Genomic DNA, 57,500 nt, shown 5'->3' with positions numbered 1-57,500 from the left:
GGAAGGGGTTAACTTTATTGGAGGGGTTAAGTGTGTCCCTAGGGGCGTGTTTCTAACTGTGATTGGATGTGGCTAGTGGTGTAACAGCACAGATCAACGGTCCTACATAGCAGGACCGTATGATCTGTGCTTTTACACAGGGAAGAATGACAGGTGGCTTTGTTTACATTAGCCGCCTGCCTTTCTCCTCCACCCGACGATCACGAGTGACCGGCGGACACGGGGTCCGCCGGTCACACACGCGGGCTTCTTAGGGCACGAGCGGGGGTGGCAGCACGCCTCCGGCGGCGCACGCTTGCCCCCTATTGGCTCCCAGGCTAGTGACGTACCGGTACGTCACTTTGCCTGGGAGGGGCTGACCGCCGCCGTATATAGTCGGGCGGTGGTCGGCAAGTGGTTAACCACTTACTCAGCCAACGTAGCGAAACGTGGATATTTAAGTGGTACCAGGGTGAGGCATCATCCCAGTACCGTTTTAGAGCTGGTAGTTGAGGAGCTCGGTAGCTACTCTATCGTTACCTCAGTGAGTGGGAAGGGACCACCCCCCCCCCCTGCGGCTCTGCTGTTCCACCGGGAGACCCGAGCAACCAACTGGCACGTTGGCCGGCTGGAATGAAGTCCCGATCAAAGCCTGGATTCGGCTTCGATCGGGTCTCCGATGAGTAACCTGGAGGTGGCATCCATGACGTAATGTCTGGGTTACTCGGCTGCTAAAGACGCTGAATTTAAAAAGTGAGTGTATTCAAAAATGCAGTTTTCGGCGTTTTGAATACATGAAAGTGTAGTGGAGGGGTCTAGGGTCTCTTAGACCCTGATCCCTCCATAAGGAGTACCTGTCACTGCCGATTGCTGGCACAAGGGATGTTTACATTGCTTGTGACAGCAATAAAAGTGATCAGATTTTTTTTTTTTTTTTAAAAACCTGTGGTAAAATAAAAAAATTTAAATGGAATTTATCACCAGAGCAAAAGCAATAATAAAAAAAAAGCTACTCTCTAACTCTAAACTGGTAACCGTTAAAAATATTTAAAGCGCCGCCTATGGAGATTTTTATTGACAGTTTGTCGCCGTTCTGTGGATGTGTGCAATTTTAAAACGTAACATGTTGGGTAGCGATTTACTTGGACTTGTTATCAAAAAAGGGCTAACTTTTACAGTTTAGTTTTTTTTAATGCAGTGACAAAAAAAATATTGCAATGACCGCCATTTTATTATCCAGAGTCTTTGCTAAAAATATAATGTTTGGGGGTTTGAAATAGTTTTTTTTTTTATTTTTAGCAAAAAATACTGATTTTAATTTGTGAACAAATGTGTCAAAAAAAATGGGCTCGTTCCTTAAGTGGTTAAGAATGTCCCACCTGTCCTGTTTAGAGGATAAGTACACATATGACTTCTAATCTAATCTTACAGTTCCACTGCCCCCTGGGCTATTGCTGCTGTGAGATTTCACAGCCATTGTTAACTGCTCACTTGCAGAAAAGCCAGAGCTGCAGGAACATGTGACTAGAGTGAATTCTCTGGAAGTAGAACTCTTTTAAAAAATAGTTTAGTGTGTTATTCCACGTGAATGCAATTTGACATGCGATTTGACAACAGTGCACTGCTTGATTAGATACAATTAGTCAAATTTTAAAATATCCATTGTAACGGAACCATGACCCACACTGTGTTTGTGGGCCTCTGTCAGCATACAGCTTCCTTCAGTCTTGAACATAGAGATCAGATTTTCCAGCTGCCCCCATACAAAGCTAGCTGACAACTTGGCTAGTATAGGTTTTGGAACCTTCTCCTACTGAGCAGTTTCACACTCAATATACACACATGAGTACCCCCCCTCCCCCTTCGGATCAAATTACCCCATCAGGTCAGGGGTTGTCAGATTACATTATCTTATGCAGATGAAATTGTATACAGAAATATAATTAAACTGAACAAATTATCTAGCCATCTGGACAGAAACAATATGCGAGTTCATTAAAAATGGGACAGACAGGCCTAACAGAATACACATCACACCTCAATCGACAGACATCAGTTACTGGCTCTTTTCCGATTGTCTGACATTAAGTACAATACACATTATCAGAAGTGTAAACACTGAGAAGATTGTTTGGCTTGCTTCAAATGGGTTTTGTGTCCATTAGGTATCTGTCTTTCACTCCCAGTGATGGTGAGTACTGTCACATATCCCCCCCCCCCCCAAATGGTAGACTGACCAGGTACCAGACCTCCAATGGGTCTGTGCCTGAGTTAGTTGGGTAACAATGGGTCTGTGCCTGAGTTAGTTGGGTAACAAGTCCCAAGAGTCAAACCAACAGGGCAACTTCCTTAACAAAGTTCCACATTGTAAGTTTTTGTCACGGTAGAGTGAATTGAGCGCTCATAGCCAATCGGTCTGCGGAAGTCTGGTTTGGGCAGGCCAGACTGGGCGGCTTGGTCACCCTGTGTCCCTAATAGACACAGAGTGACTTACACAAGAGGGGGCTCAGAGAGGGATTTCCCAACTTCTCTAAGGTAGGCTGTGTTCCATGGGCTCCCCAACCAGTGACTCCCGTCACATCCCTCCCCTTTCAGAAGGAGACTAACACAGGAGGGGATCCCAATTGAATTTGAAGTTAGTTTGTAGTTCCAGTCCCCCAAACAAATTGTCCTGAACGGAGCATTACTCACCCAGCCAACCTCTGCCTCTCTCATAGAACATTCCCCTGTGGGGAAGAAGTGTGGACTGGCCCTTTTCCCTGGACTGCTTTCAGCTGCTGGGGAGAAGACATGGTAGCTGGGTTCACTCCCTCATGCTGTTAGGGACCTGGGCCGACTGCCCAACACCCCTGGGATATAGAGGTAAAGACTGCAGTCCCATCCACTACCACAGGAACTCAATCTTTTGTAAGTTGAGGGCAAAGTGAACTCACATAGGTAGTCAACCGGATTTCCTTTCTTGGCTGCAGGAAAGGGTTGTCTTCAGTAGGTGTGGGGCAGAGGTAGTTGACTCTGTCTGGCTGCCATCGCTTCAGCTGGGTGTAGGCGCTTCACTTCATCAGATTGTTGGGGGGAAGGGGCTGATTGCCCCCAGCTTCCTGGAATTCTGTAAATGAAAAAACAGAAAAGCGCTCTGAGTGCAGACTGCTGTATTGGACATACAAATGGCAGCAACTCACAGAAGCAGGTGCTAATAGGTTGACATAGATATAAAGGAATCAACCGGGTGGTGCTGTCCCTCTAATGGATATCCAACGTGCAGTGAGCGGTGGAGCCTTAGATCACAGGAGAGAAGGTGGCCGGCTTATGTCTCGAGCTGTCCGGATTTTCCAACAGGACCTAACACTGCGGTTGAGGGAGGAAGGATCATATCTGTGACACCGCTGGTAACCCGGGACCCGGAAATGCACGATGCGTTTCTGAGCATGCGCCAAGTCCGCAGTGGACATGTGCGCTCTTCAGGTGCAGGGGAAAGATTGTAATGCTGGGCATTTATGAAGCAGAGTGAGCCACTAATTACTGAACAAAAGGGGGTGGAAACCAATGAGGAGAAATCATCACGGAAATGGCTATAAATCACAGTGGGAACTGAAAACAAAGTATATACAGCTAAGAATCTGTCTAAATACCATAAAGGTATACAGTAAACCTCCGTTCCATCGTGGTCCCGGTATATTGCGTTTTTTTTTGTAATGTTATTTTACTATATAATCATTAAAAATGAAATATTTTTGTGTTTTCCATAGCTCTTGCTATGTCTCTCAGTATCTTTTATGTGTTTAAATGAGTTTCTATTGTTTTAAAAGTGTGTTTAAAGACCTTAAAATGCTTTTACACGTACAGTGACAGTAAAAAAAACATACCTACAATGCATTTTAATAGGGTTTTTCTATTTTGCAGATTTTCACTTTTCGCGGCTGGGTCTAGAACGTAATGGAGAAGGGTTTACTGTATATGGGAATAACCTACAGGAAATTGAGCAATACACTTGTAAAGGTACAGCCGAAATAGAGATATATATTCAGGAAATTCAAGAGAATCTTGATTATAGGAATAACAAGATTTTCTCATGGAAACGTAGTAATTCAATATCCCCCTTGATGTCCCTGGATACCAATCCAGTTCCATCCAGAGCTGTGCCCTCCAGAGTACGTGGAGGAGTGGTTCCCATTTCCATTCCTAGACATATTCCTCCTCCTTACAATAATAATAATTGTCCCCCGAATACTAATAATAAAAATAAAAACTATAATAATAAAGACAATAAGAACAGATCCTCGTGTATCCATGGGAGGAGAGCTATCTTTGGTTGTAATTGGACGTTAGTTCCTTGTACACCTCCATCACCCATCATGTGGGTCTACAAGCTATTCAACATTTTCTCCTGCAGGAGTCCACCTTACATGGTGATCAGGTGTCGTTCATTTTGGATGCCACACATTTTTGTTTGACAAATAATAATTTTCAGTTTGAGGAGGACTTTTCTCTACAGACCCACGGAACAGCCATGGGGCTAACGTTGCCCCGTCATACGCCAATTTGACTATGGGATATTGGGAGACGTTGTTCATTTGGAAGAACACCAAAAACAAAACGCCTCACGTTTTTTGGTCGTTGTATTGACGACGTGATCATTATTTGGGATGACCCTGTTTCACTGATTAAGGACTTTGTCCAACACTATAACAACAACCCGTTTGGGCTTGGTTTCACATCAGTATAGCATGCTGACACCCTTCCCTTCTTAGATCTGGAACTTGAGCATGATGCAGATACTATTCATGCCAAGAATTAGGTCAAACCTACAGGAGGTAACTCCTACCTCCATTATAATACCTGTCATCACCCCCTATGGACCAACAATATCCCAAAAGGGCAGTTTTGTTGATTGCGACAAAACTGTACTAGGGACTCTGACTATTTAGTTCAGAGCGAGCATCTTAAGCTCAAGTTCTTGGAGAAAGGTTACCCAGAGGATTTAGTAGATCAAGCACATCAGATCTACCTCCCTGGGAAACCTGCTATATCTCGGGCAAAAGACGATGCTCCTCCAGTTTGCTTTGTCACGAGGTTCCATTGCCAGTACAAAAAAATTAAGATCTTGCTGAAACATTGGGGTATCCTTAAGCAAGATCATCACTTGAATTTGGTTATCTTAGACCGAAGGTGACCTACAGGAGGGCCCCTACGCTGAGAAATAAGATCGCACCTAGCAAATTAAAAACTGCCAAGCCCCTGAAAAATCCTCTATGTATGGTCCTGTTGACAGGGATGTTTGCTTGCCGCAAGAAACTCTGTAAGATGTGTAATTTTGTCCAACGTGGTCAGCGTAATTTCACATGCAAGGACAAGGTTTACACCTTGGGAGGATTTTTTAATTGCTCTACAGAGTACATGATTTATTGTCCCACATGCCCTCTGTTAATTACTGTAAATTACTCTGTGGAACATACCATTAGACCAGTAAGGCAGCGGTTTGGCAAACATCGCCAGTTTGTTGAGGTCGGGTGCGATAAGCATAGCGTATTGCGACACTTTGCAGAAGTTCACAACAAATCCACTACAGGCCTTAAAATTTGGCTGATTGAAGCCATTCCAAAGGAGTTGCCGGAGGCGGAACGTTTCGCTAGACTATGTATGCGTGAGACGTACTGGATTTACACTCTTGATACCCTTGGACCTCGAGTGTTAAACGAGGAATTGAATGTTAATACCATACTTTTGAAAAAAAAAAGAAAAAAATATATATCTTTTTATCCTTGTTCCAGTTATCTCAAAATTATTATTTCCTGGATCATGTCTGTTATGCGTATTTTGTAATCGCTTCATTTTGCATTGATTGTTTATTATACTTTATTCAATAATTTTTTTTTTCATCTTTTTGGTTATTATTTTGTCTGTGACAAATATATATTTTACTTATTTTAATTATTTTTTATATTTAATTTCCATTTTTCATTTTTATTTATATTTAATCATTTTCTTCATTTTTGGCCATTTATGTATGTATGTATGTATACCTATTACGGCTGTACCTTTTTACAAGTGTATTGCTCAATTTCCTGTATGTTATTCCCATGTATACCTTTATGGTATTTTTAGACAGATTTCTTAGCTGTATACATTTTGTTTTCAGTTCCCACTATGTTTTATAGCCATTTCCGTGATGGAGGACTTCTCCTCATTGGTTTCCACCACCTTTTGTTCAGTAATTAGTGGCTCACTCTGCTTCATAAATACCCGGCATTACGATCTTTCCCCTGCACCTGAAAGAGAGCATATGTCCACTGCGGACTTGGTGCATGCTCAGAAAAGCGTCGTGCATTTCCGGGTCCCGGGTTACCAGCGGTGTCGTGGATGTGATCCTTCCTCCCTCTACCACGGCGTTAGTTCCTGTTGGAAGATCTGGACAGCTCGAGACATAGGCCGGTCACCTTCTCTCCTGTGATCTAAGGTTTCACAGCTCACTGCACGTTGGATATAAATTAGAGGGATGGCACCACCTGGTGGATTCCTTTATATCTATGTCAGCCTATTACCATCTGCTTCTGTGAGTTGCTGCCATTTGTTTTTATATCTCCATTAAAGCAGTCTGCACTCAGAGCGCTTTTCTGTTTTTTCATTTACATGTTGCCCCCAGAGTCTTCTTCCTCATCTCTGAGAAGAGCTGCCTGGTGCAGCAGGACTTTTAGTATTGTCTTTTATAAGACTTTTTATTGGACTCTTTATGGTCACTAAATGTATTTGTTTATGCTGTGCGGATGGACTCTTTAGCGCCTATATGTTTGTGTTTTTTTCCTGGAATTCTGTAGCTGTTGTGGGTGCTGGGAAGAGGCAGAGGTTGCTAGCACTCTGCCCTGTTGCCAGCACTTCTGCTGGGGACTCCACAAAGCCGGAGTTGATTAACTGTTGGGGAGAGAGATTGGCTTCCTCCGTCCCCAGCGAGAGATCCACAGTCTGGGAGCGAAGGATCTCCGAACTGTGTAGCTGCCGTTGGGAAGTGGCCGTTTCCTCTGCTCTGACTGGCAGGGAGGATGACAACCTCCTCTATCTTCTACCCCTGGATCCTGATCTTTTGCTGCAGAGTGATCACCACCTTGGCCTCTGGAACTGCCACAGGTGTGGGGCAGAGGTCTTGGACCCTCTGTCCAGTTGTCAGTGCTTCAGCTGAAGAAGTTTCTTGTAACTCCACAGATGCTACTGGCAGGAAATCCCAGGTCCCTGTCAGTGGTGTAGCAGAATAGTCCGCTGTCTCTTCTATCAGGGAGGCTGAAGCTGCTGTTGGTGTTGGGCAGCGCTCAGTGACGTTAGGCCCTGATACCAGCTGTTCGTAGGAAAGTAAACTGAAGTCAGTGGCTTTGCACACATCTTCCTGGGTCACCAATTGTTGCAGGCAGAGGTCAGCAGCACTATGCCTGGATGCCTGCTCTTCTGCTGTATGCTCACTGGGTTGTTCCTCCTCAGCAGAAAGTCTCAGCAATTCCAGAAGCTGGGGATTTAATAAAGTCCAGGGCATGGGCTGGTGATACTCGGGCCCAGTGCCAACACTTTGGCAGATTTATCATCTTTCGATGGAAAGTCCATTTAAATCTGTGATCCGTGGTTGGGGAATGAAGATGGCTTCCTCCTCTCACATAACTTTATCCAGCAGCTGGGCAGACGCATTCCTCCATGCAAGCACGTCCTGTGCAGAAATAGGTTCGTCAAGGTGAGTCAGCACTTGCTGCATCTGCCATAAGACCTCTGCATCCAAAACTGTGGGTGCAGGAGGGCAAAGCACACTATTACTGTGCACATAGTCCAGAAATCCTGACTGAAGAATCGACAGTCAGCTGGTTCTTTTGGATATTCCCAGGCAAGGGGAGCCCAGGCCTGGTGCTGACTGAGTCTAGCAGCTTTCTATTGGCGATCTCCAGCTCCCATTTCTGATTGGCTAGAAATTCCAAATCTTCCAGTGCAATTCCAAGACATTCAGCATCTATTCTCTGTATTCCAAGATTTCCTCCAAACGCCACTCCAAATCGTTCCTGAAGTTGGGGTCCTCAGTCAGCCTCTATAATAACAGCCCCAGGCTGCTGTAGCAAAAGCCTGCAGTTGGGCTGTTGTCTGCTGTCCATGGGCACACTTGGGTTACATACTATACTCTATAGCTCTCGTCCAACCGCATCGCCGCCTGGACCAGCCTGCTTAACTCAGCTTTCCATTCCTTGTTTGTTTGTCTCCCCAAAATACCATTCGCACTTCGTACTGTGACCAGTACCTTTCCTGGAAGGAGGGGAGGATTTTTCCCTGGTGTCGCTTACAGGCTAGTGCCTCCTTCCAGAGTTCCCAGCGGATTACATCATACCATCCTAGCAGGACCTTTTTTGACACTGGTCCTCTGTGCTGTATCTGCATCTCTTGCAACCTTTCGATTTCCTCTGCCATGGCGGCTGATATTTGTACCTCTCCTATCTGGACCTTGGATCCTGGTGGAGGTTTGGATGTCCCAGACTGCAGGAAGCATCCCACAACGGAACTGCCACCCACACTGTTTCTGGGCTTCCATCAGTATATGGCTTCCTTCAGTCTTGAACATAGATATCAGATTTTCCCGCCCCCCTATACAAAGCTAGCTGACAGCTTAGCTTGTACAAGTTTTGGAATCTTCTCCTTTATTGAACAGTTTCACACTCAATTTATACACACATGAGCACATCCCCTCCCCGATCAAATTACCCTATGAGGTCAGGGGTTGCCTGATTACATTATCTTATGCACATCAAATTGTATACAGAAATAGAATTAACCTAAAAGAAATTATCTGGACAGAAACCATATGTGAGTTCATTAACAATGGGACAGACAGGCTTAACAGAATACACATTACACCTCAACACAGGCAATGGGAAAGGACCGCCAATGACACATTGTCTGTCTCTGACATTGAAGTACAATACACATTATCATAAGTGTAAATACAGAACCCATTTGAAGCAATCCAAACCATTTTCTCAGTGTCCATGAAGTATCTTTCTTTCACTCCCAGTGACGGTGAGTACCGTCACCAGTGGCGTCGGGGGGGGGGGCTGACCGGGGCTATACCCCCCAGTGGGCCCCAAAAAGCCCAGAGTCTTGTGTGGATCATTTCCAGTTATTAGCCCAGAGTGTCATATGCTTCTCCTCCTCCGTTGGGCTTCTATTGCCTGGTGACTAGCAACCAGTGATGTCACTCGTCACGTGACTGCAGGAGAGGCTCCCAGTGCTCAGAGCGGAGGAGGATTTCAAATTCCTCCTCGGTGCCTAGAATTGGTTCAGCCTCCACTCACCTCCCTCAGAGCCGAGGGATGCAATAGCCCAGTCAAGCATAGGAGGGCAGAAGACAGATGCAGTAGTGTGAAGAAGGTGAGTGCCCGAGCAAGTCTCCCTTGTGAGTGGCTAGGAGGGGTGGTGGGGCAGCTGCATATAGAGGAATTTGATCTTTCCATATTCCTCCTGCAGCCACTGGATGCCTGATTCTCCTCCTCTCCCTTCTGCAGGCATTCAGCGGCTGCAGAAGCAATATGGAAAGATCAATTCCTCTATATGCAGCTTCCCCACCGCCCCTCCTATACAACTCTTTTTTTCTTGCCCCCCCCCAGTGCTGTCTAGTACCCCCCATTTCCAGTGTCCCCCATGTGCTCTTTAGCCCCCCCTCCCCCAGGGCTCTTCAGCTCCCCCCCCCCAAATGCTCTCTGGCTCCACCAGTGCTCTCCACCCCCACCCCCCCTCAGAGATCTACAGTGGGCAATGGCCAGAGACATAAACAAGGTGTTTCTGTATAGACCACAGAAAGAAGGTTAATTAGTCAGCAATGACATGTCAGGCTTGAGTAAAGTGAACATAGATGTTTTATTAATAAATTTTTAGGGTATAGTAACAACCGTGCAATAAAATTGTTGGGATAGATACAATCAGTGCAATAACGAGAAACAAGACAGACAAGACATATACATAAACATAAAATGACAAAAAACCGGCCGGCTTAAGCTTGTATTACTTCAATTAGTATAAATATATAATCAAGTGCTTCATCAATAAGATTTCTTGAAGGGACTCCTTGATATGCAAACGTTCGCCAATTTGGATTGGTAGCTGTGTATGGGTAATTAATGTTATCTGATTGCTCCAGGAAAGCCACTTAGCGTGGTATTTATAGATAAAGGCAGTTATGGGAGGTGTGCTGCCATAAAAAAAGTTATTAGGGTGGGACAGAATGACAGTTTATAGTTTCCTTATATGGTGATGTAACATTCCATATGGTTATGTGGCTTGATCGGGGACTTTTGCAGTGGTCATGTATTAATGCCTTGATCACTGACGGTTGTAATACCGTTGTTTCACCCCTAGGTGGTCGGATGTTGCTCTACAGATATAAAATGAAAGTTATTTATATCCAAGCACATACTACCTTTATCTTATTTAGAGCAAAAATATGTCTACCTATCCAGGGACTAAACAATGGTGTGACAATGGTGTCTAATTCATTGACGGTCTAATGCCGTTTCTTCACCCCTATTTGGTAGGATTGCTCTTGTGTAGAAGATGTTCGGTAGTGCTGGGGACTAGGCAGAGCTGTCTCAATGTTTCCCGCTGACCGCGCTTGTATTATGTCGGTTCAGTACGGTTTGCATGGAGAGTGTTTGCTCTGACGGCTAGAAGCCGTTTCTTCACCCCTGTGTATCGAGTGCTTGGTTTACCTTACTGATGATCTGTGGAGCAGTGCATCCACCTCCGCCGTCTGTCGCCGCCGTCTTTCATGTGCCGCCTTTGATCTCCGCTCTCCTGGTCGCTCAGGGCGTCCGATGCTTGGTTGGAGTGATGGGGGATGTGCCGCCGGGCTATGACGTCGACGCGTTTCGCCTTTCTTGCGTAGCTTCGTCTGGAAGTCAGCCTATACACTTTATACATACAGGCACAAACATAGATCGACAAATTTACTCCTCACAAACCACCTTATATGCTTAGAATGGCCAGAGACAGCAGACCATCTCTTCTATCATGTCCCTGGTCTCTGATCATGTCTTGTATCATGTCCCTGGTCTCTGACTATCTACTTGTATCGTGTCTGGTCTCTGACCATCTCTTGTATCGTGTCCGGTCTCTTAACCACTTTCAGACCGGAGGAGTTGGCTGCTCAATGACCAGGCCCCTTTTTTCAACTTGGCACTGCGTGACTTTAACTGATAATTGCGCGGTCATGCAATGCTGTATCCAAAAATTACGAAATTTACGTTCGTTTTTTCCTCCCACAAACAGATTTCTTTTGGTGGTATTTGATCACCTCTGCGCTTTTTATTTTTTGCGATATTAATAAAAAAAGAGCGAAAATTTTGAGGAAAAAAAATGACATTTTCAACTTTCTTTTAAAAAAAAATATCCAATATACTCTGTCATATTTTTGTCATATATTTTTGCCAAAATGTATTTAGGTACATGTCTTTGACAAAAAAAAATGTCAATGAGTGTGACAAAAAAAGTCAATGAGTGTATTTTTATTGGTTTGCGCAAAAGTTATAGCGTCTACAAACTATGGTGTAAATACTGGAATTTATGCAGCTTTTACTTTCGGACTGCCCATCTCAATTCATGAAGTGCTAAAATGGCAGGACAGTACAACCCCCCCCCCCCCAAATTACTACTTTTTGGAAAGAAGACATCCTAAGGAATGTCCTGAGGCATGTTGAGCTCATTGAATATATTTTTTTTTTTTCATATTTCAGTTTTCATTGAAATTATATATTGCTCACGCATGCCATGGGTATATATGTAATTGCACCCTAAAATATATTCTGCTGCTTCTCCTGAGTACAGGGATACCACATGTTAACTGTTTGGTTTTCGGGGTCCCGTACACAGCTAGGCTCCCAATCACTACCTTCAGAATTTCAAAGGGCGTAAATTTTTCATTGCATTTTCTCACTACCTATCACGGTTTAGGAGGCACTGAAATGTCAAGATACCACAAAACCCCCCAAAATGACCCAATTTTGGAAAGTAGACAGCCCAAGCTGTTTGCTGAGAGGCATGGTGAATCCATGGAATATTTTATATTTTGCCACAAGTTTTGGGAAAATTAAATTTTTTTTAACACAAAGTTGTCACTAAAAGATACATTTCTCACACATGACATGGGTATATGTGGAATGACACCCCAAAGTACATTTTGCTGCTTCTCCTGAGTATGGGGATACCCCATGTGAGACTTTTTGGCAGTCTAGCCGCATACAGGACCCCGAAAACCAATCAGCACCTTTTAGGCTTTCCAAGGGTGTAAATTGTTGCTTTCACTCCTCACTACCTATCACAGTTTCGGAGGCCATGAAATGCCAAGACAGCACAACCCCCCCCCCCCTCCCCCAAATGACCCCTTTTCGGAAAGTAGACACCCTAAGCTATTTGCAGAGAGGCATGTTGAGTGTTTTGCAGATCTCCCTTTTTGTCACAAAGTTTTGGAAATTGTAAAAAAGGGGAAAAAAAATGCATTTTCCTTTTTTTTTTTTTTTTTTTTTCCTTCATTTTCCAAAATAAATGAGAGCTGCAAAATACTCGCATGCATCTAAGCAAATACCCTGGGGTGTCTACTTTTTGAAAAGTGGTCATTTGGGGGGGGTTGTGCTATCGTGGCATTCCATGGCCTTCAAAACTGATGGGTAGTAAGGAGTGAAATCAACAATTTATGCCGTCAGAAAGCTTGAAGGCGGTGATTGTTTTTTTTTTTTTTTGGGTCCTGTAAAAAAAAAAATTATAATTTTCCCGAAACTTGTGGCAAAATATAAAATATTTCATAGACTCACAATGCCTCTCAGCAAATAGCTTGGAGTGTCTACTTAGCACAAAACTCCCCCAAATTACCCCATTTTGCAATCTTGAAATTTCAGGGCCTCGACTCCATTTTGCAATCTTGAAATTTCAGGGCCTCTAAAACTAATAGGCAATTTAGGCCATTAGAAAACCTGAAGGTGGTGATTGGTTTTCATGGTCCCGTACATACCTAGGTTCTCAGTCTCACAAATTTGGTATCCCTGTATTCAGAAGAAGCAGCAGAATGTATTTTGGGGTGTCATTTCACATATAGCCATGGCATGTGTGAGCAATATATCATTTAATGACAACTTTGTGGGGAAAAAACATAAAACAAATTGTCATTTTCCTGAAACTTAGGGCAAAATATAAAATACTCCATGGACTCAATATGCCTCTCAGCAAATAGCTTTAGGTGTCTACTTTCCAAAAAGGGGGTAATTTGGGGGGGTGTTTGAGTAAAAAAAAAAAAAAAGCCAGAACAGTTCAATCTTAGCCACACATCACCTACTCTTTCTTCTAAACACTTGAAAACCAATCCTTTTCTGTAAATCTTTGTTTGCATGAAAAAATATATATACTAGAAAATTACTTTTAAAAAAAATATGTTTTGGGGGTTCAAAGCAGAGGCCCTACAGAACAAAATGGTGGATGTTGCAAATTTTTTTGTCACACGGTATTTGCGCACAGATTTTCCAAACGCAATTTCTGCGAAAAAATAAATTTTTTTTTTTAAATTTAATGCAGAAATACACTTAAATTTTACCAAACAATTTGGAATTATATAAAGATGCAGGCCGAGTACATGGATACCAAACATGACATGCTTTAAAAAAATTGCGAACGCCTGTGCAGCGGCAACAAACTACGTACATTTTTAAAAGTCTTTACAGGTTTCCACTTTAGACTTCCAGAGGAGGTCTACTGCAAGAATTACTGCCCTCACCCTGGCGTTCGTGGCGATACCTCACATGCATGCTGCAATTGCAGTTTACATATGACCCTAGACCAACGCTTGCATACACCTTTGCACGCAAGCATGGGGGGACAGGGGGGGCTTGATTTTTTTGTTGTTATTTTGACACCTTTTGCTTTTTTTTATAATCATTTTTATTGTTATCCCAGTGAATTTTAAATATCCCCTATGATGGCAATCTGTAGTGACGGGTCCTCTTTTGTTTTTTTTTTTTTAAATTGGGGTCTTTTAGACTCTAGATCTCTTCTCTGACCTTAATGCATCTGACCACACCAAGAATGGTGTGGTAAGATGCTTTCCCAATAGCGCTGTTTATTTCTGGCGAAACAGAAGTCATGAAATGCTCGTAGCTTCCGGTATCTTAGGCCATAGAGATGATTGGAGCTATTCTCGTCTCCAATCAGCTCTATGGTTAGATAATTGAACCACCGGCTGCACTCTCGGGTTAACCGGTGGGACAGGAGAGCCTGAGAAAACGCGGAAGGCGGCGGGAGAGGGGAGCCCCCTCCCACTGCTTGTAAAAGCAGTCTAGCGGCTGATTATCTGCTAGGATAGCTTTTACATGTAAGCTGACCGCTGGCTGTAAAAAACGATACCAAGATGATGCCTAAATCTGCAGGCCTCATCCTGGTATAACCACTCAAAGTCCAGCAACGTACAACCAGTACATTGCTGGTCCTTGTTTGGCATATAGTGTAGGTTTTTTTTTTTATCATGCAGCCTGTGGGCTGAATGAAAAAAAGAGAACCTAACAAATCTCCGCAAGAAAATTCTGTAGTATACCCACCATTAGCTGCCCAAAACCTCCAAACCCACTTTCTAATGATGGGTATACATGACAAAATTCCCTGTATACCTAATGGTTTTTTTTTTAACTGCACTGGTGAAATCCCCTCCTACAGCGCTGCCATCAGAGATTTCCATATATGTTGAGCACAAACGCGGTTTGTTTCAGAATATATAAAATCAGTGTGGCAGCTGATGAGTGTACCTGCAAGGCAAACTGTTTAATAGAATGAAAAACAATAACAAAGTACAGTAGGAAGAGTAGAAGAGCAGAGTAAGAACAGAAAAATAACAAACGACAACTATTTTTGGCTTTTTAATTTTATATATTTTTTTTACACTTTTTCAACTGCAACTTTCCAGGTTAGGGTCTCTAAAATGTCAATAACCATCGAACATCTGTCGCGACCCTGTATTAGTGTGCCCTACACTGTGTCGTGCTGTCCCCTACGCTAATACTCCATTAGTGTGTGGTAGCGTTGGAAACAGTCCCCAATGCAGAAACGAGGTTGGTTAGGACAGAAAGGACAATAAAAACAAGTGTCACGCCTAAATCTGTGCCTGCTACAGACACGACCTCTTCTTCGGGGGTTTTGTTGGGTAAGGGTAGGCGGGAGGACATGTGGAAAATGCCTCTCATGCAGCCGGCTCACTACATCTGGTAGGGGAAGTGGGGCCGGAGCACCTCCTGGATACAGGTAGGCTCCGATGTTCTCTTCCTGGAATTCTAGGAAGGATCCAGCTCGTCCTGACGCTTTGTATAGCACAAAGGCATTCAGCATAGCCAATTGGAATAAACACTTTTTTTGTACCAGCGTCTGGCTTTACGGGCAAATGAGTACGGCACCAAAAGCTGGTCATTGAGGTCCAAACCCTCCAATATTAAGGTTATATTCGTGTACACAGAGGTGTTTCTCCAAAGCACCAGTTGCTGTAGGAATTTGGACCGTTGTGTCTGCGTGAAGGGAGAACAGAACAAAAACATTCCGTGTATCCATCCACTTCACTGCAAGCAATTTGTCTGTTTTCAAGCAGGCTCCCCCCCCCAAGACAGGAATTTACAAGCCGTTGGGGGAAGCCACTGGCGATTAAGTCCTACGGTGCCACATGCGCCAATTTGTAATTCAAGCAAGTGACTAAAAATTGTCCACGTAAAAATGGTACCCCTTTCTAAATGAGGGTGACGAAGTCCCAAACTATCTTGCCACTGTTCCCTATTTAGTCTGGGCTATCTTTTCCCTCGTAAACCCGGAAACTAACTGTATAGCCTGTGCCCCTGTCACACAGCTTATACAGCTTGACCCCGGATCTGGCACGCTTGCTGGGGAGATACTGCTTCATAGCAAGGCAGCCAGGAAACTTAATCAGGGACTCATCAACGCAGGCAACTTGTTGGGGGGGTAAACAAGGCTGCAAACCGCTGATTGAAGTGGTTTACGAGGGGCCGAATTTTGTGGATATATTTAGGGTCTCCCTGAGGATGACAGAGTTCATTGTCGTTGAAGTGCATGAACCGCAGAATTTGCTCGTATCTCGCCCTGGACATGGAAGCAGAGTACACGCGCAAATGGTGAATTTGGTTAGTGGTCCAATATAACTGCAACTCACTCCTTTTGGTTATGCCCATGTTAAGGGAAAAGCCCAGAAAGGTTTTAAACTCGGAAACTGTTATAGGTTTCCAGCCGAATTGTCTGGCAAGGGACTAATTTGGGTTGGCGGTAATTTGGTATTGACCAGCGTATAAATTGCTTTGGTCCACAACAGATCTGAAAAGATCTTCCGTGGAAAAACAGCTCATAAATTCTGGGGAGTAAAATTGGCTGTTTCCACGTGGATTCCAGGTTGGGCAGTGAATGGGGGAAGTACGGGCGCTGTAGTATCAGTGGGCTGCCAATTGGGATATGCCAGCGCATCAGGGAGGGCTCTACGGGCCTGTCTTCGAATTTGCGGTGGCTGCTGGCCACTACTTGTGCTAGCCACCGCACCAGCTTCAAATGCACTTATGGGACTCGCTACGTCACCAAGTGATCCTCCAGTGCTGGTTGTTCTAGGTCCAGGGTGTACTAGGCCGCTGGTGTTTGCCAGTTCACCAGAAGCGTGAGCGGCACTAGTACCGACACTGCTCCAAACGAGCACCCTGCAATTCCTGCACCTCAGCAACTCCATAATGGGGTCAGGTACACCTGATCTTAGCAGGGACCCATCTGTTATTGGAGCTATCTGTCAGGGAGCCACTGTTCTCTAAAAGTTTGTATACTGACCCTGATTCTGCCAGTGAGGCTTCCCCATCGTTCTCATCTGATATCCTAAGCCTAAAAGTAACGGTCGCAAGCGCTAAACCAAGTCACACTAATACAGAAATATAGGAAACCGCTATATACTGTATATAGTGTGTGATGTGACAGAGGGTGTAGGGGTTAACGGGGGGGGGGGGGTGATCGGGGGTTAAATGTACCTAGCTAGGTTTGTGAAAGTGTGCTTGGTGCAGTACTCAGTTTTGATCCTCTCTCTTCTCTCGATGAATCCAAAAAGGATTTTGGGAGGAGAGAGCGGGTCATTGCTGTGCCTGTGTTTACATTATGCAGGCACAGGTCAGTCTGATTGGACAGGACCGATCAAGTCCAGGCCAAAAATCATTGGCCTGGACCTGATGACTGATCGGTTCTGAACCCAATCAGAACATCAGCGGGGCCGGGGGCGCAAGGAGACATGCCCCAGAGCGGCGGGAGCGAGCGATGTTATATTACGTCGCTTTGACCAGCAGCAGTGGCGGCGGTCGGTCGGTAAGTGGTTAAACATAAACACATTGCTAATAGTATTAGCCATCGGTTTATGCTGAAGGTAAGACTGCAGGGGAGGCAGAGAGTGCAAAAGGGGGCACTGTGATTAGAGAGATGGGGGGAGGGCACAGACTGCAAGGGGCACTGTGAAATGTGTGCAATAAATATTCTTGAAAACATTACAATATTTTTATGGGTGTTTGTGCATTAAGTTGGGGGGGTGCCAAATGCTCTACCTATACGCCACTGCACAGATGGCTGTGGGTGAGTGACAGAGGGCTAATTTTTGAATCCTTTGCCCATATTAGCCTTTCAACCTAAAATTTACTGAAACTGTACAAAGGCACCCTAAACCCTGTGGCAACCAATTACAATTCATCTTTTACTATTGTGATTTCAGATAAGTAAATACTGATTGGTTACTCTGGATTGCTGCAATTTGCACTTAACATTTTGCTTTGTGCACAGTTTCTTGAAGAAGCCCTTGATGTTCAACTGTCCCAGGGTGTCATAGAGGAGCTGACTCACCATTTTCTGGTTACAGCTAATTTGGAAAGATTTGGTGTTGGTGCTTCATCTAGGCTACTGGGAAATTTCTCTTGTGTGTTGTGAATGTTCTGGGACCTCTGCTATTTCAAAAATGGCTGAAGCAGTTCCATAGGCGCCTCAGAAAGGCTTCTACATGGGGCACCCTGATTGCCATATTTTGTGCTCTCAATTGCTTTATGGGAAGAGTTACAAGTAAAAGTGCAGATTAGAAAGTTGAGAGATGCGAGTGGTCACATTTGAGAGATGAACATGCGAGTGGTCACATTTTAGAACATTATATGGTGGGGCAAGGGGGGGGGGCATTGGGTGGAGCTTGGGCAGGACTTACTTTAAAATGTGGGAGGGGTTATCACATTAACCTTCGGGCTGAAGCCCCTGGTCTTTCTCACCTAGCAATGCCCTTAACCGTCACATCCCTACTCTCTATCCAGCAGTAGAGAAATAAGATCAGTGTCTGTTTAGTATTTGTCATGAAGGACTAAGACACTTATAAGAATTGCATTTAAAAAGGAAATTTTTATTAAATTACTCCACTTGTCCTTTAATAACCAGCCCTCTTTTGAGCTTTGCAGGTTTGTGCTGGCTGGAACATAAACTTTTGAGGCTTTATTTGCCCTTATTCTACATTATACTGCTTAGAGATGTCACAGTACATAATAAATGTTTTATCTGTATTCCATTAAATATGCACTTTTTTTCTATACAAAATGTGTACATGGTATATAGCCCCTTAGACAGTGTCTGTAGGCCCGTATACATCAACAAGGATGTACCTTAAATATTTAACCTTCCAGTCTATCAGAAAACATCCTCCAGCAGAATACCCACCTCTGCTCTACGAACCGCCTACTAAGTCATGTTCTTAGTAAAGGAAAAAAAAGCATGCACCGCAGCTTCTCCCCTTTGTTGGTATTTCAGTGCGGCAGTGCTGTAAGCCCACAGGAAATTGGGAGCGGATTGCAGCTCTTGCACCAGGTCATTTTAAGTACTTGCTAAATTTTGAAAGCAGCTTCTTTCAGTTATAAAAAAAAAAAGGACTTTTGAACCGGTCTGGTCTATTGAGGGATAAAGGCAGTCTTTATCTGCCTGAGTGCTGGACAAAAAAAAAAAAAAAAAAATAGAAAATAAGGGACAACCTCCAGCCGAAAAGAGCTCCCTAATTGACTTTACAGCCAAAGCTGGCCTGAGATACAGCTGAAACGTCCACCGGTTAGCGCTTAGGTCATCTGTGTAAAAAAAAAAAAAAAAGGCCAGGTGCACTTAGTCTTAAAAAAATAATCTGGAAAAACTGTTCATTGATGTGGAAAATCTACAGATGCACTTACAGATATAGTAGAGTGCACCTTGACCTGAAAGGGTGGAACCCTATCCTTGGGACTATAAGCTTTATAATGAGAAGCTAGTGTACCTTTCAGGGTGCATCAGGGATGACAAAAAGGGAATAAGTCTTCCTGAGAAAAGCAGTGGCTAAGGGAGAAACTTGCACAGCCTGAACCATATCCTGGAAAATAATTGGAAATTTCCTTTGGCCAACTGGGCCTGGAAAGAAGGGTTAGTTTCTGCGTTTCAGCTCAATTCAGACATTGTTCTATCCTAGGCAAGAAGGAAGGCCTGGACCACAACACCAACTTTCGCTGCAAAACCAGAAAGGGGGTTCCTTGTTAGGATATGGCTGCCATATTAAATGAAAAGGAACGTTATTTGCTGTTCAGAAAATCTTGTGCATAATCATGATGCCTGCATTAAGTGAACATGTTTTGCATATTCTGTGGCCTAATGAAAAACATGGCCATCTTTAAATTGCAAATTGTTAAAGTTGATTGCCAAGTATAATTTTATGGTAAATGGTTTGTTTGGGCCAGGCTGCCTCAAACAAACTAACTTTTTCCATTACCAAACAATGCAGGTGTTGTAATGGACTGTAGTAGCATTAGCAATTTCCATCTTGGGCTCACCTGAGTGCTTGACCACTTCTCACGGTGCTTGTAACAAGTCTAACAGCAGTGCCATTTGAAAAATTGCCTCAATAACTGTGGCAAAAGCTTATGTGATAGGTTCTTTGACTGACACTCAGGATGCAGTGTTCTGCTCTTAAGTTCATAGTAAAAAACACAGCGTTGGCTGTAGCATGTAACTGGAAGTACAGCCCAATACCTTAAATTCTCCCCTACAATCATTAATGTAAGCTTAGTTCAGCTTTAGGTGTGAAAATGAATCCCAGTTTTTCTACCCGTATTTTACAGGTTACAGTGCTGTCACATGACTTCAATCCCTCTTCCTGCTGAGTCCAAGGGCAGCAAGTGGGTGTGGTTACTGAAAGCTAGTGACATCACTTCCAGGGAGGGGCACTTTTCCTGTGTATACAGAATGGGAGGAGCTGATCATAGGTTCCCACCCAGTGTTCTCTCATCAATAAAGATGCATTGTACATACTAATTCATGAGAAAATGAAGAAATTATTCATTCAGGACACGGCGGGGGGTGCACATATACAGTATATCTGTGCTAGGCTTTTGAAGGAAGGAACTGTCAGTGTAGCTGGAAGTTCACTGGGCTCTCAGTCTACAATGATCATAGTACAGGCAACTCACTAGTGCGACTTTTGACACACAAAGTCGCATGACAAGTCACAGCCCATTGATTTCAATGACACCCAATCCAATCAATGCGAGTTTGGATTAAAGTTGCATCAAAGCAGTACAGGTACCTTTTTAGGAGAATGTAAAGTTGGATCAAAATTGCATCAAAGTCGCAATAGTGGAAACAGACTAGTGTGACTTGTCATGCGACTTTGGACATGACCAGTCACAGCCCACTGATTTCAATGGCACCCCATCTATGCGACTTTGAAAAGGTACCTGCATTACTTTGATGCAACTTATATTGTGACTTTGATCAAGAGTGTAAAGTTGCATTAAATCGCAATAGTGGAAACTTAGATTAAAGATCTGTTTCCACTAGTGTGACTTGTTATGCAAATTTGGACATAAAGTTGCATGACCATTACCAGCCCGTTGATTTCAATGGCACCCATTCCCATCTATGCGACTTTGAAAAGGAACCTGCCCTACTTTGATGCAACTTTGATCCAGAGTGTAAAGTTGGATCAAAGTCACACTCTAGCCTAGTGGCTATGTTTCCACTAGTGCGACTCTTAAGGTGTGCGATTTGAGTGCAGGTTTGATCCAACTTTACACTCTGTATCATGGTCACATTAAAGTTGTGCAGGCACCTTTTCAAAGTCGCATAGATGGGAACAGGGGCCATTGAAATCAGTGGACTGTGACTTGTCCTGTGACATTGTGTCAAGTTGCATGACAAGTCGCACTAGTGGAAACTGAGTTTAAAACTCATCACTGACATGTAATGAGCAATAGAATATTATCTGTATCCTTCTAAAATGTTCCTTTGTACCTTATTTCTTTCATATATTGTGCTGGTTACGTGACCCCCCCCCCCCCCCCCCCCCCTTCTCTTCCCTGAGAAGTTGCTGGCCTAAACAATGCTATGAAGACAGGAGGAGATCATGGTGGGCAGGTTTAGGCATGTCTGCCTAAGAAAGACCGATGACCTTTTCAGGAAGTGAAAGACCACTTATCAAATTCAGATAAAGCGATTAGCATTGTCTGTCAAGAACAGGAAGAAGTGGATTGTCTAGTTTAGATTAGACTTTTTAGGCTACACAAGCAGCTAGCCGGAGAATGAATAATATCAAATGTAAAGATATGCTACATACTATTAAAAGGAAAAATTTCATTTTTGACTGGAGTTTCCCTTTTAGGTTACATATTTTAGCAACCATTGATTAAAATATGTCACTTTATTTAAAGATCCATAAAAATAAAATTCTTTAAAGTGGCACATTTTAGGCACTTATGAATGCTCAGATCTGGAATTTTACCGACCACATGAAAATGGAAGATTGTAGCACTGCTGTACAATAACAGCCAGGCCCTGCTTGCATTTAAGAGCATTATAGTAAACACAAGCTAGACTGAATGGGCTGCTATATGTAATTCCTTTTTTCCAGCTGGTATAGAGCAGTCCCATTGTGTGAAATAAAGAACATTACAGATCCAAATAAGGGTCATATAGTATCCTAATAGAGATTGCTTTAGTCACTGTCTGTGTCATCACTATCCTCATCTTCATCATCCTCCTCCTCATCTTTGTTTTCTGAGGTCTCTTCTTTTAAGTCAGCAAAAAAGTCATCTGCTCCTCCAAATGCCTTCTTGCTCAAGGCCGGCAGCTGCTTGTTCTTCTTCCGCTTCCTATAAACATCTACTTCGATGGACCCAATCGATGAAACGTCCCAGAACTTTACTTTCTGGTCATGGCCACAGCTTGCCAAGAACTTGCCATCATAGGACTTTGCCAGCTGCTCTATAGGTTCACCTGGATGTTGGCCCACAGTGCCAATGACTCGGTTAGGTAAAATGTTAATCGCCCTGCAAACAAAAATGTCAAAAATTAAATATTTTTGCATTACATTCTAGGGTAAAGGTTTTTTATTCCATGAACACTGAATAGTCTCTGCTCCCTGGTGCAGTAGAAACCTAGTATTGGATAAATGGCATTGCAATTTTACTCATTTAGAATAATAAAAGGAAAGCAGCTCCTTTATCTGTCACTTCATCATAATACTCGTCATATCATCTATACGTAATATATGCTTTTATTTAAAAAAAAAGAAAAAAACCCTAGTATTGTTCTAAAAATGATTTTTTCACATCAACACCAGCAAAAATATCAGCCCAGAATCATAGTGGTGGGGCACTGAGAATGTTACAATTTCTCTGTGATTTTGTTTGAGTACCTGAAATGTGAGGGGTGCTATAAAGGAAGGAAGGGCATAAGGTGCCAGCCATATGGAGGCAAGTATAATTCAGGTACATGCTTGCATTACAACTTCAGGGTAGAGAGAGGCAATTAGAACCACTTATTTATAGTTTAGTCTTTTGATTTCTATCCTCTTGTTCTTTTACAATGCCTCAGTTCCCATGACTGTACAATATTTAATACTCTAGCACAATGCATGCTAAATCACACAATTAGCATGAAGATTCACTTGCAGTGGATGTCAGATTTACTGCTTTATGAGCATAAAATACTGTATCCAGTGCCTTGCGAAAGTATTCGGCCCCCTTGAACTTTGCGACCTTTTGCCACATTTCAGGCTTCAAACCTAAAGATAAAAAACTGTAATTTGTTTTGAAGAATCAACAACAAGTGGGACCCAATCATGAAGTGGAACGAAATTTATTGGATATTTCAAACTTTTTTAACAAATAAAAAAAAACTGAAAAATTGGGCGTGCAAAATTATTCAGCCCCCTTAAGTTAATACTTTGTAGCGCCACCTTTTGCTGCGATTACAGCTGTAAGTCGCTTGAGGTATGTCTCTATCAGTTTTGCACATCGAGAGACTGAAATTTTTGCCCATTCCTCCTTGCAAAACAGCTCAAGCTCAGTGAGGTTGGATGGAGAGCGTTTGTGAACAGCAGTTTTCAGTTCTTTCCACAGATTCTCGATTGGATTCAGGTTTGGACTTTGACTTGGCCATTCTAACACCTGGATATGTTTATTTGTGAACCATTCCATTGTAGATTTTGCTTTAGGTTTTGGATCATTGTCTTGTTGGAAGACAAATCTCCGTCCCAGTCTCAGGTCATTTGCAGACTCCATCAGGTTTTCTTCCAGAATGGTCCTGTATTTGGCTCCATCCATCTTCACATCAATTTTAACCATCTTCCCTGTCCCTGCTGAAGAAAAGCAGACCCAAACCATGATGCTGCCACCACCATGTTTGACAGTGGGGATGGGGTGTTCAGGGTGATGAGCTGTGTTGCTTTTACGCCAAACATAACGTTTTGCATTGTTGCCAAAAAGTTTGATTTTGGTTTCATCTGACCAGAGCACCTTCTTCCACGTTTGGTGTGTCTCCCAGGTGGCTTGTGGCAAACTTTAAACAACACTTTTTATGGATATCTTTGAGAAATGGCTTTCTTCTTGCCACTCTTCCAAAAAGGCCAGATTTGTGCAGTATATGCCTGATTGTTGTCCTATGGACAGAGTCTCCCACCTCAGCTGTAGATCTCTGCAGTTCATCCAGAGTGATCATGGGCCTCTTGGCTGCATCTCTGATCAGTCTTCTCCTTGTATGAGCTGAAAGTTTAGAGGGACGGCCAGGTCTTCGTAGATTTGCAGTGGTCTGATACTCCTTCCATTTCAATATTATCACTTGCACAGTGCTCCTTGGGATGTTTAAAGCTTGGGAAATCTTTTTGTATCCAAATCCGGCTTTAAACTTCTCCACAACAGTATCTCGGACCTGCCTGGTGTGTTCCTTGTTCTTCATGATGCTCTCTGCGCTTTAAACGGACCTCTGAGACTATCACAGTGCAGGTGCATTTATACGGAGACTTGATTACACACAGGTGGATTCTATTTATCATCATTAGTCATTTAGGTCAACATTGGATCATTCAGAGATCCTCACTGAACTTCTGGAGAGAGTTTGCTGCACTGAAAGTAAAGGGGCTGAATAATTTTGCATGCCCAATTTTTCAGTTTTTTATTTGTTAAAAAAGTTTGAAATATCCAATAAATTTCATTCCACTTCATGATTGTGTCCCACTTGTTGTTGATTCTTCACAAAAAATTACAGTTTTATATCTTTATGTTTGAAGCCTGAAATGTGGCAAAAGGTCGCAAAGTTCAAGGGGGCCGAATACTTTCGCAAGGCACTGTATATTATACTACAAAAAAATCTGTTCCATACTTGTTTCACATTGTGCTTTATCCTCTTTCCAGGGGGAATTTTCTTACCAGACTTGGTATATTCACAACAGTTTTACTGACCTATGGGACGTAGATGAAAAAGGCGCTGGTGATCTTTTATATTTACTGGAATAAAACTTGTTCAGGGTAGCACGTGTATTAAATATGTATTAAAAGTGCTTATTAGTGAATAAATTATTAAAGGTAATAGATATATTTTAAAGTGCACAACTCAAAATTAAAAATATTTCTGTTGCTTATTGGTAAATAAATATATAAATAGTTATATATAAATAAATAAATAAATAAATATATTGTACATGCAACAAGCAAATCATTGGAAGCTGGTAAGAGGCCACGTGTGTCACACCCCACCACCTGAAGCACTTTAAGGAGCATATTTTTTGCACGAATTGCAGAGACACTTGCTATATAATTATTTTGCACTGGAGAGCACGAATATATCTGTTTATATTTGATGAGTTTTTTATGCACGCACTATTAAGCACTTTTATTTGCTTGCTGCACGGAATATTATATATTTATATAATTGATTTGCTTGTTGCATGTACAATATATTTATTTATTTATTTATTTATATATAACTATTTATATATTTATTTACCAATAAGCAACAGAAATATTTTTAATTTTGAGTTGTGCACTTTAAAATATATCTATTACCTTTAATAATTTATTCACTAATAAGCACTTTTAATACATATTTAATACACGTGCTACCCTGAACAAGTTTTATTCCAGTAAATATAAAAGATCACCAGCGCCTTTTTCATCTACGTCCCATATTTTATATTGTTTTCACAATTAAAAGGGCAGCAGGTTCAGATATATCTTTAAAAAGAGCCAGGCGCCTTCCTATAATTTGCTATTGAGTTTTACTGACCTGATGACACCATCAATGGATCCTGTACACACAATATTATCATTCACTGGGATCATGCAGTCAATAGACTCTGCCTTCACTGCAAAACGATCACTTGTTGCTCCAAAGCCATTCCAATTAAACAGGTAGATTGTCCCCTCACTTGATCCACAAGCCACTTTTTTGCCCCTCTAAAGCAAAGGACAAATACATTTATAAAACAGTTACATCTCATCAAAGAGTTAAAGGCCATGTATTGAGCTTTGAATGTTAAACAAATACAGGACAAAAATGATTTTTATTCTGACAAATATTAAAAACTGCATACAGATATATGCAATTTTTTCAAAAGAAACTTTGTTAGGAACATGAAATATAATAGAATCTTTCCATGACCCTTAGGGTCCTTTCACACGGCCGCTCCGTGTGTCCGCAAATCATCCTATTTTTTTGCGGATGATTTGCGGACATAATGTAAGTGAATGGCACTGCGGATGTCAGCGGAATACCATCCGCTGACATCTGATTTTCCTCCTTTCAGTTCTGTTCCGTTTTTTGGAATGGAACAGAACCCTATTTTTTCATCCGTGTAAAAAACGGAAAGGAAGGAAAATCGGATGTCAGTGGTGTCATCCGCTGACATCCGCAATGCCATATACTTACATTATGTCCGCATATCATCCGCAAACGGATGGAATGATATGCGGGCACACGGAGCGGATGACACAAATGTCATCCGCTCCGTGAAAGAAAAAAAAGTCCCGCAGCGGACTAAAGCAGCGGAGCGGCCGTGTGAAAGAAGCCTTAGAGAACATTGTTGGCTGCTGTTTACTTCTGCAGACTGAAAACCTAGAAAGTCTTGCCTCTAAGCAGAGGTGTAGCTCTATTCATTCACCTGTGTATATGTAGTTCAGTCTCATTCCAATACAGGCTGTTACAGTACAGCATAGCAGTAAAGTTAACTCAAGAGTACATAAAGTAGTATGCTTGTCATCTGTTGGTTGCAGACGGTATATATAATTTTTAACGCTTACACTCCAAATACACAAATAATTTCATATGAACAGTATAAAATATTGTTTCAAAACATTTGAAACCTAGCAAAGGAGAGCAGGAAGGGGGGGGGGTAGTTAGGGGTTAATAGGAAAGATTGTAGGTATGTCTAAAAAGGCAGGGTTGTTGAAGCATGTGAATGAGCAAACCTTCAAAATACTCTATACTTTGCACAAGCAGTGCGTGTTGATCAGTTATTGCAGTAGCAGGGAACCATGAAGGTGATTTACTTCTACACTATCAACAGGAAACAATATGGATCAGAAAGGCAGTCCTGAAAGCCACTGCCCATTTGCTGTTGCATCCTTGCCTTTAAAGTGTGGGTAAACCCAAGATTAATTTTACTATGTTTTCTATAATGACCCACTGTATACAGATTTCTTTAAATCATTTCTTTTTTGTGAACCTGTTGCAAAGTGTCTTACCTGGAGGCCTTGCCAGTAACAGCACTTCCTGTTTCGGGCTGACAACTCTGCCTAGCAGCAATCTATAAGATAGGCAAACTGAAGGAGCACACACGGCAGGCTGACAATGCTGCTAACTGTTAGGCAGCGGTTTAGCATTCTGAGCCTGCATCATGAAATGCTGTAACTGGCAGGATTGCCAAGTAGGACATTTTACAACAGTTCACAAAAAAATTATTTGGAACAAAGACCTTCACCCTGCAGAAGCAGGTAACCTAGCGCTGGCTACAAAACCACCTGTACCTTCATCACCAATGAGTCCTGGCGGTTCAAAATTGTACATGTATCTGCTTACATTTCCTTTTCAACATCCACGTCTTCCCCTACTCGGCAGCAGTGCCCATGGTGTGGAGAGCACAGACCCTCTCTGCTCCACAGACTGTGACTCTGTCTCTTGCTTTTGGGACCAACTAGAAAACTTTGCAGCCACCGTCACAGGCTACCAGCTGTGTAAAGACCCTTTTCCTCTTCTATTCGGATTTCTAGAATGTCCCTCTTCAGGCCTACCAAAAATGCAGCTATAGGTCATTCAACGCAACAAAGCTTGGCTCTTTACTTGTTAATGGCTGCTAAGAGGGCCATCCTAAAGAAATGGACATCCACCGCTCTTCCAACCATTGCGCATGTGAAAATGGATCTGTCAAGTCTTTCACGCAAAGAAAAATGAGATCTAGTTCTTCGGGCCACCATTCTCCTCGCTTCCATAACAAATGGGATTCCTCTACTCTAAAGGTTCTACCAGCCTCAGACCTTTACAATTCAGGCCCTAGACCACTGAGTAGCAGTGTGAATCTGCCCCATACCCTACTCCAGCCAGGCTGAGGCTATGGGTCCACCTTTGCGCCTGCTTACTCAGCTTGATACTTGTACAATACGGGACCGACTGGTTTCACGGTTATAATGACTTTAAGTTCCACCTTATCCCTCCGATGTTTATAGGCTACCTACTTCTCCGATATACTCCTAATTTAAGTGCTTGATGTTTTCTGCGCTCAATGATAGCTCCTCTCATAAAAAACCTTAGCTTATGTTCCCCCCTCCCCTTTGTTCTTTATGTATATCACATCACTGTACCAACCTTCATAATGGAAATAGATGTCAAATCTCCATCCTGGTATTCAGACAGCAGCTCAAACCTTCGTCTCTTAATGTTGAACACACCCATGGTTCCATCTCCACTACAAAAAAAAAAAAAAATTTAAGCATGTCAACTTAATCATTTAATTTAGAAAGTTAAGCTGATCACAAAATTATGATTTGCTCCAGACTGGGGCTAGTGAAAACAAACTGAAGCAAAAGCAGAGTTGTTATTCACAGCAACCACATTTTTTCATTATTTGGCTGATAAATCCACATCAGTTATTGGGGGCAACGACTCACTGTTGGTCCACGTTTTTTTTTTTTAGTTTAATATATTTTTATTGAATTTTAAACAGCAAAAAAAAAAAAAAAAATGCAAAGAGTTTTGCCGAGTTTTGATTAAATATCATTTGCTTGTGCAAGTAATAATTTACAGGTAGACACCATGTTCAGCCATATAGGCTACACATTTTATGGTTGGTCCATGTTTTTATTGTGTTAGTTTCCATGCAATAACACTCCAGGAAGAAAGACCAGGCAAAGATGGAATTGCCAGGGGTGGCGATACCTTAGTGCTGAATGGTTCTGTATGAGAGGCAAGTCCATCATAATGTGCTAGTATGCACTGCATAGTAGCACACTATGGCATCAACCTGCAGAGGGCCCATTTAAAAAATATTTTTTGACAAGTTCAATACCGCTTTAATAAATAGTCCAGCAATGAGGCTCCTTCTTCCCCCACAAATCTGAGGTTGGTGCCTAAGTAGCCAATGCTGTCACATGGTGGTGCAGAGCCCTGTGCAAGTACAGCAGATCAGAAACCCTGACACTGGTCTTAAAGGGAACAATTTGATTCAACTTAAAATAAAATATAAATATAAATACAATAAGTCGCGCTAAATGATATAAAACAAAATGAATGTCCAACAAACAAAAAATGTCCCAAGTTGTGAACGTGGATGAATAAGAAATAATGTTGAGAAATAATATTGAGAATCTTGATCAGCACACACAGCAATTCAACTGCCACCCTCCCTACTGCACAAACTGAACTTCCCTTCAATCTGCAGCTGCTCTTATCAGCTGCCAGGAGCAAGAAAGAAATACCAGGTGCTTCGGGGTATGTAGAGCTTCTTCTGCCCAAATGATTACACTAGTTTGTGCTGGATATCTGAACAGCCTATAACCTATCAAGCAGAAGTAGGGAGAAAGTGTTTAAAGGATAAGTTCATCTTTGGAAACATTCTACATGTTCCACACGATTTTAGGGTGGAACGTGTAACATGTTCCCAATGCTGCAGCTTCTGCCCGCTGCCCCCGCCTCCCTGTGGCAGCATTACAAAGAGAATTTACCAGTACTAGCTGTCACTGTTTGAAAACAGCGTGGCGTCCACCTCATTCATACACACAGCTTTGTATGTGAATGAACAACAACCTGTGGAGCGCTGTGGTAGTTCAATGAGTCTGTCTTCCATCGAGTATTGGCTTACCCGTACGGGATGTACGAGCAAGCAGATACACGGACAGTGTGCAGGAGACCTGCATGGCATTAGCGATCTGCTGATCACTGGTGCAATGCCTAACCGGCTCCTACTGCAAAAAATAATAAATGCACATTTTTTTTTTACCTGCAAAAAGATGTGCATTTATTTTTTTTGTAGAAAGGGGAACTAATCTTTTAAGTCGCAACTAGGAGCTTACACAGAGGTGGCAAAAGAGAGAAGCAGGAGAAACAAGGGAAGCCAAGTATATGCAGCTGGGGAAATCAAGTGAACCTGTGGCTTTAATTGGCATTGCTAAGCACAGGTTCTTTTACAGCCCATTCAGACTGGCGCGACACGACTTTGTGGGGCGACCTGTGAAGTCGCGGTGCACAGCGTGCACCGCGACTTCGGCTCGACTTGCACGGACTTCATATAATTGAAGTCAATGCAAGTCGCCTCCAGGTCGCCCCAAAGTAGTACAGGACCCTTTTTCTAAGTCGGAGCGACTTGTGTCGCTCCAATTAGAACGGGTCCTGTACTACTCAATGGCGAGCGACCAACCGCGACTTGTCAGGCGACCAAGTCGCCTGACAAGTCGTGCTAGTCTGAATGGACTCTTAAAGTGTATAAAACAACCTTTATGTAAGTTTTTAGAGATAAATGCAGTAAGTCCTTATATAATATAATACGTTTCCTCTATTTTTGTTATTTTTGTTTATTTTCTTTCATAATTTCTCCTTTTGTCTGTGAAAAACCCTCACTGATCTGTCTTTTACCATTGTACTCAATGTTGTCTGTGTCCCTGTTGGGAAAATTGACCGATGACCACTCATCAGTATAGAAATGTCATACTTATATGATCTGAGTGGTAACAGAAGGATATCTTAAAATAAATACATCTGTTCTAGTGCGAGAAAACAACTGATGAGCATTCACCCCAGGGTCCTGGACCAATCACATACAGTAACTTAGTGTAAGAGATGTAGACCTGGTCAATGCTGAAACTATCGGATACCTGCAAACACCTATCCCCACCCCATGGGGTAATGACAATAAGGGTACCTTACAGGTTGGTGATAAATATATAAATGGAAAAAAAAGCAATAACAAATATAGTATCAAATACAAATGGCCACTGGTAGCTCATGTGCTAAAGGCATCTGACAATGTCCATTACTCCAAGGCTGATGCTGCCATGTAACCAGAGGGGGGAGCTCCAGAGACATGCAAAAAAAATACAAAAAAATCCAGCATGAGAGCTCATAGTGTAGCATTACATAAAACCATTATAGCTTTAATAAAAATAATGTAAGATACACTCACAAACACAAAAGCCAGGAGAGTGCATAACTAACCAGCCACTGGGTCACTATACCCCTCATTCCACTAGTGTCATCCAGAACGACACAAGACTAGCAGCACAGCCATTCGTGCAGCAGACGCTGGAGACTCTGTGCTCTGTGGAAGTTTCGGCCACTGTCAGTTGAAGGCCTACCCCCCTCAATGACGTGGTGAGTGGCGGTCTGCCAATGGGAGTGAGCTCTCTTGAGCCTTGCTGTGTGCAATTATAGACACACACAACACATCTCGGCCACACCCCTGCTTCCTCCTCACAGAATTAGGCTGACAGCAGCAGTAGCCAATGGCTTCCAGCGTTCTCAGTGTAGCCTTTGAGTAGGAAGAGAGGAAAGAAGAGCTGCAGCCGGGCACAGTGCTGGATTGATTAAGGGAATCCATTAAGGTAAAAACACCTAGATTTTAGAACCACTTTACTGAGAATTCATTCAGAAATCCCGACACTTTTCTTTTTCTTCTCTAATAAAATTCTGCAGAAGATTTATTGACTCAATTTCCAACATTTGAAAGATCCAAACATGCAATTAACCAAAGTTTACCCCCGTTCATGATCAGGCCATTTTTTGTGATATGGCACTGCGTTATTTTACTTGACAATTATGCAATAGTGCGACACTGTACCCAAATAAAATTGATTTCCTTTTTTTCCTCACAAATAGGGCTTTCTTTTGGTGGTATTTGATCACCTCTGTGTTTATTTATTTATTTTTTTGCGCTATAAACAAAAAAACCGACAATTTTGAAAAAATTTTATAATTTTTACTTTCTGCTATGAAACACACTAAAAATGTAACAAATGTAATTTCCATCAATTTAGGCCAATATGTATTCTGCTACATGTTTTTAGTAAAAAAAAATTCCATTAAGCATATATTGATTGGTTTGTGCAAAAGTTATACCGTCTACAAACTATGGGATAGATTCATGGAAATATTTTTATTAGTAATGGCAGCATTCAGCAATTTTTAGCAGGACTGCGACATTGCGGCAGACAAATCTGATACCAAGTGACACTTTTTGGGACCAGTGACACCAATCCAGTGATCATTGCTTAAAAAATGCACTATCACTGTACTAATGACGCTGGCAGGGAAGGGGTTAACATGAGCGATTAAAGGGTTAAATGTGTTCCCTGGGAGTGCTTGCTAACTGTGTGGGGGTGCCTTGACTGGGAGAAGACAGAGATCCATGTTCCTGCTTAGCAGAAACACAAGATCTCCATCTTCCCCTCTGACAGAATGGCAATCTGCCTTGTTTACAAAAACAGACCGCCAGTCTGCCTCTCTTGGAAACGATCGACAGGTGCCTGTGAACATTGGGTCTGCCACTCCCGCTGATTGGCTCCGGCTGTTTCCAATCACAGTGAGAGTGGGTTGCCCATGGCACGCATGCATGCCCCAGACCCAAAAAAAAAAAAAGACTTACAGGTACGTGATTTGGTGCTAAAGGGCCACCATGCCACAGTATATGTGCGTGGGGTGGTCCAGAAGCAGTTAAACTTATTATCAACCTAAACCACCACAGCTGCCGAAACAGTCCTCACATTTGTCAAAGTGTCCCATGCTCCCAAGTCCCATAGAATGCCACACAGGGTAAAGGCAGCACAAAATTTGCCAAACAAAAAGCAAAGTGTGCTGATTTTTGCTATAAGGGCTCTTTCACACGGTCCGCATTCCGTTGCGGACCGCGCTCTGCTCAGTGGGGATCCCGCTGAGCCGGCGGATGACAGCTCCGTCTCCGCACTGTGTGCAGAGAGGGAGGTGTCAGAGCCCTGCTGCTCTCTATGGGGAATCGGATGAGAGCGGACCGCCTGTCCGCTCTCATCCGATCCCCAGGATGGATGGAAAATAGGGTTTCCATCCGTCCGAATTTCACGGACAGGATCGGATGCGGATGGCAGCGGGTGTCAGCGGATATGTCTCCGCTGACATCTGCTGCTCCATAGGGCTGAATGGGGCATCTGATCAGATCCGCCTAAAAAACTGACAGGCGGATCTGATCGGAACGCCTGTGTGAAAGAGCCCTAACACTGTTATTTCCTATAAGTCCTCCCAATTTTACTAGGAATACTGGCAATTATAAAAAATATTATATAATATCAACTGGTGGTTTAGGTTTTCTTTACCAAAACACAATACATTTTTTATATATATATATAAAAAATGTACATACCTGCATTAAGGTAACCTAAAGAGAAAAACAATACTGTCTGCATGACACGAAAATGACATGATTTAGGTACCTGGCAGTAAGTAACAGCTTTTTGTTTTGGTCAATGACCATGTCACTGATGTATTCTTCATGATTTTTCATCTCCATAAAAGCCGTACCTCTCCGGAGGTCCCACACTTTCAGCATCCCGCTCTCATCACCGGTGGCAAAGAGGTTTTCATCAATCATAAGAAGGCTGTTTAGGGCGCAGCTGTAAGTATGAAAGATTGTTTCAGACATGTAGATTTTACAGTTCTCAGCTTTATATATCTCAGTTATGAAAACTGGAACTAAGAAAAACTAAAGAAAACTGCAACAAATGAAGCACGGCATGAGACTAGCTAGTTAGAGGTCACATTCAACTAGACTTTTTTCATAATGATGAAGACACGTATTGCCACGTATCCATGTAGCCTCCTCAGTTCTAATGGGTATCAGAAACTTACCCCAGCATTTACAGCCACACGGGTAACTCAAATATTAAGGACAAGCAGTGAATAATCTTTAAAATAACAAAACATGTTCAGTTGAAGTGATGAACTACTACTATCCTATGACATTGATAAAAGAGAACCTGCACAGACACAACACAGTGCTGTTTTCAAAGGCTTTCCTTGCCTTCATTTTTTTAAATCCAGGCCCAGAATAAAATAGTCATAATTAAAAGAGAACTAAGGTACAAAAAGTAAAACATAAGGGGATGTAAAAATAAACGGGTAATGAAAGAGAACAGGTAAAAAAAGATCTGAAATAGACTTGCAGCCCATACCAACCAACTTTAATTTTCTTAGTGCAGCCTAGTAAAACCTGAAAGCAGTACTAAATGCTAAGTTCACCTTTTGCAAAAAAATAAATGCACATTTTTTTTACCCGCAAAATGATATGCATTTATTATTTCCTAACTTTGCATCCTGTAAAAGCATTGTACCCATGATCAGTAGATCAGAGGTGCAATGCCAGGATCCTGCAAACTCTAATTACACTTTCTGCCCATACCTCTGATATGGGCAGGCAGTAACTGAATGGCAGGAAGATCAATGAACTACAAGGACTTTCACCAGTGCCCTCGTAGTTCATTGAGAATTACAAGCTATCAGCCGCAATATCTGATGGTATTGTAGTCTACTCATTCACAAGAAACTGTGAATCAATGACGCGGTCGTGTGAGTGGAGCCCCGCACGACCACGCTGTTTTGAAATTGTGACAGCGGGTGCGAGGAAAATATCCCCGGCCTGCTGTCACAGAGCGTAGAGTGTTGGCAGGTGGGTGGACAGGAGCATGTTACACCCCAATTATAGATGTAACATGTAACATGCTCCTAAAAGTGAGCTTATCCTTTATACTCAAAAATAAATATGTTACATATTGCAGCTTAGCAAGCCTCAAATGTGGTTGCTGCATTAGTTTTCTATTTAGATGGACATGACCAACAAATTAAAGTTGAACGCCAGCTAATACCTCATAAGCATATACAGGATGCAATAAGTAGGCTGCAATATACAGTATTACATTTTGATTCTGGGTTTAATACTGCGTTAAAATTAAACTCCAGGCAAACAGCTACATACAGCAATGGAAAATATATATATGGGCGCTGTTTTGCCTGACATAAGATTTATATTTCTGCCAATCTAGTCCTGAGATTTACATAGCGCTGCCACAAACCACAGCCCATCTATTTTTTCTCTGCTACAGATAACACTTACAGATTATGTTCCTCCCTAGCCTGTGAAAATGGAAAAGAGAAACATCATCTCTCGGTCACTCTGCCCTCTCCTCCCGGCAGCGTGACCTTTGGTAGAACATGAGCACTTCAACTGATTGGTTCCTTGTACTACATCTTCTCCCAGTCTTGGCTCTGCTAGACAGTGGACTGCAGGAGGCCGATAAAAAGTCATATTCCAATACATATACTACTTGCATTAAAAATGCTTTAATCAGAGTGCTTGGCTGGAATATACACAGCTACATTTCCTTAAACAGTACTCCTCTCTGGATGCCCTGACTAGACCAACTAGAGAGTTTGAGTCATTGATCTCCCAATCCTCCAGACCTGACCACCCGCTTTCACTGCTATATTAAATTTTATTACCGAAGTCCTATCCAAACTCACCCTTATATCAAACCAAATGGGAGCAGGAACTAAATATACTGGCAGATGAATTGGAGTGGTCTAAAATATTTGCACTCTCTTATAAGCTTTCAGCATCTTCCATTTCCCAAGAAGGCAATTATCGTATACTCTCCAGGTGGTATCGCTGCCCCTCAATTCTTCATAAAATTGACCCTACCATCCCTGACCTGTGTTGGCGTTGTTTGCAGGCTCCTGGCACTATGGCTTAAATCTGGGGCACTTGCCTACGTCTTGCACCTTTTTTGGGAAAAGATTCTGCAATTGTTTGCTGACCTGGTGGGTGATACCTCCCCCAACCAACTCCAGCTCAAAGTTTTATCCTTAGTGCCGGGTTCCTATAAACAGATCAAAAAGAGTCGGATTAGACTTTTCTTAAACACAGCTCGTTCTGTTGTTGCCAGATGATGGCGCCAACCTGACCCACCAACCTTAGCCACTTGGGCTTTTGAAATTAATTAAATTGAATACTTGGAGAATATGGTAGCATGGGACAAAGATAAATCTAACTCTCATAATCTAATTTGGACTGTCTGAAATAATTTCTGGTATTCATCTACCTTTCATATGTTTACTTTTACCCTGCTTTAGCCTGTTGGGTCGTCCCAGGGTCCTCTCATCAGCCTATGTCAACTCCTGGTGGCGCTAGAGATACTCATGGCCTCTCTTCCCCTCCCCTTTTTTTTTTTATTATCAAATCTCACTTTTTTTTTTTCTTTCCATCTCCCCCTCCCCCTTGCTGCTTCTAGATATACTAATTTTGCGGATCTGTCAGAGGTGCTATTTCTCTAGGATTATATGTGTTAAAACCACACCCCTAATACATAGCTATAGCTTTTCTTGGCACGTATAATCCCGTCATTCCCGTACGCTCTGGAGAACTCTGTTATCCGGTCATATACTCCATCCACTGCAGATCTAGGTGGTCTTTGCACTGTAATTTAGCATAACTGTATTGTTTTTTTTTCTGCTGCATATTCCACCACAGGTTTTCTCAGTATGGATTTGTTCACATATTTATGTAGCTGTGTGTATTTTTGTAATACTTTCATTATGGTAAATTCTGAATTCTTAAAAAAAAAAAAACGTGTGTGTATATATATATATATATATATATATATATATATATATATATATATACATATATATACATACATACATACACAGTGGGTACGAAAAGTATTCAGACCCCCTTAAATTTTTCACTCTTGTTATATTGCAGCCATTTGCTAAAATCATTTAGGTTCATTCTTCTTCCTCATGAATGTACACATAGCACCCCATACTGACAGAAAAACACAGAATTGTTGACATTGTTGCAGATTTATTAAAAAAGAAAAACTGAAATATCACATGGTCCTAAGTATTCAGACCCTTTGCTGTGACACTGTGATATTTAACTCAGGTGCTTTCCATTTCTTCTGATCATCCTTGAGATGGTTCTACACCTTCATTTGAGTCCAGCTGTGTTTGATTATACTGATTGGACTTGATTAGGAAAGCCACACACCTGTCTATATAAGACCTTCCAGATCACAATGCATGTCAGAGCAAATGAGAATCATGAGGTCAAAGGAACTGCCTGAAGAGCTCAGAGACAGAATTGTGGCAAGGCACAGATCTGGCCAAGGTTACAAAAAGATTTCTGCTGCACTTAAGGTTCCTAAGAGCACAGTGGCCTCCATATTCCTCAAATGGAAGATGTTTGGGACGACCAGAACCCTTCCTAGAGCTGGCCGTCTGGCCAAACTGAGCTATTGGGGGAGAAGAGCCTTGGTGAGAGAGGTAAAGAAGAACCCAAAAATCACTGTGGCTGAGCTCCAGAGATGCAGTCAGGAGATGGGAGAAAGTTGTAGAAAGTCAACCATCACTGCAGCCCTCCACCAGTCGGGGCTTTATGGCAGAGTGGCCCGACGGAAGCCTCTCCTCAGTGTAAGACACATGAAAGCCCGCATGGAGTTTGCTAAAAAAACACCTGAAGGACTCCAAGATGGTGAGAAATAAGATTCTCTGGCCTGATGAGACCAAAATAGAACTTTTTGGCCTTAATTCTAAGCGGTATGTGTGGTGAAAACCAGGCACTGCTCATCACCTGTGAAATACAGTCCCAACAGTGAAGCATGGTGGTGGCAGCATCATGCTGTGGGGGTGTTTTTCAGCTGCAGGGACAGGACGACTGGTTGCAATCGAGGGAAAGATGAATGCGGCCAAGTACAGGGATATCCTGGACAAAAACCTTCTCCAGAGTGCTCTGGACCTCAGACTGGGCCGAAGGTTTACCTTCCAACAAGACAATGACCCTAAGCACACAGCTAAAATAACGAAGGAGTGGCTTCACAACAACTCCGTGACTGTTCTTGAATGGCCAGCCAGAGCCCTGACTTAAACCCAATTGAGCATCTCTGGAGAGACCTAAAAATGGCTGTCCACCAACATTTACCATCCAACCTGACAGAACTGGAGAGGATCTGCAAGGAGGAATGGCAGAGGATCCCCAAATCCAGGTGTGAAAGACTTGTTGCATCTTTCCCAAAAAGACTCCTGGCTGTATTAGATCAAAAGGGGGCTTCTACTAAATACTGAGCAAAGGGTCTGAATACTTAGGACCATGTGATATTTCAGTTTTTCTTTTTTAATAAATCTGCAACAATGTCAACAATTCTGTGTTTTTCTGTCAGTATGGGGTGCTATGTGTACATTCATGAGGAAGAAGAATGAACTTAAATGATTTTAGCAAATGGCTGCAATATAACAAAGAGTGAAAAATTTAAGGGGGTCTGAATACTTTTCGTACCCACTATATATATATATATATATATACATACACACACACACACATGTATACACCTTAATGATATTTTAGTGAATACATTGCTAAATTAATCTGTGTCTTTAATTCTGCCTGGAATTCAGCTTTAACTAATTTCTACTGGTCTCAGCCTAAATTTTGCTTAGATAATGTTTTTCAGTTATTTTATGAGGCACAATGAGGCTAAATGCTATAAATGGAAAACCAAAAATGAATGCTTGGATGTCATGGGCAGTTGCACTTGCTTTAAGTTTCATACATTATATAAATCAGGGTAAAAACAGGAAAGAAATGTAAGATATTGCAGGCAAGAAAACCATCCGGCAATGTCTTAAAAGCCTGCTGACCCTGTGAGATCCTCAGAAATGTTCTTACTCGTGAGCTTTAGTAATGCGCTTGACCAGTTTTCCCTCCTCCACATTTAGAATGTGAATAGATTTGTCTTTGGAAACAGTAAAAAGCTCTGAAAAAAAAGAAAAAATAGAAAAAAAAACTATTAGATGGGCACCTTAAAGACCACAACATACAGGGGTATACAATGTACGGTTAACAGCAAACACACACACATCATAGGTTGAACTGGATGGACTGATGTCTTTTTTCAATCTCACAAACTATGTAAAGTCAGTTTAGAAACTGTATTTAAAAATGATCTAAGGCCATGTGCACAGGGCTCAAAATGATGAGGCATTTAAAGCTGCACAGTGTGCTGTGTAATATTTTCAATTCTCTCTGTCTTGAAGGTCATACCTCTAAAGCCTCGTACACACAATCAGATTATCTGACTCATTTTTGTCTGTTTTTTGTTGCATGCTAGTCTCCGAACGAAAGTGAAGGGAAAAGAAAATTCTCATACGACAGAACTTCAGAAGTGATGTCATGTGTTGAATTGTTTTGTATGTATTCTTTTGTGTCAGAGCATGTGTAGTCTTGCTCTTACGATTATTTTCGGACGTAAACTATACTAATTCAATCCAAATTGCATGTTTTGTTCACGTACAATAAAAATTTTTATAGCCTGCACATTTAGTTTTTGTCGTACGAACATTCATAATCCACTGTGGAAAGCACTATATTAACAATCCGAAAATCATCAGATCGTTCGTCAGACGAAATTTTACTTCCGATTTTCTTATCGTTTGTACGGGCCTTAAGGCTGTCTTTGCAATTCTTTTTGTGGATTTCTAGTTCAAAAGGTAAATTCTCTACTGTGCTTGTATAACCCTTCTCTTAACTTAAGGAGAGATGTCTCACCTACACAGCTTCCTGTGTTTTACCAGGATTGGAAGCCATACTTACTATAGTTTACTGCAGCACAGTAGTAAAATACACTATTCGCTGTCTATGTAAACTAGACTTTTTTCCATTAAGCACCATGGCTCTGCTTTTGCTTATTAGTCCTGTAATTTTCAGGACTGGTAGCCAGAGTCTTTGGTTTACATGTAGCAGCATCTGAAGATTATTTTGTTATTGTACAGCATACAATTATTTAGAAAGACTAAACCTAAAATGGGCTTTGTCTGGCCTAAAAAGTAAGCAAGTACCCATGTTAGTCTTCAAATCTTTCCCTGCATCACCCCTTAGAATGTATGTAGGCTTGGCTGTATACAGAGCCTTGACTTTTCTTCAATTTGATATTAAGCCCTGCATTTTCCCAGGCACTAAGGTCCACCCGAGATACATAAGAGAAAGAAAAGGAGGCGCAACACCTAGTGCATTACCCGTGGTCACCGTATAAAATGTTTTATTAAAATGCCAAATGCATACTCACAGACGAGAAGAATATAAAATCGCATTCAAAGATTCCACCACAGATGGAATGGAACACGTCCTTGTAGATGAGACTGCTAATGCGTTTCGGGAGTCAAGCTCCCTTCATCAGAAGGTCCACCCACCGCCACAGCCTCATATGCCCACTGATACTATTGCATTTGGCAGCTGAATGTAGGGGCAGGGTATAATCTTCAATTATAGAGAAGTATAGGTCTTGTGTACAGCCTTGGAACAAACAAGTTCAAACTAACACACCGATCAATCTGAACGCTGGTACAGGTTCGCACATTTCAATAGTATTGTTTCTTAGGCACTTTTTAGATCAGGTTGGGTTCACTTTTTTGGAGGGGGCACCCGGTTATGTTTAATTCAACACAGCATAAACACACTATGAAAGGAGTTAAACATTTGCTATTGCTCACACCTAGCTATCAAAGTAAATATCACTGTACAGTAAAAGAGGAGTTTTAACAACTAGTAACATTTTGATGTTCTTAGTTCCATGTCCACAGTATAAAATGACAGCATGATATGTAGGAGCAGTAATACACATATATGCTATACAGTACATACACACACACATACTATGCATCCACCCACAGGCAAGTACCAACTCTTATTAGCAAGCACTGACCAATTCAGAAATCTTAGTCCCGGTTCACGCTTGTGCGATGCGGGAAGGCTGCGAATTTGCAGCGTGTTCCCGCATCGCAAACACACATCTGGCAGTTCACACTGCCATATGCGATACGCAGGGGGTGTCAATTAAATGTTAACGACACCCCAAGTTTGATCGCATATCGCAGTGCGATCTGACAGTTCGCACAGAATCGGATCGCACAAGTGTGAACCACTGTGCGATCTGATCCTGATTCGGCTGAAAAAAAGGGTCATGTGCGTGTTTGGTGCGGATACAGTGCAAATTCAGCCATACAAAGTGTATGGCTGAATTCGCATCCGCACATCCGATCGCATGTAATGAAGGAGCAGTGCGCTCCGAATTACATGCGATCACCGCACTCGCACAAATGTGAATCGGCCCTAAGGCACAATTTATACATTGCATATTGAAATGAATTTGTTAAGGTCACTTTGAAATTCCAGTAGCAATCACAATAATAATAATGAACAAAAAAAACAAATTCTAGTGTGCATGTTTAAGACTTGAGAAAAGAAATGCTTACGTTGGCCATCATTGGAAAATGCTGAATCTCGACACGACTTGAGGTGATGTCCAGATGACCATAGTTCTTTGTTTCCATCTTCTACACAGGAATATGAATACCTGAAACAACAAACTATTAATAACAGCATGTATACTCCATCAGAAGACATGGAAGTACCCTACTGTAAGGATTTATATGGGCAATATTACATTAGTAGTTTATGAACGATTTAAATAGCAAAGTGTATTTGATCACTGCCGATATTGCAATGAAGGTCTTAGGCCCCTTTCACAATTGTGTGACTTTGGACTGCAAAGTCGCATGAAAAGTCATTCCCCATGACTTCCAAAAAGTACCATTCATAACTGTGTGACTTAAAGTCGCAGCGACTTCAAAGTAGTCCCTGCACTACTTTGGTCCAACTTTAATGCGACTTGAGGTCCATAGACCTCAAGATTACACAGGCATTGCTTCGAGTCGCGTCAAAGTCGCGCAACTTTCAGGTCGTACAAGTGTGAAAGGGGCCCTAAATGAATAAACTGTAGCATACTAGTTTGTTCTTTTTTGTATTACTAGGATTCTTTTTGGTTTACATTAAGTGGCATCAGCAGCTTGAAAGGCCAAAATCATTTCCATTGGGGAAAATTTCATCCATTTTTATATCCATATATGCATACAAATAACAGTCATTTGCTATTGGATACTACCATATTTCCATTTATGTAGCTGCTGCTCTGTCTCGGCACACCACCGCTGAGGAAAGGACTCCATAATATCTTTGGAAATACCAAATTATGTCATTTATAACTTTTCAAGAAGCTGGCTTTGTAATGTGTTCAAATAAGATACTGTATGTTGGGCTCACTTTAGTGTTTAAAGTTGGATTGATGGCAAGAAATGAAGCATAATTCCATTCCTCGAAGCAAGAGGTATTTACCGCCACACTGTGCTATCTATTTAAAAGGGCTTTTTCCTACCGTATTTGCATAATATATAGCAACAGGAGAGAATTATTTGACTTATGTGTAACAGTAAATCTGTCTATAATCTTTTGTTAGCACTTTTGATCTCTTCTTTAAGCAAAGTAATAACATTTGAAGAGAAGCAAGAACAAAATAAAAGCAAACAATAGCTCTTTAAAAGGAATGAACACTTACACAAAAACATCTCCGTCTACATCTCCTGCAGCAAGGATGTCCCGGGTAGGGTGAAAGGCAATTGTGTTGACAGCAGCCTCAAATGTTATGTCTCCTGGTGTGTCCTTCACCCTTGGTTCCGCAGGGCCTGGAATATCATCCAACTCTTCAGTCTCATCCTGCAGAATGTGATATTACATCTTGTTTATTGATTCTGCCCTTTCTAGGTTCATACGTTGACAAATTCTGATACATATAAAGAACAGATTTAGTGATCCCTAACAGGGATGTTCCAGCATCACTAGAGAGATGTTCTAGATTCCAGACAAAAGAGAGTGGAGTGCAATGTTGGAATGAGCTATGCTACCTGCATGAATCTTAAGTTATATTTGCAATTTTACCAGGCATGTACCTTTAATAAGAGCAGGGCTTTTTTTCAGCGGGAACTCAGGGCACCTCTAACACTTTATGTATGTAATGGAAAGGGATGGTGGAGTGTTCTGGGAAGTCTATTGTTGTTGGCTGCTTGGGGATCTATTGTCACTGGGGGTCTTTCGTTGCTGGAGGGGATCTATTGTTGCTGGTGGGTCTTATGTTGCTGGGAGCAATTTACTGCTAAGGGAGGGGTTTATCGTTGCTTGCTGCTGGAGGATCTATTGATGCTGGCTGCTGGGAGATCTATTGTCACTGGTGGGGGTCTTATGCTACTGGGGGGTATTTTGCTTTCGGGGGTCTATTGCTGTTGGGGGTATCTTTTGTTGATTGGGGGAGATCTATTGTGGCTGGCTGCAGGGGATCGGGGATGGTGCTTGGAGGTAGGTAGGGGGTTGAGACACGGGGTGACTTGGAAGGAGGGGGGGGGGGGGATACCTGCACCTATTCTCTAAGGAAAAAAAAGCCCTGAAAAAAAAAAAGAGTATATGCATAGACTGTAAAAGTGTGTATAAACTCACAAACTGGACTTGAGTATTCAGTAATGACTTATTTATTATATGTACTTACATACCACCAACAATTTGATATATCTCTCTACATATACAGCAATAAATCAGCCATAACATTAGGACTACCCACCTAATATTGAGTGTTGCCCCCTTTTGCTAAAACATCCCTGATCCATTGAGGCATGGACACCAAAGTAACATGCACATGATTGGCAGAACCCAAGGTTTCCCAGAAGAACATTACCCGAAGCATCGCACTGCCTCTGCCGACTTGTCTGCTTATACCGCATCCTGGTGCCATCCACCTTCTTCTCCACCAGGCCACCTTCTTCTATTGCTCCGTAGTCCAGTTCTGATGTTCATGTGACCATTGTAGAAGCTTTTGGCTGTGGACAAGCCCCATACACAACAAACTACGATGCCCATTTTTTTCTGCTCTTACATCAAGTTCACGGACAACATGTTCACTTGCTGCCTAATATATCCCACCAATTTTCAGATGCCATTGTAACGAGATATTCCCTTTACTTGTCAGTGGTTATAATGTTATGGCTGATCAGTGTATATTGTACATTCACATCAGTTCTTATCCTTAAAGCGGAGTTCCAGCCTGAAAAGAAATTTTTAGATAAAAATACCCCCAGGACAGTCAGGGCTAGTGCATTTAAGCAAAAATAGCCTTTGAACTGTCCCGTTTCACTTACCTTTTAGAAGAAATACTTACCTTGAAAATGTCTTGTCCAGCGCTGCCATCTCAGGTATGGGCAGCTGAAGCCGGAGCATCCTCTTCGGTGAAGTCTGAGTCCCAGAATGCCCTGCACTGGCCCTGCCCGTTACTTCTGGGGCAGGCATGTCATCCCTGCACTGCTTCTGGGCATGCCCAGAAGCTGTTTAGCAGGGAATGACGCACCTGCCCCGGAAGTGACGAGGGACACCGATGCAGGCGCATTGACTCCAGGGATCGATGATGCTCATCTCCCAGGAGTCAATGCAAGCAGGAAGTGACGGCGGCGGCCGTGTCCACAGAGGGAGGAAGAGGAAGGAAGGTAAGTATATTTTCTTTAAAAACAAGGTAAGTAAATCAAAAAAAAAAAAATGTAATCATCCAATTCTTTTTCAGGTAATTTAGAGCAAGCGGATGGGGAAAAGTTATTTTTGAGGGTGGAACTCCACTTTAAGGAGCTTACAATCTCAAGTCCCTAATATACATTCAAAAATACACATACTAGCGCCAATTTGTACACAAGCTAATTACCCCACCAGCATGTCTTTGGAGTGTGGGAGGGAACTTGAGTACATGGAGGAAACCCACATAGGCACAGGGAGAGCATGCAAACTCCATGCAGGTAGGACAGAAGTTGGGATTCAAACAAATGACCCTAGTGCTGCCAGGCAAAAATGCTAACCACTTAGCCACTGTGTGGCCTAGAGTGTGACTTGCAAAGTTCCTGCTAATTATGGAGTTAATCATGCATCTATATACCAACGAGTGTTAGCAACCTGTGTATGAATTAGTAGTTCAAAATACTCAGCAGAAGTTGCCCATTAAAAGACACATCATCCATTATTCTCTGGGATCTAATCCATGGTCCTTTTAATTCTGGCTCAATCCTTCCTTCTAACTCTTGCTGGTGAGATCTAGTACTCCACGTTTCCCCATGTGCACCATCATCTAGCTGGTTTACTGTTCAGAACAGGAAGAGTGGATAATAACTTGAGAGACATTATCTGCAGTGTGCAGCTTCTTCGCTGTGCTCTCCCATTACTGGATAGAGGTTTCACTCAGCCAGTTAAAATATATTTAGCTGATTTCAACTAAGGCCCAATTTATCCCAGTAGGGGTTCCCCGCAATTAGCGGTCAGAAAGCAATGGGAGGTTGACAGCTCATGGAGCACTTACCTCCAAATGATAAGCCCTAGATGCAGACTGTCTGCATCCCGGGCCAATCATTTGCAGGTAATAGCATTTGAAACAGTTTTTTTTTTTTACTTCAAATAGATCTCATCCTAGACTTGGTGAAAAGCACATTTTTAGGTGCATCAACACAAAAGGTATTCAAAGTCTTAAAGTTAATTTTCCTTAAAAAAAACAGCCACATCCTGAGTGTATAAGCCTGTCCCCTGTCAGAATTCGGTAGAGAGAGGCCCTTGCTCCTAGAGCTCTTATATTGCCTGGGAAAACAAGCTTTGCTGATTGCAGAGCCAAAGCTACTACACATGGTATGTGGTGTATTGGACCTTTACGGAGAGACCACTGCTTCCACACAGATTACAAGGGTCCTTCTCTGCAACATGCTGGAAGAAGACAGACTTTTCTGTGGCAAGAATCTGCAGATTTTTGTGGCTGAAATCACAGGTGGTCCTAGACAGCTGAGGTCGCACAGCCTGATATGATATGCTGACAGGAGCCACAACTCTCTGTTGATCTTCACATGCATCCACAACAGTTACGAACTGGAGAAATGTACAGGCTGAAGAGGGTAGCCGCTCAGGTGAGACAAAGCACTCCGGTGCAGGTCAGATCCACCATCCAGAAAATGTCTCAAAACCAAGAAAAATGGACCGCACTCAGGAGTAGATGAAATCAGAACTGTCCTTTATTCCTCATGAATACATCCGTACAGACAGTGCATCAAAGAAATGCAATAGGTTTACGCGTTTCACGATACAGAGGATCGCTTACTCATAACCATAACAGTGTGGTTTTTGATGCACTGTCTGTACGGATGTATTCATGAGGAATAAAGGACAGTTCTGATTTCATCTACTCCTTGAGTGCGGTCCATTTTTCTTGGTTTTGAGACAGTTACGAACTGGACACAATCTGTCTGTGTTTGGGACAAATGGCTTGCCTGGATTGCATCCAGAGATTGTCATTTTTTTTTTGCCGCAGGTAACCACTTGATGTGCAACTCTCAGAGCTACTAATGTGCTTATGTTCCTTCTCGCCAACTGCAAATCCTTTCTTCAGTTAGGAATAGGAGGGTTGAGTTCTGCTTTAAACTGAAATTGCAGTTGGGATTTAATTTAGTTTTTTACAGCATTCTCCAAACAAGAAATCTTTTTAATGTTTACTGTTTCTTATAGAAAAATAGTACTGGTCTTTTTACAGAAAACCAAAATGTATTATAACCTGTTGACCTTGCTCTTCGTTTTCCTCTTCTTCTTTGTTAAGTGGTGCAGCCTACAATAAAATAATAATTATTACTATCAGTACAGCCAATAATACATTCTTATTGAGAAAACAGCTAAAACTGAATTCCAGATTTGGCAATTTTTACAGTTATGTTGGTCCAGCTTAAACCAATGTAAGAATGAATGTGCCATACCTGTAGGAACTCCGATGGAAGCTGGAAATTACTGTAGTAGGCACCACTACTACAGTGATCTCCACTAGCTTGGATAACAGGGCTAAATTCACTGAGCCGTGCTGTGACCAGCCAGTTTCCAGTGTGCTATTTCTTGTCAAGGGGGGAGAGAGTTGCCTCCCATCAGCCTCAGAAAAGCTTTTACTGACACACAGCTGACAGTAAATCACATGAATAAGTGAAAAAAGGTATGGAACTGTTCTATATTACAAACATTCTGAAAGGCACCTCAATGCACTCTGCCAGCAGATCTGCATAGCTGTGCACCACAATGCATGATAATGCAGTAATGTGCAATCAAAAAACAGTACATGCACCTTTTCTGCTGCATTCCACAGCCCATTATAATGAATAAGAAGATTAAAGGCAAGGGTGCCCAACCTTTTGGAGAGGGAGGGGCACTTTAGAGATTTTGTAACAGGTTGTGAGCCACAATGTGCAGAGCGGGCTGATGACAGGTCTGTTTCTCATCCGTATATGCAGAATGAGTATGGACACAGCCTTCTCTACTCTATTGGCCCTTCGATCTGCCCAGACTGAAGGGGACAGATCCCCTACTGTTTTTTTTTTTTTTTTTTTAGTGGATTGGATTGACACAAGTCCGTTTACATCTGCTGCTCCATAGAGGTGAATAGAGGGTCCGATTTGGTCCACCTGAAAAACAAACAGGCGGACCCAATTGGACCAATGGCTTTCCTGAGTGTTAGCTGCCCTTTGCCATAGACTTCTATTATATCCTGCAGGTGTGATACACTTTCTGAAAGCACACCAAAACTCCTGCATTCGGGAGTTTGGGTACACTTTCAGAAAGCGCACCAAACCTGCCAGTAATAACAGAAGTCTATGGCTCAGTGCACTGCCCCTGCGGATCAGTTTGAAAGCAGCCCAGAGTAGCCAGTGCAGGGAACAGATATACCCATTGCTATTTGATTTTAAATAAAAACTGACCTTACTCAGGAATCCAGCAGATATCTCCGACTGTTGCTGTCCCAGGCGGAGTGCATTTGACATCACTCCGCCTGTGACAGGAGCCTGCACTTTACCGGATGCATTAGCTCTGCTTTCTACTGTAGCCGCATTCTTCCTCTACCGCAGGTTCAATTGTCAACACCGATGCTCTGGGAAGGCGGGTTGGTAATCTGCGATCTGGGCTTGCTGAACCGCCATCCCAGAGCAGGAGGTCGCAGGCACATCAGAGGGCTCCGGTTGAGCACCCCTGCCTTAAGGCAATGCACATTAGTGCTCTGAATGATGCATAACAACAGACATGCACTAATGTAGCGCAACAGTGCGAATAAGCCCTAGTAGAAATAACTTGCAGTTGCTTAGAGTGAGACTTACCCTTTTCTGTTCGCCTCTCCAAATGAACGAGATGCAGTAACATCCATCTCAAGGGGTGAGGAGTGGTAGGATCCTCAGTAGTTACATTTTTCTACATTTAGATCTCTATCAGCATGGCCATTCAGATGCAGTGACAGGTCAGCTAATCACAGCTATCACTAGTGAAAGAGCTGGTACACTACTTGTTTCTTTGGCAGGGCACTGAGAACATCATCTAATGCAGAGCCAGACAGAGTAAGCAAGTTGTGGAACTCTTCCTCTGCTAGCTCACATGTTTATAAGCTGAGTTGACATAGCTTCTGGGGGGCCGCATCTATGGAGGTCTGCATGGGGACTGACTGTACAGAAACCCTCTCCTCATCCCTGGAGCCCTGCCCAATCCTTCAGGTCCAGGCCACATAGCAGCCATCTAGGGTGCTCAAGGCGGTAGCTCCACTAATGCCACTGACCCACATTTGCATTCCTCAAAGTTTAGGATGTGAAAAAGGGGCACCATTTGGGCCCCTTTCACATTGGCAATTTCAGGCAACAAAACCAGGCAGTTAAGGAAAGTTTTTAACTCACCTCAGGTCAAAACCAGGCATATAGCCATACAACCTGCCACTAGGGATGGGCTTAGGCATGTTCAGATCCTAGTCCCAACTCACCTGAGCAATCCCACCAGGAAGCCGTTGTTCTGTCAAAATAGCCAACTTGTCAAAATCTCCAACCACATCACTTCCGGAACGGCTGGGTCACCACGTGCATTCGCAGATTGTTACAGGTTGAGGAAAATTGTAGGATACCTCCATGTTGGTACACCTAAAACATTTCTGATTCCCAGTCCTATTGGTAAACTCCAGTAAACAGCGGCCACTTACTAGAATGTTATTATAACATGGCAGCCTGTCAGCAAAGACCCTTTCATAGAACTATAGATGAAGAGCAGCTGCTCCCAAGATAACCAATCGGACGAGGAATCAGAAATGTTTTAGGTGTACCGCCACATTGGTACACCCAAAACATTTCTGGTTTTCCTCTCCTATTTGTAAACTCGGGAGCAGCTGATCTTCCTTCATAGTTCTATGAAAGGGTCTTTGCTGACAGGCTGCCATGTTATAACAAAATTCCAGTGAGTGACTGCTGTTTACCTGAGTTTACCAATAGGACGGGGAATCAGAAATATTTTAGGCATACCAACATGGCGGTGTTCAATAATTTTCCCCGACCTCCGAGATCTGCGCAGTGACGTGGTTGGGGATTTTGACAGGTAGGCTATTTCGGCAGAACGCCGTCACTGTACACCGCCAATCACGAGCAGCCTAGTCAGGGCGTATGTGCAGCTGTGGGTCAGGAAACGCCTCACTGCCTAGGATTGGCGTTGTGCAGTGACAGCTGTGGGATTGCTCAGGTGGGTTGGAACTTGGGACTAGGATCTGAACACGCCTGGGCCCATCTATACTTGCCACAGCCGCCCCATAGAGCAGCACCACAACTGCATCTAATGCAGCGCATTGAGGAGGGTTTTCAGTGTGAAATCAGGCATGGGGGAGGCGACATATCTTCTTCTGATTGCGCACCAGCTGCTGCTGACAAACGTGATCCACTGCAAATGGCAAATCAGTAGGAAGAACAACTGAGTGCAACAAGGGACACAGAAGATCTACATTGCGGGAAGTGTCACTTTTGTCTACAGACTTCATTCTGAATGGATCCCTAGTGCACCTTCCAAGCAAACCTTAGTTGCAGCACAACATAGCATGTGGTAAATCGTACTGCAGTAGCATGACATAAATCGCATGCGTTAAACGCATCACAGCAGACCTGGCTGGAGCAAATGGGCCGTTACTCTCATCTTTTGCAGGGTTGCCTTTGTAAACAAGATCCTTTTCCTATACAGGGTTTCATAAATCACCGGCATATTCGTTTCTAGATTACATGGAATCATAATTAAAAAAAAAAAACCTTGTTTCTAGAATTAAAAAAGAAAAGTAAATTCAGCTTCTTAGGACTGCATTTAGAACTAAAAGAAGAGTGAAGATAACAGGAAACAAAGCGATCTGGGGTCCAGATAACAGACCAGTTTTGAGCTCTGTAACTGTGTACCCGGGTAGAATAACGTGTGAGCGGCACACGGGCATTGTACAGCATGACTGGGCAGGAATCTAAAGAACACATATCACATCAATGATTTATTTCACATTAGAGCTTCGTCTGCCCGCTAAATACCATAACAATGATCACACACAGCAAACACGCTTACCTCCATGGGCGCCGCCATCTTCACCGAGAGACACAAAGGTCCTGGCAGCTCTGTAGAACGCAGGAAACTGCACCCGATCGACACCTTTGTATCCAAGACTATTACGTGTCCAAAAATGAGGCTTGTGTTTTGTAAAGTGTGCATAAACAAGGCTATTTAGTAACGCAGGAACATCGTTTTTGTTTTAGTTTTAACATTTGTTCGGGTACACTGCAAAGACCTTGCGGTATACGATTAGGGCCAATATTGTTCAGGAAACGCTTGGACACACTAGTGCTTGGAGTTTTTTTTTTTTTGCTACAAAATATTTTGCAGCATTACAGCGTTTATACAATTCTACTAAGTTTTCAACTTTAGATAGGATTGTAGTGATGTCAGTTCGAATAATATTATCACAGTATCACCTAAAGGTAGACCAGAAATATCTCACATACTGTAACTAGAGTGGCCACCCCATCCCTTAACCACTTAAGCCCCGGAAGATTTTACCCCCTTCCTGACCAGGGGGTATTTTGCGATTCGGCACTGCGTGACTTCAACGGACAATTGCGCAGTCGTGCGACACTGTACCTAAACGAATTTGACGTCCTTTTTTTCCCACAAACAGAGCTTTCTTTTGGTGGCATTTGATCACCTGTGCGATTTTTTGATCATGCGCTATAAACAAAAAAAGAGCGACAATGTAAAATGACACTGGTAATGAAGGGGTTAACTTTTTTTGAGAGGGAAGGGTTATGTGTGTCCCTAGAGGTGTGATTCTAACTGTGACTGGCTGTGGCTTGAGCTGTAGGAACAGTGATCAACGGTCCTACATAGTAGAACCGTATGATCACTGTTTCTACACAGGGGAGAATGACAGACGGCTTGTTTACATCAGCCGCCTGCCTTTCTCCCTCTGCACTGGCGATCGCCGAGTGACCGGCGGACATCGGGTCCGCCAATCACATGCGCAGGGGGGTCCGTGACCGCGCAGGAGCGGGAGCGCGCCCACTCCCCAGAGCCTCACAGGCTAGTGACGTACCCATACGTCACTTTGCCTGTGAGGGGCTGACCGCCGCAGTATATGTACTTGCGGCGGTCGGCAAGTGGTTAAAGCATAACTCCACTTTTGTTGAGAAAAAACATTTCCCTCTGGGTGATCTCTGTATATAACAAGGATTTTAACAAACTTTGTTGCAGATTCCTACCTTTTGTTATTCTGAAGAAGTCATTGTTTGTTCCTCTGTGCTGAGTGGGTCAAATGAGAGTGGTTTCATAATTATCTAGCAGCTGTGGCAGCTGCAGAGCTCTAATGAGGAAAGCTGCTGGGTCTGCATCCATTTAGACGTGTTCCTATTGGGACTATCTCACTAAAAATGACATTTTAGTTGCAGGGGATGGCAGAAATCTGACTTGTATCTTAAACAGACTTCTGGGAAAATTGGTGAGCCAATCACACAAGCAGGAAATTATGTTTTTGGGGTGTGGTCAGTACACATTCTGTTTACAGAACACCTCCAGGTAGCCATATTGCATTGCATTTACAGAAAATTACAAGAGCTGCAGATTGAAAAGGAAAGGTAGTTTCTTGTAGTGTTGGATATGAGACCCCCCCCCCCCCATCAGGTTTATATTTAGTTTTGGCATTTAAAGGTGTAAGGTGGCAACCCTACACATAACAGACCATGGAACACACTGAGTGCTAAGGTTCACCACAGAAAGGGATATGTGAAGGCCTTATGCACACTAGGTATTTAGCTCCTGTGTCTGGAATTCTGGAATTTTTGTGCGGATACTCTACAATTCTTTTCTTGGGGGGCCTGTTGAGGGACACAGAAAGTCTTGGTAGAGAAGCTTCATGTAATGTGATGGCCATGACATTTATTGCAGCAAAACTGCACCGCATTTGAGGTGCCATTTAAAATTAATGCCACCCAAACACGTGTGGTGTGTTTTGCCACTATTGCAGTGCAATTTGGAATTGCGGGCTACCTACAGGATTGAACAATAGCAAACAAAAAAATTGTATGCCAGCCCAGGATAACCCCTCATACTACTAACATACCCTAGTGTTGCAGCAAGTAGTACCAGGAGCCTAACTATTAACACCGAGGGGCAGGGCCACTGATATGGGGGGACCACCAGCAGGGCCGGTGCTAGACTATTTTGCACCCTAGGCAAGACCAGCTACTTGCGCACCCCCTCCAAAAAAAAAACTGTACATATTGCCCCCTTTCCTACACATAATGCCCCCTTTTAACCCTACACTCCCCTTCCTGTACACACTGCCCTCCTTTAACCCTACATCTCCCTTCCTGAACACACTGCCCTCCTTTAATGCTACATCCACTTCCTGCCCACACTGCCCCCCTTTATTGCTACACCCCTTTTAACCCTACACCCCCCTTCCTATCTTCCTATATACACTGCCCCCCTTTAACCCTACACCCCCCTTCCTGTACACACTGCCCCCCTCTCTAGAGGTGACATCCACCGGGGATAAGGAGGTGACAGGAGAAAAATGTGGCACTGGCCATGGCTGCGCCCTAGGTGGCAGTACACCCTAGGCGGCTGCCTAGTTCGCCTAGTGGTAGCACCGGCCCTGACCACCAGCCCTCTTGTAGGGGGCCCGAGCACACAGGGGGGCCCACACAGAGAGGGGGATTAGTGATGGACAACAAATACAGAAATCCTCCTCCAGCACCTGAATCTGATCTGTCCCTCTCCCTGCTATCAGCTTTTATCTGTTGAGAAAGAGAGAGTTGTCCCTCACTAATCCCCCTCCCTTGTGTGCCCCCCCCCCTCCCAGCACTTATCTCTGCTCAGGAGTTTATTTGTAAATTGTAACTTTGTTTCTCTCTCTCTGTCTCTCTGATCACTGAGCTCCAACTGCCCAGCCTGTATATTTTTCTCATCTCATCTTCTTTTTTATTTAACATCGTTTTTTTTTTTAGATTTAGCAGGAATTATGCGAGTTATGTTATATTTGTGTCTGATAATAGTGATTTTGTTGTAATTTTAGCTAAATATATCTTTAATATTTTCTTGGGGGGGCCCTGCCAGGTAATCTGTACGGGGCCCCGCGATTTCTAACAGCAGCCCTGCCGAGGGGTGGGACCTTTGTACCTCAATGAACTCAGTGAATACAAAAAATACTATTTTGTTAATCATCCACTGAGAGACACAGGATGTCTTTCACCTTCAGGGCACCCAAAAGCAGTTCAACTGAGGGATATGCAACAACAAACAACCACTAACAGGTCTAACATGAGCAAGATAACTGCCGACAGCCTGCAGTTTAAGAGCTGCCAGAAAGATCAACACCTAAAGCTGGCACTGGAGAAGTTCTGATCCAGAAGGGTGGAATGAAAAACGAACTCACTACAGGGAAAACAGTAGTCAACAAATAGAAAGAGCCCTGCTCTAAGAACTGGGATTGGACAAAGAAATTTGTGAAATATGTCCTGGTAGCAGGAAGACCAGAAATGCCCTAAATCGAAGAAGGTCCTAATGCCCCATACACACGTGCAGAAAAGATTCGGCCGACGACCGATTGGCCGATTTTCGGCTTGTTAGTATGATGCTTCCGACAGCCGACAGCGCACTTTCGGCCGAAAAGAATCTGTCGTGCAAGCATTAAAATTTTTGTATGCCGACACCAGAGCGGCCGATTGTTCGCCAGTCAGTACAGAATTCGGCCGACAGACAGCAGATTTGCAAGACTGGGCATGCTCAGAAAAGAAAAAACACAGGGAAAGTTAACCATCACATGACATCACTTCTGCAGTCGGCTGTAGTCGGCGGACAAAATTCTTGTGCAGTCTTTTGCACTTTTCAACAGACACGACAGCCCGGGGACAAAAGACGGCCGATCGTTCGGCCGACGATCTGCACGTGTGTACGAGGCATAAGCCTCAACTGACCTTAGGTTTGATTGCTGCCAGGGAAGCCAAGATGATAGCTACCAGGGAAGAATTTGGAGGATGACTTAGGTCTGAAGTACTTCCAAGGAGTGTCACAGTGGTTTCTGAAACCATCTAGAGAACCAAGGTTCCACCCCACAGTGTCAGCATGACCAGATGGGGTAAGGTACATGGGAATATTCAATGATAAGGCAAGGGAATAGAAGGAAAAATTCTCTGGAGAAAACCGAGATACACGGGCAAGGCTAAAGAATCAAAGCCCAGGGAGGATGGTAATCAGTACGTACAGGTCTTAGCTGACCATGAAGACCAGAAGGTCCCTGTGGGGAGGGACCAGAATGGTAGACCTGATAGATACCATGCATAACTGTTGGACTACAGCTGTTGAGACCAAACTAGCCACAGTAGCTAGAATAAGTCTCTCAAGTCCAAGAGACCCCAAGGGGCAGAAGGAGGTCTGATAATCTGTGTGGTGACATAGGAAAGTTTATTATTATTATTATTTATAAGAGTGGGGCCATAACTTTATGTCAATTAATTAATCCGCGAGGGTGTAAGGGGGCAGGTGTTTGGTTGCCACATCCTCCATGTTTTCTCATTAACTTGTTGGGTGCCGAGTACTGGGTCACATGGAAGGCCTATCCCGCATGGGTTCTTCTGGGCCACGTTAGACACTGTTACAGGGTCAGGTTACACACACACATTTGGGGTACCTCTACTTTGTGCAGTTATCATCAATGCCCTGGGTCAAAAGCTGAGGCTGCCGTGGGGGAATACTCAATCTTAAGGGGGACCTCTACTCTTAGAGATGAATGTACACCATGCACACTGGCACTTCCCTGTGACAATGAACACCTTTACAGTAACTTGCATTTTGGAGGGACATGCTGAGCCAATGTCCACAACCACCTGTCCAGTGTTTTCCACTGCAAATCCCAGTAGTGGGCCCCACACATGCACTCAACTCAACTCTTGAACTTCCATACCTCTGTACAGGATGGGAAACCTCTGCGGTGCAATCCACTCTCGTTGCTGTGGGAGACAGAACGCTGGCAGAAGGAGTGCCAACAACATCTCCCTCGCTGCTAGAGGCCAAGCCACCTATAACAGGTTACATTTCCATTACTCCATGTAACCACGTGCCTTCACATTACTGCACTCCATTTTGATGTTAACATTCCCCAATACCTGGTTGACTGTGTGTGTCGGTTAGTTATGATACACCTCTTTAACCACTTCTGGACTGCCTGCCGCATATATATCCTGTGGCAGGGCGGGCTGGCTGCACAAAATCACATACATGTATGTGACTTTGTGCACGAGATCTGGGGTGCACGCGCCACTGGAGCCTTGCTCCTGCTGTGATTGGATACAGCTGGAGCCAATCAGCGGGTCCAGCGGCTGCAATGGCCCCCGGGATCCGCCAATCTTTCCGAGGAGAGGCAGAGCGGCTGTCTGCCTATGTAAACAAGGCAGACTACTGTTCTGTCACAGAGGAAAATGGAGATCTTGTGTTTCTGGTAAGCAGAAACATAGATCTCTGTTTTCCTCTAGTGCATCCATTCCCCCCACAGTTAGAAAACACTCCCTAGGAGCACACTTAACCCTTTGATCGCCCATGATGTAAACCTCTTCACTGCCAGTGTCATTTATACAGTGACAGTGCATTTTTTTTAGCACTGATCACTATTGGTGTCAGTGGTCCCCAAAAAGTGTCACTTAGGGCCTGATTCATAGTACAGCGAATTGGCGTTTTGGAGGGTTTTTTGCGAATTCGTACGTCAGAATTGGTATTCAGAGAACGGCGGGCGGAAAATAGCGCCTAGTGTGAGATTCATTAAGATGCAACAAGGTCAGAGCGCGACTTAAAAACACGCCAGCTAAAAGCTCGACTAAAGTTTTGCCAAATTTTCCCCTGTACCCCCAAAAATCCCAAATCACTGTGGAAGGTGTGGAAGACAATTTGGAGATGACTGGCTTTTAAAAAATGTCAAAAACTGACTTAGAAAGAGAGATATCTGCGAAAGTGTAGAAAGGTTAAAAAGCTCCTCCAGCCCCGAGCTGCGAACGCGCGAATGTGCGCATGCGCAACGCCAAATAGGCTCAAAAAATTCCGCCAGCGCGATTTTGGGCAATTTTTTTTTTTGAATACCGATTGACAATCCGCTGTCTCGGCCATAGAAAATGGAAAAAAACGGCGGAATTGGAAAAACATGCACACTTCCAACAAGGGATCCCTTAGTAAACACCATCACATTCCATACACCTTTCCTGCTAACTCAGAAATCATAACAGTGAAATCTACAGTGTTTATATAGAACCTCCACATTATCTGAAAAAACCCACAAAATATTACATTGGGGAACGGGTCGTCAGATAGAACAAAAATAGATGTAAAACATATTTCAAAGAAAGATTATTAGCATTTCACACATATCAAGGAAATGTCACAATTTTGACAATATTTTATGTGTTTCAAAAGAATGTTTTTCTAAATATATTGCAAATACTACCTTTTCTTCCATATGGGTATGGCCAAGTGTTACCATTTTACTACACATTTAACTGAAGGTATATATATATATCCCCATACTTGGCTAATTAGCAAAGTATGCCCAACAAACAAATATAGCTTTAGCTCACAATATTGCTACATATTGACTTTATGTGGCATCTTTTGTATTTTGTTCATGTCTTTAGATTAAAAGTTTGCTGATTCACATGCCTTTTTCAAACATAAACAAAATTAATGATGTGAACATTTGGAGGTTTGGAGATATAAAAGTGTTGCCCATACAGAGGGCTCCTTCTGGATTCGAACTTACAAACCTACAGCAGGAAGGCAGACTCCCTAATCATTGTGCTATTTCTCAGTGAGCGTTGGGTGTTTTCCTCATGCCGTCAAAATGCTCACATGGGAACAGGGGCCATTGAACTGAATAGGATTGGATTTTTTGGCTGTTTTGGGAGTTGATCCTTGAGCTGTACAAATCCCCCTCAAACGCCCCCAAACGGGCTACGTTCACATGTAGGTGTTCGTGGTCTGTTTTTGGGGCTTTTTTAGGTGATTTCATATAACAATGCCTGCCCAAAAAATGCATGTCAAAACGCCTGGGAAAATGCCAGCAAAAACGCCCATAAGAACGCCTGATATAATTGCCACGCCAAAATTAGGGATGTTCATGAGTGATGAGTCAAATTGTTGGCTTACATATCTGTTCAATCTTCACAATCTCACTTCCCAAATCCCAAAAGGTGTGTTTCAATTGTTTCCCTAAATATATATTTCTCTCTCGCTCTCTCATGTAATTGTATATATATGTATGTATTCCTGTATCTAAACATTCTAAATAATGACTAGCAAACTTGAAGAGAGAATTTTATCAATTCACATATATACACACCTACATACATACATACATGTATTTGGGCTGTTTAGGTCTCTCTCCTCCTCCTCATTTCTATTTCCCTTTTTTTGGCAACTG

General features: G+C 42.8%; 1 protein-coding gene across 1 annotated transcript; it reads right to left on the bottom strand.

Annotated features, from left to right (window-relative positions):
- Nucleotides 1–21,697: 21,697 nt before the first annotated feature.
- On the bottom strand, nt 21,698–50,154 carry WDR55 (WD repeat domain 55). Its single transcript, XM_082256910.1, has 9 exons — nt 50,114–50,154; nt 46,296–46,346; nt 42,240–42,397; nt 41,101–41,201; nt 38,519–38,606; nt 33,234–33,413; nt 28,150–28,249; nt 25,576–25,745; nt 21,698–22,340 (listed from the first exon to the last, which is right to left on the bottom strand). The coding sequence occupies exons 1-9, from the start codon at nt 50,129–50,131 to the stop codon at nt 22,007–22,009; spliced, it is 1,200 nt and encodes a 399-aa protein (XP_082113036.1). The 5' UTR covers nt 50,132–50,154; the 3' UTR covers nt 21,698–22,006.
- Between the last annotated feature and the right edge of the window lie 7,346 nt (nt 50,155–57,500).

This window comes from Pelophylax lessonae (assembly GCF_965119305.1).
Source record: "Pelophylax lessonae genome assembly, chromosome: 4".
NCBI classification, from domain to species: Eukaryota; Metazoa; Chordata; class Amphibia; order Anura; family Ranidae; genus Pelophylax; species Pelophylax lessonae.
The sequence above is the reverse complement of the archived record's forward strand: the minus strand, read 5'-3'. Positions and strand labels throughout refer to the sequence as shown.

Bases quoted from the DNA above. Each gene is read 5' to 3' on its own strand.
- WDR55 (XM_082256910.1), bottom strand. The intron at 25,746-28,149 runs GTTGGTACAGTG...CCTTTGCTTTAG, and splicing joins CATCTATTTCCATTATGAAG to AGGGGCAAAAAAGTGGCTTG. The intron at 22,341-25,575 runs GTCAGTAAAACT...TTTTGTTTGCAG, and splicing joins TCCATTGATGGTGTCATCAG to GGCGATTAACATTTTACCTA.